This window comes from Amia ocellicauda, chromosome 8 (assembly GCF_036373705.1).
Source record: "Amia ocellicauda isolate fAmiCal2 chromosome 8, fAmiCal2.hap1, whole genome shotgun sequence".
Lineage (NCBI taxonomy): Eukaryota > Metazoa > Chordata > Actinopteri > Amiiformes > Amiidae > Amia > Amia ocellicauda.
The window spans coordinates 28,549,941-28,622,029 of record NC_089857.1 but is presented as its reverse complement, the minus strand read 5'-3'; the positions used below and the strand labels follow the sequence as shown (position 1 = coordinate 28,622,029).

The window sequence follows — 72,089 nt, the reverse complement described above, 5'->3', positions numbered from 1 at the left end:
CTGTAAGTCATTTCAAAAGTTTAAAATAAACATGTATAAATATATATCATATGTATCATACATGCAACACATGGTTTCTGCATGTGATATTATGCATACAAAAGTACATGCCATGTACTGGATTGCATACATCGACTCTGTTGATGTGTGCTGAGCTGTCTGTTACCTTGAAGACTCCTGAGAAACACAGTCTGGATTGGTAAACAAGTCTAGCTGTGTGGTGCTGCTGATGACATCATCATTAGGCTGCAGGCTTGCTCGGGGGAAGATCCAGGCACCAATACTGTACCTTTGAAAAGCAACCCATTAGACAATATTCCTCTAAAAGGAAAAATGATTGCAGGTGATATGTGCTGCAGTGCAGAGGGAGGCCTGTCTTTTGCCATGCCAAACACTGCATGATGAATCTTGTCCTTATCTGAAAGTAACAGTTGTGCCACTACTATTATCTGCAATTAAGTGGTGGAGGGGGAATTTGGGGGGCAGCTTATAGGCAGACTTGTTTATTGTCTGGGCCCCAGTGGGGAAGGAGAGAGGCTTCCACAGTGAGCTAGGAGACATTAACTCCAGGATCGTGTTACGCCTTTGTGTCATTCAAAAAACAAAAAAAAAGAAAGAGAGAGAGAGAGAGAGAGAGAGAGAGAAAAAAAAACATTAAGTACTTTTAAGGCCCTGTCATTGCACACAGCCTTCAATTGAATCCCCTCTAAATTAAAGAACAATTCAGTCTGACATGCTGTCTTGTAAATACAGAAATGTGACTTTAATCGAGTCTCTGGTGGTGCTTCTTCTCTACCTGTGCTATTGCACTGTTTCACAGGATGGTTAGTGTTGCAGGGGGTGCGGGGCAATGTGGGTGTGTGTAATATGAGGTGTGTGTGTTTTTCTTTTATGTTGATTATTTAATTTATTGGTTTGGTTTATTATTATCTTGCTTTTTTCACTTATTTGTTGTGGTGTTTTCACTATGATTGTAACTTTATATTTGTTGTATGTTACTTTCTTCTACTTTTATTGAGCACGCTTGTATTCACTGTGCACATTCCAACACACCTCACCTCTCACCTGTCCTCCTGAGTAATCAGCCAGCCACATTTCAACCAATCGCCTCCCTGCACTGGACCATGAACTTGGCTTTAAAAGCAACCAGTCTGCATTTTCAGGGCAGAGCCAGGAATAGAGCAAGCAGGAGGATGGGACCTGGCAGCAAAGACTGAGCATGTAGGAGCTTGGCTGAAGCGATCTGCAGGATTGGACTGATATGGATGGAGTGCATGTAAGGTTGGTGGAGACGGGAGGGTTCTGCGGAGCAGCGCTGGTGGCGAGACTGGGTCCAGGACATTGTGCCTACGGGAGGGAGACAGACTGGGAGAAAGGAGAGCCAAGGGATGTACATTATAAGTTCAACTGGTGGTGCACAGTTCTACTTACCCAGCCCGATCTATGTAGAGGTCCCTCTGAGCAACCGTTTCTCTCGTTTCTCCTTTTTCTTGAGGTTCATGGTGCCACCACTTTGGACACACATCACAGCAGGGACCCACTCCACCAGCCTGGAAGGGACTCTGGACTCTTGGACACAGACAGCGGAACCCGAGGACTTTTTGTCGGCCCGAGTGCAGGAGACTGGAAAGCATACGTTCTGTTCTCTTCCTGGACTTAGTGTATATTAGACCCCTGTTTTTAGATAAGAAACCAACTGTGGGGATAGGATCAGTTTAGGTTTTATTTAATTCGGTTTTAATTAGGTTTTATTAGTTTTAGATTAGAGGTCGGGTGGACCTACAGTTTTCCCATTTTTTTTATTTGTGTACAGATGGCCCAGGTATTAAAAGCAGTTTTAAAGTGGGTTTAAACCTGTAACTACGTGGAGGGCGTGGACTTCGTGCCCCATCCCTCCTGAATTGTTGGCCATGTATAATAAACTGTTTTACAAGTGTTACTGGTGTTTGTGCTCTGTGTATCTGGGATTGTCTGCCAAACCTGCATGGGAGAGAGGGGTTTAGTGAGTCAGTCCCTCCTCACTTTAAAGTAAATTGGGAGTGGCATAGTCAAGGTTACTGGTGGTTATCTCTCACTGCCAGTGCCACACTTAGTCTTTTTTTATGGTACGCTGTAACACTGAAACTCAGATTAAATTGTGCAGATTATGCAAATGCTGACCTAAAAAACACTTCTTTGGGGGGGCCTTGGGACAATATTGACCAATCAAAACATGCTCCTACACTGCTTTTTAGTTCTTTTCCTGTGTGGGACTATTAAAGGTCTGTCCTTTCACTCATGTTGATGTAATCCTTTGAATTTTTACAAATTTTCTTAACTTCCTTAGACCAAGTCCAGTTTATCAAGTTATGTACAAAGGGGTTTTGATTATTTTTATTGTAATGGCCTTGAGATCCAACTACATGCATGATACAGATAAAGACATGCATCAAAAGTATCATTATAAGATCACTGACCAACTCCTTCTTGGATGTTTGGCTTTAATTATGTCAATTGATCAAATCTGGCATCTCTGAAAATATAACTACACCCTGGAACAATCTTTAACGAACATGAATCAAAGGTATTACTGTTGATTTTCTTTGGCCACAATAAAAGAAAGTCTGACACTGTCAATCATACAGGCAGAATCCTGATCAATGATTTTTTAAGAATTCGATTTTTGGAGGAGGTTCGCATGGAATAAAGAGATATTCTGCTCATGAAGCTAACCTTGATTTCTATCATGAAGATTTGTACCTATGTTTGTCAACAGCAGCTCTTAAAAATACAGAGGTAAAGGTTGAATAACTTTGAATTCTAAGCACTGTTTACCTCACACTCAAATGACAAAATGAACACCATATGTTGTGAATTATTTACTAAGGAGCTTTCAGTTCTCTCCTCCTTTTGTGAATACATATCCTTGAGGCTGCGTTTCCGCTGCTTTCTTTGCAGCAGTAATGTAACTCTTAATTTTTTTATGCCAGCCCTTTTTCCTCCACAGCTTTCTGAGGGTGAATAATCCATAAAGTTCTGAGGTGGCATTTTCATTGTAACGTCAGCATAATAGGGTCCATCTGTCTTTTTTTTATGAAAGTGTAATTAATGAATGGAATATTTTAGAAATTCATCTTGACATCAACATGACTTCAATATGCTTTACTACACTGGATTATGGGAATTCCATACATATTCCTAAGGCATGTTTACCACAGTACACCAATGTAGTAAAGCACAGTCAAGGCATGTTGAACTGCTGGAAAGGGTACAAAAATCCAAATTCACTAAGGTGAACTTGTACACTGTTGTGAAGGATCATTAATGTGTACACAACCTGGAGTAAAGACAGCTGAATCTTATGTTCCCTGGTTCAGCTGTCACCATTAGACAAGCAGGAGCTGGCCAGATAGTTGCCGTGTTCAATGATATGCTAATGTGCAAGTGTATGGGTTCAATTTCAAATTGGGTTGCTGTGCAAAGAACCGATACATTTTGCTTTCCTTTTCTTTGAAATTGAAGGTATGGGCATCCCAAAACAAGAGTGTAGGAAAACTGTCTTGTGTCTAAGTCTCAGAGATGCTCAGAAGGCTGGGCCTAACTCAAACTGAACCCAATCAAGTTGCTTGTGAATTAATTCCAGAAACTTGTCATTTATAAAAGCAATCTCTCTGCTGAGAAAAGTAAAATATTTGGACAATATCATTTGGAGATTTCTTCAGATATCATGGCTCTACCACATTACATTACATTACATTACATAGCTTTATATAGCACAACACCAGTGGATTTATTAACAGCATTATATCACCAAGCACCATAACTCTACAATGCTATATAATTAATCTAGAATAAAGGTCCTGGACAACTCCTGTGCAGACTTACATCCAGTTATACAGCAAGTAAGTAATGTGCATATAAGTAGATAGACCTACATATTCTTACATGCCATTTTGCATAGCTTTTTCATGCGCTGTTAAAGACAACTTCATGAAGCTGTCATGTCCACTTACATAGAGAACAATTCAGAATGAAGTTGAGATAAGAGCATTAGTTTCACTCTCTGTCCCTCTCTCTCTCTCCCTCTCCCTCCCCCTCTCTCTCTAATTAATGATGTTTGGCTTGTGTGTTGCAGCAAGAATTTTCCTCTGTAGGTATCCTGTCGAACACGTTCCACCTACAACCTGACAGCCAGTCTGAAAATCACAGTGAGACTAATTACTGGAGGAAAAGTCTTTTCCAAAGGAGCCTCTTCTGTTGATGAGAATGACAGGCTGGTGACCTACTTCCCTGCCCGATCCGCCCGCTCCCCTCAGAACAGTGCTCCATTATATACTGTCGCACACAGGGAAAGAAAAAGGCACTTTTTGGAGTGAGAGTCATGGCAAGAGGCTGACAGACTGGGCTTTAACACGGAGGGCAATAGTGTAGATCTTTTTTGCTTTGGAAGGGGAGAGTGTGATTTTGAAAGTTTTTTTTTTTAATTTTGAAATGGCAAAATGAGTGGGAGGAAGAGATGGTCCACACAGTACACAGCTGCTCTGAATTGGCTTTGCAAATTTCAGGAGAGTTGGGGACAAAGACAGTAATCCAAGTTCCTTTCCACGCCCACATTTTTTTACCCTTTCAATCTGTCAGCACTTCTGAATTGATTGGGAACAAGTTTTTTTAGTTTTTTTTTTATTTCCTCTTTGTGAGAATGTCTTAAACCTCTATGGTATTTTTTTATACAAAGGTAATGGCTAGTGCTTTTGTATTTCATAAATATCCTCCCACTGTCTACCTTTAGTGTCAATATTAATAAAGATTATATAAAGGACCATTTGTGTCCCTGTTCAACCTTTTTCATCGCTTAACTCCTCCATCTAACTGGTTTTCACTGTCACCTTTCTTTGAAGCACAAATGTTCTTTCAGTATCCTGGGCATTAATTCGACACTGAAGACAGACAGAAAAACCCAATTACAACTCCTCCATAAAAGACAAAGAAATTAAAATTTGCTCAAAATTACTACCCTTTAACCTTACTACTGTTTGTATTTGAATGTCCTCGATGAAGTACATCACTATTAAAAACAAATAAGTGCTTTAGATGCTCTTAAATAATAATAGTACTGAATGAAGGGGGTGGGGAGGGACAACTCTCACCAGCCCTCTGGTGTCATATTATGTGTGGGAACAGTAATGAATATCTGGTTTATTGAACAGACCACACCCCCTCATTGTTGGTTTTTGGTGTCTCCAGGTGGTAGCCCATAATAACAGCTTTTGACAGCCAATAAAGCAACTGCCAAGAGGGACTGGTTGTGAAGATTTGCACAGAAGCATGGAGGAAAGCTTGTCACAGTCAGACTCTGTTCCTCCACAGTCTCAAATAACTATGAACAAGGCCCTTCCACATCCATCGCCACTGAAGGAACAATGTAATAACAACCAGACATCACTGCACCACTACATAGCATTGCCATTCTTACACCTTTCTGGTCATATACTCCCATGTAAGGAATGGACAAACCCAAAGTGACTGTGATCAAGCTATGCAGCCTTCAATAATGTCAAACATTAAATTGGCCTTGCAAACTCACCTTTGGTCCGCTGTGGCAAAGGAAATTATTAACTGACAGCCCTCGATAAGGTCCACCTGAGGGAGTTAACTTTGTGAAAGATTGTAGTCATATTGATGGATATTAATACATTGTTGGAGGAGCCAACTATCTGAAATCATACAGCTAGAAGGAGAAGAAGCCACTGAGGGCCAAAACTCAGAAAGCCTTCAATGGAAATAGCAATGATGTGGAGAAGAAACATGGCTTCTTTGCACTTTATCAACAATCCTAATGATGTATACTCACAATTGTCCTATTTGCTTTGTTTTGGATTGTAAAAATATTCAGCTGCAATGTTGCTTGAGTGCGGAATCGTAAAACAATGACTAACAGAAATTTGGCTTCACTCAAGTAACTCTGGCCAAGATCCTAGGGTGACTGTGGCATTAATATGAGTCATCATGTCCATGTGACTCACATCAACAAACTGTTTATACCTAAGACGGTATCCTACATGGGCAACCAATGGAAGATCGTTCTGAAACCAATACATTACTTGTCAGTAGAATTACAGTTCCCACACACTAGTTTCCAAGTAAACCACAGTCATTTAGCCTGACTGATAAACTTTTCAACCTCAGCTACAGAGATGGCAAGATTATAGAGACAAATTGGAGCAGTCTCCCTTCCCAGCAGGCAGCCTACACATGATGTCAGTGGTAGAAGGTCACAGATAGACAAGCTGCACAGATCTGTCATACAGCATACATTCAACAGCCAAGAGACTGCAAAATCCACTCCATTGCAATGACCTAACCCAATTAAGATGTTTTTACGTTTAAATGGGTTCCAGACAGAAGACAACCAGTTTGTGGTCGCCTATGCTGATGGAAATCCATCAAAGCACTTCTGCAGAGCTATTCTGGAACCTCAGAAGAGTTCTGGAAATTTCATTTACATGCAGTGAATGTGCTACACAAATCAAACTTGTAAGTCAGACTTGTATTGTCAGACTTCAACATAGACCATGGAGCAGTGGAGCTTTGTTTTTTCAATGTTAAATCATACTATTACTGCAAACAGACATGTATGGAGGGCACCCAGGCTACTCCGTTATCAAGCTTTGGGTGTTATAGTTGTGACATAATGTTGTGTCAAGGATCCATCATGCATTGCCACATTGATCTCTATGTCTTCTATACAAGCAGTTGCATTGCTGTAACACTTAGGGATGACATTCTTGTAACCATAATTTCAAAGTGTGAAGCCAGTGTTGTCCAAATTTTATTTTGATTGATTGTAAATATGAATCTCCTTGTGACTGGCTGGTAGAAAGTTTCCTCAAACATTTCCTGGAAGCATCATGCAGCTGGTTCCTAGGGAAGAGGAAAACCCTCAAATAACTTCTGAAGTTCTCAATTGGGAACATGTATTGGTGCCAGGGTTTTTATTGAATTGAGAAGTATTTTGGGCACAAAAAGTAGTGGCCATATTTTCTTCATATCAAAGGAGGGTTTGATATGTATGTATGTATGTATGTATGTATGTATGTATGTATGTATGTATGTATGTATGTATGTATATCTTTCTACTGCTTAGTTACAATGTTCTGTGGGCACCCTCTTGATTTTTGAGCATTGTTGAGCAATTTGCATTGTATCTACTAAAATTCAGATGATGATTGAACTTTTTAAATGTTTTAAATGTTTGTGTATAATGAATGTAAAGAGCCCTCCACTAATAACAGGGAGAAGGTTCTTAAATTAATCAGTGCGACATAGATGCTGATTAATTCAAAATTAAAACACATGAAAACAAAGCAAGTAAATAATGAAATCATGCATGTAAATATAATAAACGTAGGAATACAAAACTGTGATGGTGATGTTGATGATAATGATTACTTTGAAGTACTCAAGGCCATCCAATCAGGTCAGGTTGGAATTTGTACATTTAGCCATGTTAGTACTGTGGACTCTTCAGTGTGTGTGAAATTGTTGAGCTATGTTTACATTCTTGTGTGAATGTTGTCTCTATGTATATCAAAGTTGCATTTCTCTTTATGAATCTCTCCGGCCGGCACATCCAATATTCAAAAGCCCTAATGAAACAAGAGAAAAAATGTAATCACCAATAGGATCATCTGTGTAGCTCAGCTTCACTGGCAGTACAAACAGCCACGTAAATCATTCGTGCTACTCCACGGCCCGATCAGAGTGACTTACACAGCCCCTACTATTCTATTTGATCGCACCTCAGCTCAGCTGCAAACCAGCATGAAGCAGGTTACTGACTGGGATTTGAGATTGTGCGAGAGGCAGGCCAGCGAATCGACTACATTAAAAGCCTCCCGTGATAAGTTTATTCTTTCCAGCTCCCAGCTTTGCCAAGAGGAGTGCTGCTGCTGGAGGTCTGACACCTTGTGAAGACATTCCAGAGGACTCCTGCACATTCAGGCAGATGATATGAAAGGGATACAAGGGGATGTGGCCTCTGCCAGGTTTTTTTTATTATTATTGTGTACTCTGGGTAAAAATGGTGTTCCAGAAACAACACCAAAAAAAAAGGAAAAAAGGAAAACATTGTAACAGTCCAAGGAGAGCGCCAAACAGCAGGATACTGCCAAAGATCGCAATTTATTTATGAGAAGAAATAAAAACAAGTTGTAGCTAGATTCTCTTCTACACCGAACAGACTAGAAGATGCTGGAAACATGGCATTGACTGCCATTTCCATGTCTGTCATGTATTTTTAAACATAAATGGCAGGAAATGAGAACCAGGGAAAGACCTTCACTCCCACCAGTGGAGGCAGAAGACTGTCTTTTTTGGATGTTAGATATATGTCTGACTTTTTTTGGTCTGCAGATCACTGTCTGTATAGTGACAGAAAACCTGGAGGTGGATGCATTACAATGAAGAGTTTTGTCATCCAGCAATCTTTCTATTTAAAAGGTGCTAGCCAGGTATTATCATTTATTGGTACATTATGAAGATTGTTTCTGTGATAAGGATAAGGACAGCTGAACTGAAGGTATTCCGAAATTCGTAGAGGAAAGCAAGAAACGGTTGTTTTTAAATTGCCAATTGCTGTTCATTCATCAAGGGAATTGTACTCACACTCTTTTTTGTCATTCACATTTTCTCTGTGTGTACTGTGAACTAATTTGTTGGAGTGTTGAAGCAATGTGGGAAATATATGATTGGGTTCCATATATAGGATAACTGAAATAGGTGTTCTGAAATAGGATAGAAGACATCTGTTGTACACAGTTGTCTACATTGCTCTTGTGGACTAGGGTACAAAAAGGAACTACTGATATGAAGGGTAGCTTGACCCATGTAGTCTAAAAGGTCATTACTACAACAGCTCACAGCCAAGGAGAGATGAAGACAATTAAACCAAACTTCATGTGTTGGCAAGCCACCTATCTCATTTGGTAGTGCATCCCAAGAGCACAAACAGCAACGCTATTAAGTCAGACACAGGAAGAACATGCACAGATAATGCACTCATATCACTCTTAGGACTCCCCAGCCCACTTTTATTCACCAAACCCTGAAAGTTTTTGTCAAACCATTATTTGATGAGTGGCAAAATCAGCAATCTCCAGGATATTTGGCACATCCAAATTTTTTTGTGAAGGCATTTTCACAGAAGATCTAATCCATTCCTTAAACTATATGAGATTTTGTAGGGGGAGGGGCTGAATATGAATGAATTGCATGAATATCATTCGCACAAGCAACAAACTTGATCCTTCTAGAACACAACACTAAACCTAATCACAGTTTCATTTTTTGGCAAACAAGGATAAGTAGTTTAGGCATGCAGAGGAGGTTCACAAAATTGTATTTTATTAACTTCCTACTGTGTACAAGAAAATGACAGGGCTATAATCTCTTTGAAATATTGCACTGGGATTTCACTTTTTTTTTTTTTTCATTTTGAAGGGATGGACAATAATGCTTGTCAACTAAAATACATGGTGGAAAGGTTGAGCATTAACACTCATGAGGTCATTCAGCCAGTAAGTTCCTTTGTATTTGCAACCTTAAGCAACGTCGCAGTTTAAATTTGGCAAATCAGGATAATTATCAACAGCATCCAGAGAAGAGAAAGCAAATTGCATTTTATTAACCTCCTACTGTATACAGATAAATGACATGGCTATAATCTGCCTGAAATATTACATTGGGATTTGATTTTTTTTCTCCACTGCAAGACTAGACCTCTTATTGAGTAAAATACACACTAGAAAGGTTAGGAGACCTTAAGAGCCTTGTATTATTGTTTTTTCTTCAACAACAATGTCGCACATCCACAACTTCCCCCTGTGCTAATAACATAGTATTAGTTACACTTAATCGATTCACTAGAGCAATGAAGTCATTGTACACTTTTTTACCTTCTCGCAGAAATCCGAAAATGCACAAAGTAAAGACTTGACAATCTCTCCTTCTGCTACATTATGAAGTGTTACACAAGTTCAGGGCTGTGATAATGGTTGACTGCTGTTTGTGTTTTGCAGGTTGGATTCTTAATTGTAAATTTATGCAATATGGACTCGCATTCCAGTCTTTACTCGCACAGCACAATGGTTCCATTATAGCAAGCTGTTTTTAGGTGTGTTTATGTTTTTAAAGTATCCAATTTATGGAAACAGTCCAACACAAAGTATTTACAAAGATTTTAAAGGACCAACATTTCAACAACCCTCCTCATCCTAGTTACATGGATTGTGAAAATTAGCTGTTTAGATTTAAAATTAAACATAATTCACACTCTGCAAAAATAGCTTAACGATAACTTGAGGTCTTGAGTTAACTTATGTGTGTTTTTGGTGGGGCTATGATCTGTTCTCCACTGTTTATTCCAAAATATGAACAGAGTTCATCAGTTATTAATTGTTTTACACCTGAGCTCTTAAAAAAACTATAACTACAGAAAGAAAGAAATCCATTTAGTAGAGTATAGCTAGCAGACAAAATGGAGGAGAATAAACAAAAACATTTAATTTGGCATTGCTATACAGTCAGTAAGTGGATCATTAATGTAGTATAATTACACATATGGGCTTGCCTGAAAATGTTTTTCTATATAGTCCCTTATCATTATCGTAGCAAAACTGATGAGGACAAATTAATATATATATATATGGCTTGGTTATAGTGAATAATGATTTGGTGTGCGTACATTCATGAAATATGATTTTTAGCTTTTTGGACCAATAAGTAAGCGGTTCTTGATGAAAGAAAAACTAAGTCCCACATTTTGACATTTAATTGGCTAATATGTTTCATACATATCTTATGTATGTGTTTCGCCACATCACACAATTCAAATTTGGTCATAAGAACTCAATTGTTGATTTTTGAATAGGTGCCAGTCCAGTTTGGTATGTCCTGTGGTAAGGGTTATATTTGTATTTTATCATAATTTTTTCTGTCATCCCAAATACAAATATGACTGGAAATTATAATAAGGGCTGTAAGCATGCAATTACACATTATTACAAAGGTTTATGATGTGGCTTGAAAAGGGATGTTGCAATTCAAATGGATTCCAAAATTTCAAATGACTTTGGCAAAGAAAATTAGGGGACATAAATGAACTAATGCATACATTAAACTGAACACTTAGCAGGAAAAGAACCCAAATCAAAAGTGACTATTTCCAATGAGCCTGAATGCAATTGGTGTTTGGGTTCTGCATAAGTGAAGCCTTGCTTTTAATTGTTGTTGTTGTTGTTGTTGTTGTTGTTGTTGTTGTTGTTGTTGTTGTTGTTAGCTAAGGTAGTGAGGAGTATGAATAATAATGATAGAGAAGTATTTTTCATGTACGTTAGGCAAAAATACATTGTTTACTTTTTGTATCCATTATCCCGAAATTATAGACCCTTTGCGAATCTATATGTGGTCAGAACCATTGAGCCTATAGTATTTTAGGTCTCTAAACAAAAAAAGCTGCTTTACCTCAATCCCCTCACAGCTGCTGTACTTAAGCAGTTTATCTAAAGAAAAAATCCTTGTGCTGTCTCTTCCTCAGAACCAATTTGTACTGGTGAAATAGATCATTTGCCCCTTTTGTAACATAAGCACAGCTGTGAATTAATATCTAAATTACATACATTCGAAAACAGTTTTCTTCTGTATCTTACATTTAATTCACTAGAATTGTTCCTTAATGATTTTGGTGGATGCTCAGAGTTAGTAAATAAATAGATGGCATTTTAAAACCAACCTTTTATAACCCAATACATTGGGGTTCAAATTCTGAAAGATTCACCTCTTGGGTTTTGTTACCATTATAACAAAACATACAGAATCCTCTTGTATTTTCCATGATTAACATCATACAGGTATAGATATGCGGGATTACATATGAAGATTTGTATAAACTAACAGATTTAATTTAAATAGGAATACATATTCAGCCAGAGGGACAGAAGCTGTTTGTTCAAATTGCTGATAAACCAAAAGAGAATGAATTCAGAGTATTGAGCAATGTATACATGGATTCATCAGAAGAAATGTAACAGATAAAAATGAATATAACTAGAAAAAAAAATGTAAACTTGCATGCATCTGTCAACATCAGTTTCTGAATTTTATAAGTAGGGAGAACAATTATGTTTGCACAGACATTATTTTAAAAACAAAATGACCAATTTAGTGGCAAAATTATAAACTGTTTGCTTCCATTTCCTACCTTTAATAGCAGGAAACGAATAGGACGTGGGTTAAAAAATAACATTTGTTTTTATAAGAAGAAGTTAAAATAAAGACAGTGAAAAGCAATCCTTGAATTAAATACAAAAAGATGATGGTGAAAAAATAAAGTGAAAATAATAAACCTATTCCTTGAGAAGCTAACATTGGATTCAAATCAATTAAACATGAAAAACAATATGGAATAAAATATCAGTTATTATCAGAAATATTGTATTAATAACGATTAATATTTTTATAATTTCAAAATAAACATTACTACATCAGTTTATCATGGCAATCACCTCATTTTTCAAAACTATATATGTTAACACTTGCCAGAAGTGTTTATGTCTTTCTTGTACTCACACAGTATAATAATTTTCATGCCTGTAAGGTCTGTGATGTCAGATATTATTACTTGAGAAAAAGTTATTATCAACATGCATTTAAATAAAGAACACGGTCTTGGGTCCTTTTTACCAAAATTCTTCTGTGCATATTACATAACTGTAAATGATGTACATGTTTATCAAATTGTTGTTTAAAAATCAATCAATCAATCTACACATATTATCTGCTTTCATTTTGCTAATAGCATTGTTCATGGTATCTATATATATATTTATGTCAATGTCTATATCTATATTTATTTATATCTATATATCATGGGGTAAACAGAACCATTGAGGTCACAAATACATTTATGCCAGAAAATATTTTTCTGATGAGGTTATTGAAAACTGACCAGATATTGTTTGTGCTAAAATTCCATCAAGACATGTGATATCCTGGTCTTACTCTCTCGGGATGCAGTTTGACCAGATGGATTATTTCACAGTGGCACTGCCAGTGTAAAACAGGTGCCTATGGTAGTATGTTCATTTCCTCAGTCATATCTTTGAGGGGTTTCCAGACCTGCAAACCAACAGGATACAAACTAAAGAATGTATAGAGTGAGTGTAGGAGTACTGTTCCTGAGGGACTCAAAGAAGGTGATGTAAATTAAGCAAATGCACAGCTTTATCAAATTCAAAACCAATTACTTCAAATAAGAATAAGTTACACATAAAAACACACTCATTATATATATAGCTGAAGATGAAAGTATTCACACCCTTTAATTCAGGGATTCATTTAGTTTAATAAATATTGTTCTTTACACTGTATTTACATATCAATTATATATTTTCAGAGTTGGCTGAATACTGATTCCACTAATCCTGAGTTAAGGAAAGGGATATATAAATTGAAACTCCTACTCATGATTTCTACAATAAATTCTGCAGTGTAATGAACAATCATTATTTAACAAAATTAATCACTAAATAACTTTATTTCAAATGATGGGTATGAATAATTTATACTACAACTATATATATTTGACATTGAGAGGAAACTGTCTCAAAATGTCTGGGTTGCTAATACTGGACAGTCTCTGGAGTATTTTGTCTTTCATGCAAGAATGATAAGGGCAAGAATTAAGAATTACAGCTTTACTGAGAGACTTGCTACTAGTGTAAAAAGTATGATCAAAATAAAGAGAAGCAAATAATATTTGCATGTCAAAATTATGGAAAAGGTAAATTATACTGTGGTCTATAGCAGAGCTTTGAAAGCAAAAGGCCTTCATTTCTTTTATGGTTTTACTTTTATTCTTGGGATAAGTAAATACTGAAAACAGCTTTTGTTATTTCAGGAACATTGTTGATGCAGTTAATAATCTTAACACAATTCTATGCAGTCAACGGAATGCTTTACTATGGTCTATTCCCTTTTTAGAGACTGAAACGAGAAGTTGTTGTCTCGTACATTTTGAATAATCAAGGGTGAATAAAGAACACCCCTGGATTGCTGTGTTCATTACAAAATGGAAAACTTTCTAACTAAACGTCTTTTACAGACCTTTTATTCTATAGTAAACAAGTTGAAAATACAAAAACCTGTAAATACACTGGTTTCTTATCGCCTCGCCCCCACCTTTAGAAAATAATGTAACATAATTCATGTCAAAAAAACAAAGACTATGCTAGAATTAAAACATCTTGAAAAACAAGATGACATAATAACAACATAATTTATGTATGTATGTATGTATAATTCAAGCTTTAGTCCCATGGCAAGTGTCAGGGAGAATATTGGGCATAATGGCTTAAGAGTTTGCATTTGATTATTGCAAAAGGCCACTTAAAGCTTCATGAAACACGTAAAAAAGAAAAAAAAAATTACATGACATACCAATACCAGTGTGAAGAGTCAGTGTTAAACCCTCTTATGTGTGTTTCACATTAGCGATAAACACATACAGGTAAGTCGATATAATGAATTATATACATCGAAAAACTTTATATAAAAAAATCTATTAGGACTGTAACCATGCAAACCCAGCATTTCTCAGCAAATCAGTTTCATGTTTTTATTGTAGATTGAACTATGAGATATTAGTGCGTCTGAAGGGCAATAAGTCTTATCACATAACCCATGCTTAGGCCTGGCTTCCTTGCTCAGCGTTCAGTGAGAACAGGTGCAGCCCATAAAAGCCCATTACTATTCAAGGTAACTTCCCACTGGTATAGTCCAACCATTCCTGCAGGATGAAGACAATGTTGTCAAGTCAAGTTGGATGGCCTTGAGTACTTCAAAATAATAATAATAATAATAATAATAATAATAATAATAATAATAATAATAATAATAATGGGAAGTGTAGCTTAATTCTATATTTTGCTAAAGTGAGTTCAGATAATTATTCTGCGTATCTTAGCTAGATAAATAAATAAATCTGCATTAATAATAATAATAATAATAACGGTATTAATTATTATTTAAAAGTAACATTTTCTTCAAACGGGACTTGCAATGGAGTCATGTTCTGCAGAGTTTTGTTTAAATAAACCAAACAGATCTCATTTCCATTTGAGCCCTAGACAGGTGTCAAAGGAGGCAAATTGTGTTTTAAATGTAGATTTACATAAACGTTTATAACCTGAAAGCCTAGTATGAAGGCACACGTTTAAGCATGTTTATATTAAACTCTTTATACTTTGCATTTAACTGTGCATTTCTAATATGATAATCGTTATCCTCATTTTTAAGTTTTGGTTGATACACTTTTCAGCAAGACAAATGTAAATATTGCTGGGGGTTTTCAGTTAGGTATGGCACGAAAGGTAAAGTATCGGTACCGGTATTATTTGTGTAACGTTTTCAGATATGTAGTTCCGGTTTCATTTCTGATTCGAGCTTATAAAACATTGAAAAAATACAGCCTAATCATTAACAGCTGTTTAAGATTCCTTGTCCTTTTATTATATTTGAAATGCATACAAGTACAATAATGACCACTTAAAATATAATATTTAAAAAATAGATTTGTAAAAGTGGTGTAGTTTAACATCAACATTAAAATAGTATATGTATATGTGACGATGTGTGTACTCTTACCAAAAAAAAAAAAAAACTCGTTAGTTAACATAGAAATTGCATTGATATATTGTGCATTTGTGACATCTAGTGGTCTAAAGCTCAAATATACTTGCAAATACAGTACTGTGCAAAAGTTTTAGGCAGGTGTGAACAAATGCTGTAAAGTAAGAATGCTTTCAAAAATAGACATGTTAATTGATAAATATAATATATTAACTAAATGCAATGTGAGTGAACAGATGAAAAATCTACATCAAATCCATATTTGGTGTGACCACCCTTTGCCTTCAAAACAGCATCAATTCTTCTAGGTACACTTGCACAAAGTCAGGGATTTTGTAGGCATATAGTCAGGTGTAACAATTATACCAAACAGGTGCATTAATTCAATATGTAGGTTGAAACACAATCATGAACTGAAACAGAAACAGCTGTGTAGGAGGAATAAAACTGGGTGAGGAACAGCCAAACTCAGCTAACAAGGTGAGGCTGCTGAAGACAGTTTACTGTCAAAAGTCATACACCATGGCAAGACTGAGCACAGCAACAAGACACAAGGTAGTTATACTGCATCAGCAAGGTCTCTCCCAGGCAGAAATTTCAAGGCAGACAGGGGTTTCCAGATGTATCCAAGCTCTTTTGAAGAAGCACAAAGAAATGGGCAACGTTGATGCAGTGGCCGGCCAAGGAAACTTACTGCAGCAGATGAAAGACACATCATGCTTACTTCCCTTCACAATCGGAAGATGTCCAGCAGTGCCATCAGCTCAGAGTTGGCAGAAAACAGTGGGACCCTGGTACACCCGACTACTGTCCAGAGAAGTCTGGTCAGAAGTGGCCTTCATGGAAGACTTGCAGCCAAAAAGCCATACCTCCGACGTGGCAGCAAGACCAAGCGACTCAACTATGCACAAAAACACAGGAACTGGGGTGCAGAAAAATGGCAGCAGGTGCTCTGGACTGAAGAGTCAAAATTTGAAATATTTGGCTGCAGCAGAAGGCAGTTTGTTCGATGAAGGGCTGGAGAGCGGTACACGAATGAGTGTCTGCAGGCAACAGTGAAGCATGGTGGAGCTTCCTTGCAAGTTTGGGGCTGCATTTCTGCAAATGGAGTTGGGGATTTGGTCAGAATGAATGGTCTCCTCAATGCTGAGAAGTACAGGCAGATACTTATCCATAATGCAATACCATCAGGGAGGCATCTGATTGGCCCCAGATTTATTCTGCAGCAAACAACGACCCCAAACATACAGTGACAGTCATTAAGAACATCTTCAGCGTAAAGAATAACAAGGTGTCCTGGAAGTGATGGTATGGCCCCCACAGAGCCCTGATCTCAACATCACAGAGTCTGTCTGGGATTACATGAAGAGAGAGAAGCAACTGAGGCTGCCTAAATCCACAGAAGAACTGTAGTTAGTTCTCTAAGATGTTTGGGCCGACCTACCTGCTGAGTTCCTTCAAAAACTGTGTGCAAGTGTACCTAGAAGAATTGATACTGTTTTGAAGGCAAAGGGTGGTCACACCAAATATGGATTTGATTTAGATTTTTCTTCTGTTCACTCACTTTGCATTTAGTTAATTGATAAATATAATCTATTAACATGTCTATTTTTGAAAGCATTCTTACTTTACAGCATTTTTTCACACCTGCCTAAAACGTTTGCACGGTACTGTATTTCTGTCTTTCTTTATACTGATGTATTGGTCTGTACTGTGTATTTCGAAGTTATTGAAGCACAGGGCTGATTAGTTTAATTATTCTATTATTCTATTTTAATATTCATTCACTTAAAAAAAAAAAGTAATACTCCAAATATCAATTTACTACAAGTGCCAGCCTAAAATGAATGGGGGATGGAACATTACTTTCTATTGTCTTCCAAAAGTTTCAAGATAAATATAAGTATTATGAAGTGCATCTAAAGTATCCTTGTATGCAGATAAAGGTCCATTTCAAAATACTGAATTATGACAATGTAAGAAATAAATGAATTCATAGACTTAGTGTTTTTAAATCACATGAATACCTGTTTAAGTCAGTGTCATTATCTTGTATTTTTTAAGGAACAATCTGATGGTGTAAGACTTACATTTTCACTATCCAGTCATAATTCTAAACCATGAATCTTAAATGAGAGAATTGTATAATAATCATTGTTATTCCAGGTAATTAATGTGAGTAAAGTGTATCTGTGGAAATTCATGAATATGATGATGTAAAAAATGTAAATCTATATTTACAATACAATTAGAGTTCTATATTAATGTGCTCTTTCCAAAACCATTTGTTCCCTACATCACTCTTACCTGCATCCTTTGCTTTTAGAGTAAGGCTCTCTTAGTATTAGTCTTACATGTGAAACGTGAGTGGATCAAGTGTGGTGGTGATTTATGATGAAGATTTTGTCTTTCTGTTGTATGGTTATTTGTTTGAAGTCACCTTTAGCCCTCTTTACAACAAATTTAATTAAAGGATCACCCAGAAGATCTAACACAGCTCTAAACAATTTTTGGTAGATATGAGTTTAACCTGTACAAGAACAATCCAGGGATGCTTTTGTTATTTTAATCATATAATAGATATTTTCCTTTTATTTTCTCCTACTTCTAGTTGCAGTTTTCTACACCATTTAAAATTCTGCACACAAACGGTAGTACAAAAAGTTTGGTGACAGCATGTTTTCCTCCTACTCTGGTACTTTTACTTGCAGAGTTCAAAACAAGGTTATGACCACAGGTACTGATTGCCTGATTAAGATTGTGTAAGTACTGTATCCCTAAAAACACATTCAAAACCTCACCTTTACCTTCATCAGAATCAAAACATAAAAGCATATGGAGATCTAAAACTTGAAGGATTTAAAGCCTCTTGGATTCAGCGAAGCATTTGCACGCGTCTCAAAGAGACGCAAACATTACTATGGTGTATCAAAGGCCAGCTCTGCAGATACGTGGCAGAACGCTGCCCAGAAGCGTTGTGCTTGCGGGGACAGTACGATATATACTGGATTTTCATTGCTAGCCCAGGAGTGACCTCATCTACAGCCCTTCAGTAATGAGACTGATGTGCGTCCAGATAGAACAAGAGTTCATGAAGCCCAGAGGCCCGCCATCTGTACTCCAGTTTCCACTCATCACTTCCCATCACATGAAGCAACGTATTAAAGCACTAATTCCACCACATTAGCTCAAACATGGATGCATGTAATCTGTGAGTCCCTCTTTGGCTCCTTGAACAACCTATATATACAATTCTTCCAAATGGCAGTGTTGGAGTCTTTGATACTTCTCCCAAAGATTAAATCTGTCTTCAATGTGCAAAATCATTTTACATTTCCATCACTCTTTCAGATGTCCATGTAGTTTGGTTCAATAAAAAACATCTTTCATATATTGAAATAGGAATAGATTGTAATGTTAAAACAAAAAAATATGAATAATTTAATTTAAACACTATTTGTATATCTTGTCCAGGTGGTTGGTAACACTCATTTAATAATGTATTCCTTTAAAATAAGTGACAGGATTAAAAGTGTGATAAATGGCAATCTTGTGTTAGTGGTTTCCTTTTCAATCTTCATTTCCATATGTATTCTTGATTCATTACTTTATGTGTATATTTTAAAACAGGTTTATAATTCAGTGTCTTGGATCATTAAAACAGTTCCCCAGAAGAGTCCCATCCCCAAGCTTTTAGATGATCTAAACTTTTCCTCTCTAACACAACTGATTGAATTAAGAGCCACCTGAAATTACACCCATGCATCTCACAAATATGAACATCCATCAACAGGAAATGTTTTATCTTGCAAAAAGGCTGGAATTAATTTGTACAACAGATGCAAGAAGTAAAAAAACATGGAATATATGATTCTAAGCATTTCGATGTGGCTTATGCCAACAGGGACAGGGTTTATCCTGATTTGTATCTTTGTACAAAAAAGGTAACAATCAACTTGCCTTTGAAAAACGTTTGATTTTATTTACAGAATCTTTTGGATTACAATAAAAATGTTCAATTGTATTGCCTCCATAGAAGCAGTGATTTCATTCTTGGAAAATGGAAGTTAATTGAAAACAGAAATGTCTGTTCCTGTTACATCTGAGCTATCCAGGTAACACTGGCAGAGGGAGGTCCTTGGAGTAAATGCAGCATTATTTCCTATTTGTGTTTCTTCCCATTTAGTGACTCTCTCCTTTTTTGCCCACAACCTAGAAATAAGAACAATAAAAAAAATAAAAAAAAACATGTCAAACAGCAATATAATGGGAATATGAATCTCTTCCTGAACATAAAAATATAAACACCTCTATGGAAGCATATTAGAGCTAAATGCTTTTCATTATATAAGTTAATGACAATTTAACTGGTGTTTGCATGCCATTTACTGTTTCCAACATTACCTGTAGCCTGGTGACTTCCAATTGCATAGACACATGGGAAACAAGTTAAAATATGTCTGTACTGCTCTGACTTGGATTTTTGCAGTTGTATTGATGCAAGAAAAAAAAATTCCTTTGGTTATTTTGGATCAAGCAGTCACTACAACTTGCCACTAAAGTAAAAATCCAACTAGTGGGAGGAAATCAAATACTATCAAATCACTAATTTCAAAAATACATAATTTACTATTTTAACACATTTGGTAAGATTAAAAAGATTACTATGAAAATCTATGTTTGTCATATGTGATTAGAAATGAAGTGTGAATATGAATTTCCTCACCCGTTTGAAGTCATTCATGTTTGTGGCTTGTACTGGGGTTCCAATAAAAGTTAAGTAATTGATTTTTGTGGTTTCCTCATCCCCTTGATTGGACTTTATAAATAGCTACAAGGTAAAACAAAATTAGACCATTAGAAAGAATATTGAAAGAAATATCTCTGACATCAAATCAGAATTCCACAAAACCTTATATAGTAGTGATGACAGCAGTAAAGAAGAAATCACAATGAACCCAAGTGAAATACCAGATGAGATTCCAGAAGTAGGCCATGCCATAAAGAATATGAAAAATTGGAAAACATCTGGAGATGATGTAATCATTGTGGAGATCCTAAAAGACTCTAGAGAAGAAACGAAGATGATTTGTTTCACAAAACATCTCAGAATAAAAACAAATACCAGATATATGGAACAATGCAACCATCATTCTCCTTCACCAGAATGAAGACAAAGAAGATCAAGGCTAAATCAGTCTACTTCCCATCTTAAACAATGTATTTACAAAAATTTTAACACATTGCCTTCAAGACACACTGGACTTCACCCAACCAAGAGAACAGGCAGGATTCAGACGTGAATGTAACATGATGGATCATTTAAAAGTTGTCCAAAGTATTGGAAAGATGCAGAGAATGAACTTCCGTTGTGCCTGGGATTTGTTGACTATGAGAAAACAGTTGAATCAACACATACAAACTCAGTCATCAGAGCTCTAAGAAAATCAATACATTTGAGGAAAGCTATACTCTTATGAAATATATCTAGAATAATGTTACATCAATAATCCAACTCCACCAAGATACTGACAAGATCAAGACAATCTCCCCAAAATACTTCATGGCAGCTCTTGAAGAAGTGTTCAAGACTTTGGACCTCAAAGAAAAATAAATCAAGTTATAATGGAGCTCAATTTAACAACTTATAATGTGCAGATGACCGTCAACTCTCGGATGCAAGAAAGCAAAACTGGACTTAAAATTAATCATAAGTCATATTTAACAGCTTTGTCAATTCTAAGAAAATGTAAGTAGATCAACGGATACTCAAAGTCAAAAGATATGTCTACCTTGGAGAACAAATCAGCACAGCTCATTACGGAAGAAATCAAAATAAGACAAAAAGAGAAAATGGGATGGGGGTCATTTGAAAGAGATGAGAAAAGACCTAATACACGACCACATAAAAGATAAGAAGATAAAACGATAAACGTTGCAGGCGTGACATGGAAGAGAGAAGCTGTAGATAGATAAAGTGGAAACATCTTGGGGAGGCCTTCACCCAGCAGTGGATATAGGGTAATGATGATGGGGAAGGGTGATTTTAAATGTTTTTCCTGCAGGTGGATTTCCTTATATTCCACAAAGAAACATTTTTAGAAGATGGAGAAGCCATTTTTTAATTCTTACAGTTCAACAGGGATTTTGAGAATATAACCCAACCATTAGGGCTTTATATGTATACACACAAACATGATATATAGAAACATTAACTATACTTATCTGACTGTCTAGCAAAATTCTTATACAAATATTTTATGTAATCAAGTTAATGCAGAAACATTTCAGGACTTATGACTTATTTCACTTGATTACACCACAGTTATTACACATGCATTATGAACATAAGTTAATATAAATAAACCTAAAATGTTTTCTGCACTTTACTCTGGAAATCCATTTGAATTTCAGATTGTACCCAGTTCAATCTTATTATATCTAGTCATTAGAATCCCCACCAGCATCAAGATTAAATATCTTAAACATCTAGCAAAGAAGGATAACATGTACTGCCAAATTCACTCTCATCAGCTTGTATAATTGGATTTGTAAGGAAAGCAAATAAAATGTTTTACTCACAGTTACACTGTTAACGTTCTGAAATTTAACATAACGCAGTGCTATAATACTGTCTTCCTTCACATCATCTTCTGTGAGTTCCAAAGCTTGGGTTGGCTCGCTCCTCTCTGCGTCATCAAAGTCCATAGAGCGGGGGAGGTTGATGAAGATCTTTACACACTTTGGTGCTTGAGCTGTAAATAAATACAAGGAGCAAATGTTAGCAATGTAACCACAGTAAATCACATATGAATAATACACTGATAGTCACAGGCTGCAACATTGGTTTTGGATATTCTGCATTATTGCTTATGGGAAAGCAGGCATGGACCCTAGGTGGACAGTACATCTCAGTCATGCCTGAAAATGGCCAGTGAAAACACAGTATCTGCATCGAAGTTGAGCTGGGCCTGGCGGAAACCTAAGGAATTTGAAGACAGTGCTGGTGCAACTGGTGGACCAGTAGGTGGCACAATTTCCTTTAGCATACATCTCTGTCAATTTAACCTGGTCAATTGTATAGGTTCAACTGGCAAGACTGCCTGAGGTAAAACCCAAACTCATCATGGGTTTCATTGCAGTGGGTGCTGAAGGAGTTATCTTCAAACATCATCAAAAGGTTTAATTAGATTATCCTTAATGAAAATAGTGTAGATCTGAAACACAATGTCACTAGGAATCATACAAAATCACCAATAAATGTAGGCTACAATCTGACAGAAAATCCACATAACTGAAGTCTCAGATATTAAAGTATGTGCTGCAAATTCCACTTCCCTTGCAGAGAGGGAATGAGAAAGAAAACCCTTACCAGTTTCAGGGGAATTCATCTTCATTGAAAACAGTTTCACAGGCTGATTGAAAGCCATAGTGATCAGTAGCTGGAATACAAAACCAAAAGACATGCATTTGTTGTTAGTCCTGTCACTTTGTATTACAGTATCTAGGATGGTTGGATTAATTTACGCAAGCTTTATTACATTTCCTGAAATGTAAATTCAGCCAAAAAGTATCCATTGCCAACACCATGAACGCAGTGGCAACATAATCCCAAGATCTACCAAATAGCAAAACTGAAACATTAAGTTTAATGGACACTGCAGTTTTTAGACCGTTTACTATTACAGCTACAGGTTAAAACTGATACCGTTTTTACGAATCGATGTGTAATGGCCTGGAGAATTCAAATGTTACAAGTAGGTGACAGTGAAATGAGTACAACTGAGATGGCCAACAGAACTTCAAGGGCACTCAAGACAGAAGCGAGACATACTTAGCTGCTTTATTCTGAAAGTAATAAATAAAAACAACACTTCAGCTAATTGGGGGGTGAATCAAATGAAACATGTTTGTTTCATGAAGGCTTTCATCTTGCCTGTTACACCCTCACAAAGTAATTCAAAGAGAGGAACTCCAATTGTGAAACAAATTGGAGTAGATGGGCTTTCGGGATTTGAGTGCCTAGTGCTAAGTATTTGGATTAATTACTTTAAAAAGAGAACTTTACAGATGTCTCCACCTGGCAGCACATAATTGATTTATAATTTACTCACAGCCGTATATGAAGTCATTGCTTATGAATGCATCATTTGAGTTGAGTGTTAAAATGCTGGTTTTCACTTTTTGGTCCTTACAGGTGAAATCCAAAATAGGACCCATCTTTTCTTATACCAAGTTCCAGATGTTTAAGCAGAGAAAAGTGTAGGACATGTCAACATTTCCAACTCACCTGTTCATCACAGTCTGACTCCAGGTAAGAAAGATCTTTCTGCAAGCAGTTCTCAAAGCCAAACTCATCACTTTCATTTAGGCATTCACACCCACTTTTGTTTACAAAGGGCATGAGGTCCATCTGAAACAATGGAAGACATATTGAAACATCTGCAAGATTAGTTTGTATAACATTAGGCATTACACATACACTGCCTGACTGTTTTGGGTATTTTCTGATATTAGAATAGCTACCCCTCCTTTGCATGGGAGAGGTGATACACAAAAAACATCCTGAAATTCAACTAAACATATCCATAACCATTACTAGCAATATATATGCATATCCTCTCTGGATCTGCAATCATCTTAAACACTTCCATCTACAACCATAAATGCAAATGGATTTCCCCTAAATACATCACACAATACTGACATTTTGCCAAGAAGTGAATCACTAAGGAATAAGTCCCTAGTGTGAGAGCTTAGCACTTGCCTAATAGAAGTGTTTATACTCACATATCCTTTGGGGATGTCAGAATCCTCATTGCTTCCAGGGTCATTTTCTAGATGCTGTTTTATCTTTTCCTCTAGACCCGAGGCGTCCGCACCCTGGTACTGATCTACTCGCACTTTGTTTCGGAAGAACAAAAACGTAGGGGTTGCCGATATGTTATTTGCAGCAGCAGTTGCCTGAGATTATAGAAATAATTCAATAAATACATGGGTTATAAAATATGCATCATGAAAAAAGGTATACAACTTAATCAAGGTTGGGTAAGCAAAAATAGTGCTGCACAAATATTATTAATCTGAGAGGGGTCAGAACAACATGGATTAAGGCAATTGACACTTGTGACTGAAGAACATCTGGCAGAATTGGAATTCAAAATAAGAAGATGTAAGGAAAACTGATTCACCTGGTGTGAGGGCCAGATGTAAGCTAAAGACACTGTTGTGTTTGTGTTCTTGCAAGGCAGATATACACCATGTGTAAAGATCTACACAGTCCCATACAGAGGTTTGAATAGGACTGCTACATGTCATCACTCAGCTCCACTGGCCAGATTCGGCACACCTTTGAAACATGTCTGACTGTGAACCAATTAGAGCAGGGGTGGGCAATTCCAGTCCTCAAAGGTGACAGGGGTTGGTGGTTTTAGTTTGACCTCAGGACTTAATTACTTTAGTGAAGTCATGATTAGGATAGGATGTCAAATCACCTGTTGTTCCAGGTCTTAATTAGTTGAGGATGGTACCCAGTAAGCCTCCAGGGGCCCGACTGCTGAGGTCACATGTAACCTACTAATCATAGTGGAAAGGACACCCTGAGACTAATGCTGCCCTTTTTTAAAGCGAATGTCACACAAATAAATAATACAAAACTTTACTGTGTCAATAAATGATTTTTATCTTAAGGTAAAGTAACAATTAGAGAAAAAAAGTTTTACTCAGATTTCCCTGTAAAAAAAAATAGTACAGTTAAGCACAATAAATGCAAATCTCAAAATGAAATGTTGCAATCCTATCTTTACTACAATGCATATAAATCCTTACAATAACCATTCATGCCCATCTCTTCCAAGCAAAGGGACTGTAAACACCTGAAAAGAACATCCCTAAATGACCATTTACCCTTAGGTCCGAAAAGAAAGTATGTATTATTTGTATGCTATTTGAGAGACTCAAAATTACAATGTTTCACCTCACATTCCCCCCAAATCTCTACATCTTCATAGCTCACTAACTACACAAAGACATTTTACATAATTGAAACCTTACTGGAGTTGAGACAGAATGACAATGCAATTTTCTAGGGGTGCACTGTTGAAAGAGTCTTATAGCAAGCGGTGTGCCAGCCCATATGAGAAGCAAATACCTCACCTGGCATACATGCACATCCACCTCAAGGAAAACTGCTTGTGGGTATTTATTACTCAGCATATTAAAAGCAGGAGCTATTCTTACACAAGGTCGACACCTGAAAGAAAAAAATTAACATGTCAGCACTGAAGACATCCGTAGATCTCTCAAAACAACACGCAGACATACCTTATCTTGGTAAAACAATTCCATCTAAAATTAAAGTACAGCAACAATTATTGAAGACTCGGACTCAAATCATAAGTCATCAGTCAACATCATCATTAGTACGATGTTTTCCACAAGAAAACAAAACACACTTTCATAGTAGGATAATAATAGTATGTAAATTAGACTTTAATCTAATGCAGGATCTAATTATTGCTTCACTTAAACTGTTCCTGCATGACAAACTCTTGAAGTCACAATTTTTTGGAGCCACCCATACATGTTTCTCTTCAACTGATAGAGCAGCGTGACTCACACCAAAAAAAACTTTTCCTAAGTTGCAATTGTCATCGGTCACTATTGTAGCATAAATGTGTTGTCTAGTTCTGTGTACAATGACAAGATATAGGCTACTGCAACACTCACTAGTTTAATACAACTGTTCTAATTAAAATTATATTTTCAGTAGGAAACGTAATACTTTATATGAATTGTTTTAGCGTTAACCTTATTATCATTACTTCAGTACTTTAGTTTGACTTTAGTGACAATTGTGGAACACAAGCCTTTCCCATCCGTGATATTAAATGACACATGATTAACATCGAATCGTTTCAACATTCTTAAATCTCAAACATTCCTTACGATAATCAAGATAATGTATTATTATTTTATGTTACATATCTCCGCGCTGCTGAAAAGAAGCCTGGGGCTGGATTTTCACTCTTACCCGGCCATGGTGAACTTGACTACGGCGAGTCTAGAGCCGGCGCCTGTTAGTTCAGGCTGGAATTCAGAATCATTCCCGATTACCTTCACCCCGACCATTTTATGAAATATAGATACAAATAATTCCTAAAATAAACTTTTCACAATAATCTGGTTCAATAAAAAGCCTTGAACAGAATTACGCCAGAAATCCCAACCAAAGAGAAAATAAAACTGTATTTCATAAGTCACTCGCATCTAACACTTCCCCCCAAGATAAATCGCTTGACGGCAGCAATTCATATTACCAATCAAATCGCCGCAATTTGAAAGAGGGCGGGGCAACATCCTTAGCAACAGCGCAACGTCCTAGTAACATTCGAAATCCGTCTCGTAAACTGAAGCAAATAGTCGGAAAGATGTTGGAAAATCCCACAGGGTGCATATGTCTTCCGACTGCAATGTCCAACCAGAAGCACTGATTCATTTTCTGCAGAGTCACGCAGTCTTGTTTGTTTGAGGGGTTTGACTGCAAGTCTGATATTTGAGAATATTGGTTTAATTATGTCACGTACATGCAATAATTGTTCATTTCTATATAATTGATAGCAGCAACATTGCACAGTGCTACAATTGCTTTCAATCGACACATCGTATGAAACGACCAGAGAGGTTGTGTTGGTGGATGTCTTTGTTTTTGAAAAGACGGGTCGTTGCCCTTTAATGGCAATTGTTTGCATACAATTCACCTGTTCCACAGCTAAGTATATAGACTTTAATGTTGTTGTGTAACTTTAAAGAAGTCTTAAGCATTCCCATCTCGGAAATAGTGACGTGTATGAGTATAACCCGAGCGCCTGGAACTGGCTTTCCGGGAGAACATAATTGAAATATACGCACTGTTACATAATTCTTGATATTTTGATGATTTAAATATAAAATCGGAATATTTAGCATGGTTAATATAATTTTAAGCATTGAAACGTCACTTGTCGTTGTCCTGTATAGACGGCCCTCACAGCTGCTGGCGCGGCCTTCTGACATGTGACCTTCTGTTTACATTTGATCTTAAGCGATCACATCGATTCAACACGCTTTCAAAATGAGTGATTCAATATCAGATGTTCGTATTTTACATGTATTTCCTCATTCATCCAGCAAAGTTAATTGATTTACAAAAATGGGTATAATAATAAAATGGCATTAATTGTTTTAATGTGTTCTTTATTTGATTCTTAGTTCTGTTACCAGGATTATTTCTGGTTTATGTCAACATTTCGATAGTAAAATTGTGCATTTAAAGGCTTTATACATTACACTTTTTTTATCTTTTCTTTTCACTGTTAGGAGCACCTGGCTGAGGACCAGCGATTGGTTCAGGGACATGGACAGCATATTCAAGTGGCTCTGTTTTGTGTTGTCTTTTTCAATGGATTGCAGGATGCAATCAATTGGAAAGAGGTAAGTGTTTCTTTTACTTTATTCAACCCTGGAATAAAAACTATATACATTTTTTTGCACGCAATATTATGCATTATATATCATATACATCAGCATTATTGGGGCACATTTATGCTGAAATACAGGGAAGAAAGGACTTCTTTGTACAAACATTTAAAAACATGTAACAAGATATGTTTTATAGCATTTTACTACAAGATGTTAGAATGTCCCTCCATTGATTTTATGGAGTAGCAATCCAAACTTTACACACCCCTCCCATCATAAGTCCATTCAACTGGAATCTTAATATTTTTCTCCAGCCTCAATCAGTGTTCAGAAAACCCTGACAAGATAACAGTGATAAATAAGAATAGTCTAATGAGCAATATGTATTGAACTGAATCAATCACAGAGTATCATTTTTTTTTCAACTGAAGTCTGTAAATACTTTTTTACTGCAACAGAATGTGCAGATGAATATGTCCATACATAAAACATACATACAAGTAGTTTCAATAGTTAATTCCGTTCAATTAATTCAAAACGGCATTTAGAGATATTTAGCCACAATCTCTATGCTGTGAAGCATGAAAGTGCATGTTGTGTTTCTCCCTTCTGTAGTGATATCCTTACACCAAAACACATTGCTTATAGAATTGCTAAGTCTGGTAGTGTTAGCTTTACATGTATATTGTTATTTATATATGCATTTATTTGTTTATTTTACGCAGTTATGTGATACAATTATACAAAAAGTTGTCCACCAAGATGCTGACTATGAGCTCTGGAACTGACACAGGTACAATGATGGGTGTCAAACCTGAAGAATTTTAAATTATGTGATCCAGCATCCTTTCTAAATAACAATGTGTTTGTAGCATATATAGTTAATAATGTATATTCCCAAATGCAGTCTGTTATGTGGGTGTCATATAATTCAAATACATTTTGTGGCTATTTAATAATGAGCAATGAGTGCAACGGCGATTTTGACATCATCACCAGCTGTGCTTCAGCAATTTAACTGCTCTTCTCTCCCTCTTGCAGTAGCAGTTCTAACGCCAAGGGCACTGCAATCCCGACCCTGACCCTGCCCTTACCCGTTTTTCCCATTTATTATTTTATACAAATAAAAAATGATTTTTTGGTTTGATTGATTGATTGCTTAGTTGTTTTCCTTTGTTGTTTCCTGATCCCATATCACTGTAGTGGCATGACTAAAGAAACTCTCCTGGGAGAGTAACTTTTATGTTTCTTTTGTTGCTTACTTTGAGCCTGGACTTATTAAAATAAAGGCAGTGTATACTGCAAAACCAAGTGACTTTTGTTTAACGCAGATGTCATGCACAACTAAACAAGTTAATTAGCAGTGTTGTATTATGTCTTTACTTATGCTGTATGTACTGTTTGTTTACTGAATGTGGAGGAAAAATATTTTCCATGACCATTACAAAAATACTATGAGAGCCTCCATAACAGGTGGATAGTTTAAGCTTTTGCCAACTATTAGCTTAGTATCTACCATATAAGATATGATTCTATTTTAATAGAAGTACAGTAGATACTCGGAGGGGGGGTGTGGTTACACATGGTCTGTGGCTGTGAGGCCAGTTGGATGTACTACTAAATTGTTGTAGGTGGCCTATGGTAGAGAAATTAATATTAAATTCTCTGGCAACAGCTCTGGTGGACTTTCCTACAGTCAGCAGGCCATTTGCATGTCCCCTCAAATTCACTTGAAATCTGTGGAATTGTATGCGACAAAACTGCACATTTTAGAGTGGCCTTTTATTGTCCCCAGCACAAGGTGCACCTGTTTAATGATGTTTAATCAGCTTCTTGAAATGCCACAACTCTCAGATGGGTGGGTTGTCTTGGCATAGGAGAAATGCACACTAACAGGAACGTAAATGTGTGCAAAGAATTTGAGAGAAATAAGATCTAGGTCCAATGCACTATGAGTGTTAAAACTAAGTGTCCTGATGTCACCTAGAAGAGGGACTCAAAGCTCAGATTCTCAAGGGGATCATAGCTTTAGAAATAGAAATAGAAATAATATTTTCAAATGTACTAGTTTTATAATGATAAAAGTAAAATCTGAAATCAAGAAAAGAATATTGTGAACGAATATGAATACATCTTTATGGTTTCATAATCCATTATAATTTAAAAAGGTTTCAAGTGGTAGTGCCCCAGTAATAAATTATATATATATATATATATATAGTAAGTTTACGAAATGACTAATTTATTAGAAATCACGTGCTCTGCAGCGGTATGATGCAATACAGAATGAATTAAAATCATCCCGCATCTCAACCTACCATGCGGACAAAAAGGTGGGGCGACTGTGAGTGACAGGTTAGTAAGCCAATTAAAACGATCTTTCTGCATTCTAGTAGCGTCAGGAGGAGAGCCTGGTGCAATCAGAAGCGGTGGAACTGAATGCGGAAGGGTATTAGTTTGCACCGAAACGTTTTGCAGAGGCACCCACCGGACATTACTTCTGGTCCAACACTATAGGAGATTCATTCGCACACACGGTTTTAACATAATTCATTATACTTTTACGTTTTATTTAAAAAACAAGACAGCACAGACAACGCATATGGCTGACCAAGATATGGCGCAGCTGACAATAGGTAAGTCAACATTGTCCGATAATCATGTGTTACTATATATTACATGAACTACAGGCATCTTGCATCAGATCTGCAATGCTCGAAGCTTTGAAGACTAATGTATAGTATTGGCTTATTTTATGTACTGCTTACTTTCCAGTTTACCCCAATAACCTGCTGTATTGACTACCTCACAGCCTCTGAAGAAGGCCTGACCATGCCGATGTAAATTGAATGCCACATTGGCAGAGACCGATCTTGTAAGATGAATCGTGATTCAATTATATTGTTGTATCAGTCTAAAAGACGAGGCCATTTTTATGTCCTTGCAAAATTAGTATTATTTTATTAATTGTTGTAAGAGATTACTGCGCAGTAAGAACTAACGTGTGCCTTATGTCAGTAAAATTGATTTCATTTCTGACTTTCACCAGACAAAACACTGTAAACCACTGCACTTCAATTTTGACGCCAGTATGTGAAGTCTTGGGTGAACCCCTTGGTGCTTCCATGAGTGCCCATATGAAATCTGAATTTTGATTTTGTTTTTTACACCAATCTTGTGATGAAAATGTCCTGTAATGTGATTAAGTGATATTTAAGTGTCACACCATAGTACCTTTTAAGACATAGAATATCCAAAAAAAGTGTATGTCCTTGTATGATCTTTCAAGGGAGTATACATTATCAGCCTAGAGCTGATGTACAAGTTTTAAGACTGGACAGAAGGATTTTGATAGCTTTTAGATCATTGAAATTGTATGATGACATGTCACAACAACAGTTCAACTGGCTCCACTGACAGAAAAAAAAGGACAGTTTAAATTTACATCAGGGGTAGATTTACAAATTAAAATCTGATTTTAATAACTTGATTTGTTACATATTGTAAGGTTTATGGCTCTATAACCTTAAAAAATCCATGCTTGTTATGTTCTTTCCAAAAACCTTTGCATTTGTGGAGGTGAATGTTGGCCAACAGAAAAGAGATTTATGAACATTTCATTGTCACCTGCTCATGCTTCTCTCCCAATCACAGCCCCACAGTGACACCCTGACCTGCTGAGAGAACATCCATGTGGGATAATTTACGCTCCCATCACAAACTTGGAATAATTTTACATTCTTCAGTACACTGTTCGGCTAGTTGCACAATTCGCAGTATCCTTGAACTATTTAATGTATCATTGGGTAATCTGGGTCTTTGAAAATAACAGGATTAATCCCATTGAAACTGAAATAAACAAATGGGTGATTTGAGTGTGAACATGCTTGAAGGTTTAATGCCTAATCGACTCATTAATTGATTTCACTTTTAGGACAGCTTTAAAATCCTGATTTCTCTCAAAGTGTTCCAGCATTATGGGGCTGGTTGCCAAGCCTAACCTTGCCACTACAATAGAATGTACCAAATTGAATAACACATTTTATATATTTTTCCTTTGCAATCTAAGCACCTTATCTTTAGTCATCCACCAGTTTTCACTAAACAAACAAAATGCATGTTATTTAATTGATTTTCCTTGCACACAGAAAATGGAAGCCTTGTTTACTTAACCTATTTTTAGAAGTGCACATCAAGGCTGTGTTGAAATTAATAAAATGCTTTCTAAGGAATGACTTTATACTTTGTAAGATGAAGGGCAGAAGTCAGCCACAGCCAATTCCCGGGGTTTTCCAGTCCATAATCCACAAGAATGGATTGGATGGATGTAGAAGAATGGCCCACAGAATGAACTGCAGAATTATTCTGTTTGTGTACATCCCATAAAATCTCGCCTTTTGAATCCAGAGTTTAAAAAAACACAAAAGGACAATTAACTTTGGAATGATGTCTTCAACACAAGTGTCAAGCATGCCGTTAAACAACAATGGTCTGGCACTATGTACAATGAAAAGTTGCCTTATACGACTTTACACATACACCTTTAACTGGCAGTGGTATCTAAGAAACTGCAAAAATCTCCATATTTCAACAATAACACACACTTCCTGTTTTTCCAGGGGAGTTGTATGTTTCCGAAAAGGAGGGAAATGATTCCGATGCTGATGGGACTAAAGACAAGCCTTTCAAAACTGTGCTGAAGGTAACTGTCTTCCCTGTTTTCTTTATTTCGATTAGAATAACACAAAATGTGCATATAAATGTGTGCAATATGGGGCCATCTGATCAACAACAATCTATAACCCTGGTTCTGGAGAGCCAACGGCATCAAATAAATTAAGACTTAAACCCATCTGCAACAAGACATTTTGAAATGCCCATCTTGATGGCTGTTGTGTATTTGCAGAATGTTTTAAGTCTTCCTGAAGGAATGCTGCAGTTTTTTTTTTTTTTTTTTTTTGCTCTAGATTTTTCAAATAACTAATCCGCAGAAGTTTTGATAGAATAATGTTTTATATTTTCCAGCTGAGCTCTGGATGATCCTTTATTTGCATAATGTGTGGCAATTACCATATTTACTGGGCTTGTACTCATTGTGACCTTAAAACTCCTTCTAAAACCTGCAAGACTTGCTCTCCTGGACCATATTTGCAGACACACACTTTATATGTTCATTGATTTTCTCTCTCCTGTTATTTTCTAGGCTTTGTGCTTTCATGGAAAGGAACCATTTCCAATCATCTATGTGGATTCTCAAAAAGAGGATGAGGTAATGTACAGTGACAATATGTAATAGTATTTTTCAAATTAGAGTCAAGTGCCCTACCAGCACAGCATGTATTGGAATTGTAACTTTATACATGTGACTTTTATCATTTTATCATTGACTTGATTGAATGTAATGGTGCCATACATTTTAGAAACAATTTCTGTATTTAATTTTGTTTTAGTGTTTGCTTCACCAGCACTGGGTTGTCATTTTCCTAATTGTAATGCTGATATAATATAATGTCATAATATTGTTCTAGTATGTGTGTTTTTGTTTTTGTTTTGTTTGTTTTTTAAACTTGTTTTTTGTTTGTTTCACTTCATCTTTTTAATTTATGTCTCACCAGCGCTGGGCTGTCATTTCCAAGACCCAGATGAAAAATGTTCGGAAAGTCTGGCAAAAGGAACAATCGAAAAATGATGCTAAAGATAAGAAAGAGGTATGATCAGATGGAAAGAAGCTACCGAGAAGTACCTTCTTTTTGTGAGAGACAGTACTGATGCTACCAATAATGCCGTTTATACAGGCAGAAGATGCTTTGCGTCGTGAGAAGAACCTGGAGGAAGCCAAGAAGATCACGATTGTGAATGATGCTAGTCTTCCAGAACCAGCAACTGTGAGTCAGTCCTGCAATGTAACCACACAGCAGCTTTTCAGCCACACATTTGAACTCCAGTGCCAGTTATCCATCATTTTGTAATAACCACTCATGGTGACCCTAACCTGGCAGTCACAGGGCATAAGGCAGGACACGCACATGCTAATAAGTAGTTACCTTAAACCTTTGTGCAGTCACTATGTTAAAGTATGCTTTTTGGGACATGTTTACAACAATGTGAAATGCTGCAACTAGTACCACTACTACTGCTAATTATAATACTGATAATAATAAACACATTGTTTCAGCTAAATACCCAGAAAGCTTTCATTCTGAGCTAAACAAAAATATTTGTGTTTCAGGTAAAGATTTTACATTTGGAGAAATACAGGGACCAGCGTGTCAAAGTTTTCGGCTGGGTGCACAGACTGAGAAGGCAAGGTAAAGGGCCAGATTACGTTTTACTTGCAGAATCTGTTTTTTTTGTTTTGTTTGTCAGATCCTATATGTAGGATTCCTCAGAACCAGGGTTATATATTTATATTGTTTAATACTCTTGAGAATTCAATAGACCAATTTGTGTGTTAGTCTCTTAAATTATTGTATATTTACTTTTAGCTATTTGGGTTGAAATCAGACAGTATATGTGAGTAGAAACTTTTATATTAATGTATAATTATTTCAAGGATCCCATTTTTGCCATTATGCCCCTCTGTGATGGAAATGCATTTTTGTTCTTGCTATGTGTTAATCTATTTTGGAATAAATAGAAAATCATTAAATAGTTGCTGAAACCATTATGGAAAATGTCAGACTTATGCTCAAACAATGGAACTTGGTGGGCCGTCCTCTATTTTCTAGCACTATTTTATTTCAAAGGAAATATTTGTCTATCTTAAGTTCCATTAAACACATTCCTGATGTTCCAAATACAATAATGTAAAATTGTCATGACCATGATTAGAAGCACACAGCCAAGTTTGCCTCGGTGCTGACGTTCCTCATTATTACCAGGAGGAAGACCCCTCCCAGAGATTTTTTTTTTTGATATGGACTGTTTCCTGTAAACAATGAGAGGAATTTGACAGGACAGAGGCAAGAAATCATGTATCATGGGGAAATCATGGGGAGTTTGATCAGTAACCTTTACTGGAGAGTTCTCTGCCTATTTCGTCCATCTATCTCATTCTCATCCCTACACAGCATGAAGTGTGTAGGCCTACACTATACCACGGTCCATGATTTTCACAATCTGTGTTTACAAAGAAGAGTAGCACAAATTGCTGTGTTATTATTTCAGAAATAAAACAAATATTTTAAAAAATTGTATGGTGGCAATACATACTTTCACTAGCATTCCCTAAATCCAGTTTTCTCAGTATATTTGACTATTTATTAAGTCCATAAATCTTAAGAAATGAATGTTATTATAGGTAGGCTACACAAAACAAATTTTGTTTCGTTTTTTTTTCTTAAGGGAAGAACCTGATATTCATCATTCTGAGGGACGGCACCGGCTTTCTTCAGTGTGTGCTCTCTGACCGCCTGGTATTGTACTTCATTCTCTTCTTTCATGACAGTGATGGCAAACGTGCCATGTTGTATTGAGTCACATGGCTTTGTGTCTGTCTGCCATAAAGTGTTAGGAGCATTAGTAGGTTTCAGTTTAGTGCAAGTAGTGCAGTTTAATTTCAGCCAGTGTTATAAAGGAACATTTGATAGTGAAGTAGGGCAGCCAGCAGAGAGAGTCCATACAGGGAAGGATCAGTTAGAGAAGGAAGGAAGGAGCAAAACATGCCTTTTTCATCCCCTTTTATCATCCCTGCTTTCAAAAAGTAGCAAACATGAGTAAGGGGGGGAGGTGGTGCTTGTGTTTTAATATGTGCTTTTTCGACATTCACGCATTTGTTTGGCCAGGCGGCACTGATTTTGGGCCAGGCGAGCTGCCTGTCCTGCATATAATTGTAAGTCACCCTGGATAAGGGTGTCGGCTAAGAAATCGAGTAATAATATAAGAAACCCTGAAGAGAGAACAAGGCAGAACATGTGGCTGAGTTTGGATTTTAAAACTGTGTGTGTCCCATCTATTTTTTATAGTGAGAAGTTATCAATGCTCTTCAGGTACATTTAAGATTGCATTCACCCCTGTTAAATAAGGTTATAGTTTCTAATTCCAGAGGATCACAAAGGGTTTGAGTGAACTGAGCTGGTAGAGCTAAGATAATGAGGTCCCTTGATGAGTAGAAATGAATGCAATCTAAAATGTTTCTGCAACTACATTTGAGCACAAGTCTGGAGAAGGAAAGGCTCAAATGTCACTTTGGATCAACCTTAATTAATTAGGCCTTAACATGTAATCTGATATGGAAATGCAGTTCAACAATGAGCTAGTGGTCTTGCTTTATTAAGAGCACTTTGCCTTTATGTGTGAAAAAATGTGAACAGAATTGATTTGATATGGTTTGGTTTTGTTTTTTCAGTGTCAAACATATAATGCATTAGTCCTGTCTACTGAAAGCACTGTTGCCCTGTATGGAACTTTGAAGGCTGTTCCAGAAGGAAAACAGGTAACTGATCATAAATTCATTTCCTGATAGTATTCAGTCTAATACTCCTGTAATGTTAGAAAAGAATATCTCAAGATTAATGTTAAGGATTGAGATGGATAGATATACACACTGTAACGGTGAACTGTTGCGAATGCATGCTGATGCCATTTAGAAAAATGAAAGTAATGGCATCCCAGCTTTTCTCTGTCTTTGAGGAGGGGGAAGGCCTGGCCATTTGTACTCATGAGGTGGTTCTGTTTATCAGGCTCCAGGAGGCCATGAGCTGCACTGTGATTTCTGGGAGCTGATCGGATTGGCACCACCAGGGGGTGCTGACAACTTGCTGAACGAGGAGTCTGATGTAGATGTCCAGCTGAACAACAGGCATATGATGATCCGTGGAGAGAACGTGTCTAAGATCCTGAGAGTGCGCTCCACAGTCACTCAGTGCTTCAGAGACCACTTCTTCGACAGGGGATATTACGAGGTGAAGAGCAATCACCTGGCTTTGTTGAAGTTTGAAAGTAGAACACATTCAATTCCATGTGCTACAGCCATGAAGGATTGATTACAAAGTCTGTTTAACGGGATAAAACATACACATACAATCTGACGAATCTGAAGGAATCACCCAAATAATTGTGTATAGTTCAAGTGATTTTAGTATTAATTGGTGCAAATTGATTCAAAACACAAGCTTATGAATACCCTATTGTGTCCATAATGGATAATTCATTCATGAAACAAAAAAGGATGAGAATATTAAAAAAAAAAAAAGGATCTTATTGAAAAAGTGAGAATCAAATATATTTTCAGTCCGCTCGCTTGTAACAAGTACATCCACACACCTCAAAATGTCATCTGATTTAAAATGTAAGTACATGTTCTTCTCTGTTCTACAGTTGATTTATGTGAAGAATGATTTTATACCAGTGGCACTGATCTGATTACATGTGAATCACAATTCATTAAGTACTGGATATTTTTTGTCAACACTATATTTGTGGGCCTCCTGACATGCATGGGATTTAAGCAAAAAAAAAAAAACACGAAAACAACGTGCAATGGCATTGTCTACCGTTTGTTCAGATCACTCCCCCGACCCTGGTGCAGACGCAGGTGGAAGGAGGATCCACCTTATTCAATCTGAACTACTTTGGAGAGCAGGCGTACCTGACCCAGTCCTCCCAGCTGTACTTGGAGACCTGTATCCCTGCTCTGGGAGACACCTTTTGTATTGCCCAGTCCTACCGCGCTGAGCAGTCCCGAACCCGCAGGCACCTGTCGGAGTAAGCACCTCTTCATTTTGTACACTACACACACAAAATGCATGTATCGGCAACTGGTGCTGCACAAAGTTTCTCAGAAGGGTCTAGAACAGCAGTGACTGCAGGTAGAGAGAGTTACAGCTGAAGAGCACCTGCAAGTATTTGTGTTGATTTATCAGTTAGGTGGGGACAAATTGTGAAATGGGGAAATGGAGAGTCGGATAAACCTTGAAAACATGGTCGAGTGATGTCTGAAGAATTACTTTCCTCTTCTTTCAGGCCTGGACCAAAGAAGAGAAGAAACAATTGAAAAGGTCATGTTAATCTAGAAATCAAGCAATCAAAATGATAAAAAACTGCATCCTAAAATAATTTTGGTTGCTTGATTTCCAGATTAACATGACCTTTTCATTGTTTCTTCTCTCTTCCTCTGGAGTTAAACATTAAATGGAATATATTTTCTCAGAAGTCCCTTAAGATAATTTCTGCACTCACGTACGCCTCAGGGAAACTCTGACATTCAATTGTATTGTATAATAATTGTCTACATAAGATGCATGAAAACTTGGAGCAAAATCATAGAACAAGTTTTTTTATATGTAACTATACTCCAATTTGGATCTCCGTCTCTCAAAAATTGGTATAAATGGCTTTTACCAGATGGGTGGCTCCATTTATCTTTGAGAGATTTTTCTTAAGTGACATTAGAGAGACATAATTTGCTGCATGTCCTGTTTCTTTGCAGAGTAGTTAACCCCAGTTCTGTGTTTTTGGGGAGATTTACCTGTGTATTGTTAATACAGTTAATAAGAGCTACTCTTTGGTTTTGTTATTTAATCTAACCTCCAGTAGAAGAATAAATTAATTGTCCGTTAAGATTTTCCCTGTACTGTGTTGTTCACTTGCTGATCAGTGTTATGTTAACCTTACAAAGCAGCTCCATGCCCTTTTTTATAATAATTGGTATTAATACTTTTCATATCATTGCCTGGTAGAAAACAAATGACATGAGAAGCAATATGCATCCTGACTTAATGAAAAACTTTGATATTAACTAATTATGGCAAAAGAAAATACACTACCGGTCAAATGTTTTAGAACACCTTGATTTTTCCAGTTTTTATTGAAATGTACACCGTTTAATGTCTCAGTGCATTCTATCTACAATGGAAATCAAATATTATTTGACAAGTTCTTCCCAGCATTGTTGTAGAAGTTCCCACAAATGTGTTGCACTTGTAGGTTGCTTTTTCTTCCACCCTTCTGTCCAGTTCATTCCATGTTTTGGGTCATTATCATGCAGTAGGATGAACCCCTGATCAACTAGGTGTATACCAGAGGGTAGCCGTTTTGGTTCAGGGTGGCACTCACTCTGTGCAAGGCGCCGACTCTGGATCCAGCAAAAGAGCCCCAGACCATTACCTCCTCCATATTTAACAGTTGGTGTCACACACTGAGGAACCATCCCTTTGTCTACTGGACGGCGTACAAAAACCCTGCGTGATGAACCAAAGATTTCAAGTTTTGATTAATCGCTCCATAAGACCTCCTTCCAGACTTCAGTAGTCCACTGGTGGTGCTTCATGGCCCAGGCAAGCCTCTTTTTCTTTTTTTTTCCATCTTAGCAATGGCTTTCCCTACTGCCACTCAACCCGTCAAACCTGCAGCTCAAAGTCTTCTCTTCACAGTTGAAACTGAGACTTGCTCACTTCGACCAGTGTTAAGCTGTCCTTGAAGCTGTTGAGCTGCCTATCACGCAAGCTGTTGACTCTCAGAAACTTGTCTTCTGATTATTTTGTGGCTTTAGGTCTGCCAGACCTCTTCCTGTCAGTTTCCTCCAGTTTCCAAGTGCCTTTTGATTGGTGTAGGAAACTGTGCTTAAATTTAAATGAAAACTGGAAAAATGGGGGTGTCCAGTAGTGTACACGTTCAGTTTATCTACTGAATAAGAGTTCACTTCAGACAAAACAACTTTTTGGTGGAGCTGGAGTTCTGTAATTGGTAGCATAAATTGTAGTTTATTTTGTAGATTAGCAATTGAACCTGATGTTATTGTACATGTAAAAAGTAGACTATACCATTACCCCTTTTTCCTCCCTCCTCAGGTACACTCACATTGAAGCCGAGTGCCCTTTCATTTCATATGAGGATCTGCTGACCCGGCTGGAGGACCTGGTGTGTGATGTGGTCGATCGGGTCCTGAAGTCCCCTGCTGCCAGTCTCCTCTATGACATCAACCCAGTATGTTCTGTCTGATTGATGCAACTCCAAGCTCTTTCTTGCTCCCTGAGGGGTTTTGTTTGGTTTGTCTGTCTGACTCTAAAAATATTCCAGTTCCTAGTAATAGTGTGCGTGAACGCATGACCCAACAAAATGTGATGACCGACTTGTGAGTTAGCTCAAAGACACGAAGGGCAAATTCTTCATCTAAAACTCTGAGCTGAGGAATAGGTTAAAATAGTTTGTGGCCTGCTTTCCAATTAATTTTAAAACATTTAGTTCTCAGTCTTTTATTTGTATTTGTTATAATAGAATAAAAATATGAACATGTATATTTTTCCATAATCTTAACCACTTTAGAAGTTATAACTGTTCTTATATTCTGTGTCTTGTGTCTGTATTTTACTTTTTTTAATAGTAGTAAATGTTTTAAAAATCCATTGGCTTCAGGTTCACTTTTAAACTTTGGTTTAGTCCGAAAACAAATGTGACTGGTTAACATTGAAAAGTTCAGTGGGTTCTGTCATTAGATGCCATAATGTGACACAATTATGCATTTTGCTGTGTTAGTTCTTTTCCCAGGTAATGCAATGATTGAGAAGTTTAAGTCTTAGTTGTAAAAATTGTAAAATAAGTAACTGCTGGTCTGCCCTCTGTTTTGCTCAGGATTTCAAGCCCCCCAAGAGACCTTTCAAGAGAATGAACTACCCTGATGCCATCACATGGCTCAAAGAGCATGATATAAAAAAAGATGATGGGACTTACTATGAATTTGGAGAGGTGAGATGCATTTCCTTTTAAATGTAATTTACCTATTTTGTTATGTATTTTATTAAATGACCATCTAAAAAATATAATTTAGCAAAACAATGTCCATGTAAATCATTCAATAATCCAACATAAAACGTATTTTATTGATGTCTTTATTCTGCCATATACGAGCCACTCATCTCTAGGAATCTGTGGACGCAATCGTGTTTGGAATGAGAATATAAATGCTGCCTCCTTTTTTCCTAGGACATCCCTGAAGCCCCAGAGAGACTGATGACTGACACTATCAATGAGACCATTCTGCTGTGCCGCTTCCCCGCCGAGATCAAGTCCTTCTACATGCAGCGCTGTCCCGAGGACCGCCGCCTCACCGAATCGGTCAGTCCCTTCTAAAGAAAGAAACGCACCGCTTTGTTAAATACCTGCTGACAGTGCTTTGACCTAAAACAGTGTTATCCAATGGCTGAGCCCTACATTTCAAAGATCAGAATTGAATCTTGGTTACTGTATAATATAGATGTACTCTGATCCCTTTATATAATCTGAGTTCCTTCCTCACGGAGACATTTGCACAAACGACTTAAAGTGGAGCCTGTTGACTGGGTAACACGTCTTTTACCATTCCATAAGACTGAGTGGTAGGCCCAAGTCAGGAGAGAACCCAAGTGCAGTACTTTGATACTGTGTACTACCAAATCTGGTTCTTTTGAAGATCTGTCGACTGCATGCTTGAAGTAATGTGGTGGTGGTGTCCTTCTGTAGGTGGATGTTCTGATGCCCAATGTTGGGGAGATCGTTGGAGGATCGATGCGTATCTGGGACGCAGAAGAGCTGCTGGAGGGATACAAGAGAGAAGGCATTGATGCCACCCCCTACTACTGGTACACAGATCAGGTATGGGCCAAAACCAGTTGAGAGCTAAGGATTTTAAAAGTGGAATGAGGGACATTGCTTCTTTCACAGAAACAAATTGTCAAAATTCATTATTTAAGGTTAAATTACATTAATCTTTTTCAGTTGGACACTGAAATTGTTTAAGGTGTATGCAATAGTATTTGAACGATACAGTTTAAGGACTTGGGAAATATAACCATTATGATTTTTTTTAAGTGTCATTGTTGATGTGAAATTTAAGCAAATAGTAGTGACCCACATATCTGGATATCTGAGTTCCGAGCAGCCCCAGTGAATCCTTATCAGCTGTCTTGAGCCTGTCTAAAAGTTTGCTCTTTTTGCTGTCTGCTCTCAGAGGAAGTATGGGACGTGCCCTCATGGAGGTTATGGTCTAGGCCTGGAGAGGTTCCTTACCTGGCTGCTGAACAGACACCACATCCGAGACGTTTGTCTGTACCCTCGCTTCATCCAGCGCTGCAGGCCCTGAATCGCCTCAGTCCAGCGACATGATATGAAACAGCATCTCCTGCATTTACTTACTGAAAGTACAATTGACCAATTCATTAACCCTGATAATAATACAGATTGAGCACTTACCGTCCAAAGAAACTGCATATATTTTTCATTCTGCTTCTTGTTTCAAAGCAAAGCATTCATCAGTCTGCCAATAAATAGATGACATCTCGTCACTGTTGCAAAATCCTTGATCTCTCTGTGTTTTATTTATTAAGATCAACGTCATGCACATCTTTGTTGGTTATTTATTTATTTGCAGACACTCTTTTCTACAGTGATTTACAGGTTCCATGAGCGATACAAAAGTGCAATAGAGTACAAATTTCAATCAAGCATGCAATTAGTTTAAAAAGTACAGAAGTGCATAAGTTAAAATATACAGTTAATATAAAATGCAAATCATACATCCTAGTTCTAATATGTAACAAGTGTGGACATGATGTGGTGAAGTCCTAGGTATGAGCTAAAGGGAAGAGGGCATACAGTCTGCACAGATATGTCTTGAGTAATTGCTGGAAGGTGGTCAGGGACTCTGCTGTCTTGACCTGTGTGGGAAGGTCATTCCACTACTGAGGGGCTAGGGTTGAAAAGGAGTGGGGTCTGGAGGAAGGAGAGTGGAGAGGAGCCAAAGTTAGTCTTCTGGTGCAGGAGGACCAGAGAGGTCTGGAGGGATTAGGGTCTGAAGGTAGCGCGGAGCAGTCTGGTCGAGACAACGGTAGGTGAGGGTCAATGTCTTGAACTGGATGCATGCCGAGATTGGGAGCCAGTGGTGGGAGTGGAGCAGTGGTGAAGCATGTGCAATTTGGGGCAGAGAACACCAGATGAGCCGCAGAGTTTATATGCTGCTCAGGAAGAAACTGCAGCTGTGTGTCAGTGTAGGGATGTGCTAAGAGAGCAGGATCAAGGGGGACTCCTAGATCCTTAGCAGAAGAAGAGTAAGGGAATTTAAATGGATCAGTAGAAGGTGAGAAGAAGGAGGGAAAGGAGATCAGATTTAGAGAGGTTGAGCTTGAGGTGGTGTGAGTGCATCAGGGAGGAAATGGACAGATGGGAAGAGATGTGAGGGGATAATGGGGTCAGAAGTGGGAAAAGACAGGATGATCTGGGCATCATCTGCATGAGAAACCATGGGATGTGATGAGGGGGACCCAGAGAGGGGGTGTAGAGAGAGAATAGGAGGGGAGCCAGTACAGAGTCTTGGGGCACACCTGTGAGTAGAGGTTGCGGTGTGGACAAAGATCCCCGCCATGTCACTTGGTAGGTCCGATCATTGAGTTTGGAGGATGACCAAAGCAATCGAGCAATATGGTGTTTGTGAATGATTGTGTAATGTACAAAACAAGTGGAATCGTCATGAGTCACACCATATTTTGCTATTAAAGGGCACTTTAGTCAAAAAGGCATATTTAGACAAGCTGTTTTCACAGTACACAACCTAATCCCAGGTTGAGTGGATCTGGGATGACTCGCCTTTGAATTCAGCCCTGCTTGTGATCACATATGCCTGGTGCTACAATACATGGGTTTCAATTCACATGAACATTTTTCAACCCAAGTTGAGCGCTTCATCCCGGGTTGGAAATCAGCCCTGGTCTCTAGCAAGGGTGAGTTCACCTGGCTTCAGATTTTCGTCTTGGGTTGTGAAATCGCTTGATTTTTGACCTGGGTGTGCCCTATTATTATTTCACAAAATGCAGGTAATTGTTAGTAAAACTCTAAATTGAATGTTAAGTTTCACAATCTACCAGTGCAGTATTTTGTTTGTCATAATTAAACATTAATGATCAGCACAGATGGAAAAATCATTGATTTAAGGCTTTTTGAAATTCAAGGGTGAACAAAAGCCAGAAGGCACTGCAGCCCTCCAGCAATTAAGTTTGAGACTTTCCATAAGCCATAGGGCTGCTGTTGTGCAGAGTGCCAATGGTTTGTTAGTTGACGTTAAGCCCATCGTAGCTTTGCAGAGCTTAGCCAACTGCGCGCACACCTGTGGCCAATCGCAATTGCTTATGAGCCTAACGCCCAGACTCTGGGCCCTAGTGGGCTTCTACTTTTTGTTCCAGCCCAGCATAATTGGTCTAATTAAGTTATTAATTGGATTAATTTATTCTTGTCTCCAGACTCTGAAATGTACTGTAACTCACAAGATTTTTAGTAATCTTTTACGTTAACTGCTGTAAAACTAAAATGTGGAAGTCTTAAACAAGCCTACCTGAGAAAATAAGTACATTTATTTTATTGAGCACTCCTGTTAGAACACAAATCACAGCCCTCCAGGACTTGAGACTGACACTCCTGGTCTGGACTATAGGGTCCTACCTGTGCTCCTCCTAACAGAACATTTGACTGCTTGAGTGATTTGGTATCCCAGAATTTGAAGAGTTTTTTTCAAGTTTAGTGTTCAGTAGAATGGTAGTTGCATCTAACATTCTAACACCCTGTATTCAAGTTTGTACTGCTATAGATTACAAGATTGGTCAGATTTGCACTTCCTAAGTAATGCTATAGAAAGCAGTGCTTCACTGAGGATTTACATTTTTGTGCATTGACTTTTCAGGATTAATAGGAACTGGTGTTGTTTTCCAATAAAAACACAACATGTAACACATTTATTTAAAGGGCAATTATAAAAATTAATAATTATAATATATTTACTGTTCTAAATTTAACTCTATCTTCTACTACCAACTGTAATCAATAACAGCCCAAAGTTGAAACCCACACGACTACTGAAACTGAATTCTGAGCTTTTCAATTCTACTGAAAACAGCTCTACCTGAGCAGAGTCCTAACAATTTCAATGTGTGCGTGTGATGAACAAAAATAACTCCATCACTACTTCAGTGAACATATTCTCTTTAAAACAGATAACCAGTATACATTTTGAATCAAAGAGCAATGAAAAGTACTAAGATATAGGTTCTTGCTGTACATTATAGTAGTATTAAGTGACCAGCAGAGGGAGATGTTTTTGTTTGTTTGTTGTTTTTTCTGTGAAATTGTAAAAGTGTCTGCCTTGGAAATGTTTTGTCTGAAATATCCAAAATTATTTTCCTTACAGTTACTATATTTTGTTTCTACCTCTCAGTATTTGTGAAGGGATTTTATTAGTTAACACTAATATTTAATTAACTAAGACTGGCTTGACAAAAAACTGTAAACTGTTGCTAAATCCTGTTTAATTTTTTTTTTTAAGTTTTCTGAATCAAAATGTTGTCCATGTGTTGTAAACCATCCAGCAATACTACCATATAGGTTTATAGATATATTTAGTACTGCTAAAGTGGAAATTAATACATGGTGTGCTTTTTATTATATTTAAGACTTACTTTATTTTAATGATACACTCACCATATTTTAGGCAGTATTATATACTCAGTTTATTTATTTATTTCATCTTTCAGAATACATTATTTCTTCACCAGATTTTTTCATCAAAAGTGCTGCCCTTTCATGGTACCTACCATTACATGTACTGTAATAGCTTTCTTTTCAAAATATGTTATATTTTGTGAGTAAATATGGGAAAGAAAATATGATCTATTTTTTCTTAGAATCAACTGTGAAGACTATTGACATGAATAGTTAATTGAATGATTCCTAATGCATCCTTCATTTGAGGGGAATGTGATGCATACAAGTTGCCACAGTCACATGTCCTCAGCACGTAATAAAGAACTACAGTAAGTGTATTTGGGACGAGGTCCTTTAGTCCAAACTAAAATATCATACATTCTGCTCTGGCATATTCATTTGGTTGCTTTTGAAATATGATTATGTTTAATATATCTTAAGCATTGTAAGCATCTCCTAAGAACATTGTGGATCTGTCATCGAGGAGTTGGTAGGAGTTTGCCATTGATGCTTATTTGGGTATTGATAAGTGGATGCTGTTGTAGGGAGTATTACAGATTATTTTATGACTACTGAGTTATAAAGCTTGAAACTGACTGCCTTCAAGAAACATGCAGCTGAAATTTCTAGGACTGGTAATTTACCCCCTCCCCCAAAATATTTGTATTGAGCAATATGGTGGTGGACATTTGTCTAGTTCACTGCTAAACTGTTTTGTCATAAGTGGTTTATCTGTATATTGTTATTTACATTCATGTAACAAGTTCTGAGTATTTGTCTAGGAATCTGTGTTTGTCACCGCTGTTGGCTGATTATTATTATTATTATTATTATTATTATTAGTAGTAGTAGTAGTAGTAGTAGTAGTAGTAGTATCAAAGAGAAGAACAGAAACTAGTAGTAGTCATCATCATCACAATTACAACAAACACACACAAACACTGGCATGTAATGTAATGTACTGCAAACATTAGAAAGGGAAACAAAAGTGTAAATAATGATGTGGGCTGATAAATATCTGAGTTAATGTGATGCAGTGTGCCTGTCTATGACAAGTCAGAGGTGTTGCTGCCTGCAACCTAATGTCACCTTCAGATCTCATACAAACGTGCGGGGGGTGGGGCGTTTCATTCAATTGATCCTGCCCACCCATAATGTGTACTTCTGTCAGTGTTACTAGAGAGCTGGTGTGACACTGTCTGAGAAGCATAATTAATACTGAATTTAGGACCTCAGCAGACATTTACAGAACAGATATACAACGACAACCAGCTAAAGAGGAACTAAATTCCTGCAGTGGGTTGAACAAGGAGGGACGCATTTAATAAAACACAACATGGCAGTCTTGGGAAGTGCAAGTCGACTATTATTCCAATGTAAGTTTTATAATGGAAATAACGTGATCAGAATACTTTTAAAATATACGTGTTTCTGCTACTAACATGTTTTTTCGGACAACATAAGATCGTAGCTAAATATTGTTGTGTTGTGATGTTCACTGAAAATAATTATAGCCACTGAAATGCTGTGTCTTGAGTTGCATAATGATGTTTACTGCTTTTGTTTTAACAGCAGCGTGTTCATATTTATAAAGTGCATTGCATGTATGTTTGATTCACGTAATGATACATTTCAGTGATATAACAGATGTATTGTCCCCCATATCACGCAATACAGCATCGCACGCTTCGTAGCAAGAAATAAGTTATCTTAGCACCTAGCTGTCTGATCAAAAAACAAATAAATTCCGTTTTCGGTATAATGGTTTAATTTTGCGTTTCGTAAGTCAAACAGCAAGTCTGGGTAAACACGATACGTTTCAAAGTTTGCTGTCATGTTTAAAAAATAACTACACATGGCCGTTTTTCGTAACAGATGGGCGTGTTTTAATTAAAACTGCATGTATGTGTGTGTGTGTGTGTGTGTGTGTGTGTGTGTGTGTGTTTGTTCAATGTAGATGCTGTGATATAAGCGATCTGCACAAGATAACATACCTGAGGATCGTTTTAATAATGTACTGTGAATGAAATATGATGTTGCTATTCAAATGTAATAATATACATGTATTGCATCAAAACCGCCAAGCTGAATAATTTGTAATTTGCGTTATGTTGAAGAATATACCAACACAAAAACAAAGGTATCGAAGCTGTGATGGCCTTTCATCGTACTGCATATCCTTGTATAAACTTGCCATTGAAGTTATACAACGTATTGTGCTGCTTGCATAACTAGCCAGTTCTGCGTCTGCGCCTGCGGCACACGAGGAGAAAACCAGGAAGCGCGTCGCGTTCGTGTAGCGCAGATCTGCGTGGGTCTGCGCTGCTCCACCAATGGGATCGGTGGAATTCTGCAGATCTGTGCACATCTGCGGACATCTGCGCTACACGCGACCGCTATACCGTATCGAGGAGAAACACACAGTTTGGTTGGCGAAATATGTGCTTTATATCGGACGTCTAAAGCAACCATAATGTATTTTTCAGCACAATATGTAAGATATATATGAGTACTCGCATACAATTCAATGCATGCCGAATTTCCCAGTAATATATACATCGTTATTTTTCCAAATTACAGTGGGTTCACTTTAAAGACACTTTAAATGGCAGTGCTTACTGTGACACATACCGTATTTTCATTGCAAAGCTGTGGGACTCCCTTGTTAAGACCAGAATGAACATATTGCTAGAGCCAAACTTTCTGCTTTGTTAGATGTGTTTGGGGCATTACAACATACATGTCCTCATTATGCCCAAGACCTTGTGTTTGATAGACATCCTTGAGAGGTTTAAAAGGTAATTGACATATGTAGCAGCTTAAAAATATGGAGACACAATAGTTTTACAGATCAGATTTGCAACATGGAGAAAGACATTTTTGGAAAGAGAGTTCAATGTACCCTCTTTCTTTCCAGATGTCAGATGCAACAGTGGCAGGAGTTTGTGTGCCAGTAAGCAGTACAGATGGCAGTCGACTGCCTCTGCCGCCGCAGCAATGAAACTATCTCCGCAGGCTCAGGAAAACAGGTGTGTTTGAAATGGGGACTCTGAATTGTATAACTTGAATGCCTAATGATACACATTTTGTGTGGGGACTTACTTGTCCACGGGTGCCTATACCTCCACAGTATATCATATCAAATGCTGCAGTCTTAAAAGCAGGCTATATAAGGATTCAAGGTTTGTGCACATTGAAACTGTAATGGAGGTGTTTCAATGCTGACGTGAGACTATGGGTCCAATGTATTTTCAAAGCCCTTCAGATGTTTTTAAGTGCTTTCCAACATTTCTTCACATCGAGAATTTCTTATCATTCCTCTACGAAACACCCTCCCTTACTCTCAATTCAGATGAACCTGCTCATGATCGTCTCAGCTACTTCAGAACTGTCACATCCGCAGGTGGAGAAGTTCAGGAATAGGTTCATTTTATTTGGATTGGATTGGCAGGGTTGTGGTTAGAAGCGGTCACTTTAATGAATAGGTGTGAAAACAGTCTTAAAAGTGTTTGAAGAACATTGCAAAGGCATTGGATACCAAGTCTGGCCAAAGCTGATTTATTGCTGAAGTAGTTTGTTGGAGTAATCGAGCTGTTGGTTTTACTTTGATTTCCTGACAGATGTAATGAAGACAAAGTGCAGATCATGGTTGAAAACAAAGATAAACATTAAAAACTGGAATGGCAATCTTTATTATCTGTTTTAGAATTAGAGGGATTGTAAATTAAAACGATTCAAAGTTGGTTCCTTTGCGAGTTGTGCACAAATTGCTACTTTTGGCTTTGTAGGATTTTACTGTAGAGGTACTGTCATGACTTATTTAAGGTGGCTTTAAAGAGTGCTGGTTTATTTACAAAACAAACAAATATCAACACAACAAAACATTAAAATCATTACCAGGAAAGGCTAAATTAATACAGTATTAATCAAAGCACTCCAACTATCCAATAAGTAATTACACTACCTCTGCTTTGTACCAGTATGTAAATGCAGCCATTGCTAGCAAATACAGAAGACTAAGGAAACCAGTTGTATTGCTTGACACCAGCTTCCTGCAAACATTGGTGCCTGTACCTGAATAAAATATATTTGTCCTTGATCCACACTGGGTGATCTCATGGAGGATGGTTTAATAATTAACTGTATTTATAGTCTTTTTATAGAAATATACTGTCAAAGATTGTGTCCTGTGTTATTCCATTGAATTCAAGCCTACCAACTTGATGCAGCTGTATGTAAATATGGCTTGGCATAAACTCAGGGTTTAATGACATTGCTCTTTTGGTGTGAATGGACATTTTCTGCCTGCCTATCATTTGAATTTGCATCCAAATTGTGCCCAAAATGAAGCTGAATTTGTATTTTCATTGCAAGCTATTGCTATTGCCACCAAAGCCCTTTTTATGTGTTGGGAATAGGGATTTATTCTTATCAGGCTGGTGATCATCCATTACACTTGCTTCTTTATTACGCATCACAAGAAAAGGCTAGGGAATAACTGAAAGGTGTCCTACATTTTATATTGAGACCACTGTGCCACTGCTTTAAGTGTATCATCGCTCCCAGAAGAGAAGTGCTCCAATTGTGTTCCTCTGGACTAGTACATTACTGTGTAGGGAGGGTTGTTTAAAGTCTCTCTAGCTCAGCTGGTTTTGAAGAGCCAGTGAAGAACCACCAGCTTCTGCTGTGTTCATCTTCACTCCCATGATCCTCTTAAGCACCAATCTATTTATACACCTCCTGTTCATGGTTTGAAGGCAAGAGTTGGGCTGACATTTAATTTGCACGTCCCCTTGGCGCTACATGTCTACATGTCTGAAAAGAAAAAGACTTGTTCAGTTTATGGTCCCTCTGTCTATGTTCCTTATTACGCATGATATATAAATTGTATTCTAGCCGTGGGATTTGAGACATTTTGATAGTACCAGTGAAAGGGGATATTTGGAAATTGAAGAATTCAGAGAGGTGTTTTCCAGGAACTGTGGTATTTTTTGCACACCTCCACCAGTGAAGGGCAGGCTTTCACAGATTTTATCTAGTTAAGTTCTTTCTTTAATACATCTTATTCTTCTTATTCAGTCTTCTCTTTATAGTAAATCTTACTATTAAGTCTCTATAGTGAATACAATTCAATCACTTGTGTTTGCCTTCCTCCCAGTGCCTCTTTCAGCGTTGTATGATGCCATGGTTTAATTTTGTCATGTGATTTCAACTTCAACAGGAATCCCAAAACTGGAATTCTGATGCTCAACATGGGGGGGCCCGAGAAACTAGATGATGTCCATGATTTTCTGTTTCGGCTTTTCATGGATAGGGATTTGATGACGCTTCCAGTACAAAAGTAAGGCGACTGCAGAAGTTATCAGTCTGTTTTGTTTGCTGATGTTAATGCATATTAGGGGAAAGCTTTGTAAAATACTACACACCCTGCAATACGTTGAGCAAAGCATTTCTCACTTCCAAAAAATGTGTGTAACATGTTCTGTCAGAGATGGGTGTTATAAACGACTTCCCCTCATAGAATTATATCACACATCACATCGATTGTATTACTTCTTCCAAGATTAAACCAGGCCTTTTTCTTATTTTTGTTTCTTGCAACTAACAGTAAACTTGCCCCGTTCATTGCCAAGAGACGCACACCAAAGATTCAGGAGCAGTACAGCAGAATTGGTGGTGGTTCTCCTATAAGGATGTGGACCACTCTGCAGGGGGAAGGCATGGTCAAACTGCTGGATGAGATTTCTCCAGAGACAGGTGAGATGACTCTTAAATCGGTACTGGACAGAGTGACCCCAAAAACAAAACTAAAATGGTAGCACTGCCCTTCCTAGCTGCTGAAGTATATGCCCAAGCACGCACGTAAAGGTTTTTGCTCATCCGGTTCCTTGCGTATGAAACGAAGCATGACAGTGGTAGTTATATATTCCTTTCCTAACTGCCTGACACCTCAATACTTTCCAATGGGATGCAACATGGTGTAATGTATAAATAATCTAGTGTGATTTAATTACAAACAGTACAACTGTGCACATTGGTGTGCCTGGGACAACAACTGTCTCTCTTTTATTTTAGTTTCTTCAGTTGAAATGAATGCTACATAATTGTACAGCTTTAAAACATCTGCCCTTGCAACACCATTTAAGAACTGATATTATAGCAAAAGGCCCTTGCAAAATAATCTGAATGGTAATAGGAAGGTTACTGTCTTTGGTAGTTTCCCATTCTCTGTCTGCAGATAAAACCATGAAGATTGTGAATCAATTAGAGAATAGTGTATACATCCTGTTTTTCCAAGGCTTCTTTTTGAGTTAAGTGTGGTTGTTTGTACATTCATTTTTACTGAATGTGGTGTTTTGATTTATTTAACTGCTTTTAAAAACGTTGCTGTGGTAATAGTGATAGTGATGGTGACTTTTCACACCTCGATCTCCTAGAGAGGTTAGGGTTATTGCGAATTTCACAGAGCCTTTTGCAGGCGGCTGAACTTTTCAGTCAACAGACTTAACACATTTTCTTACAGCTCTAAACAGCAGTTTTATTCAGAAATGACTGCTGTTAACCTGACTGCTTGATGTGGGCAAAATAAAAGAAAAATAAGCACTTGGGGATTTTCACACTCCCACTGCGAAAGAATAGATAAAGTGGAAAGACAGACCCTGGGTCAAACTCATTCTGTGAAACTACAGCATCAGCTGTACTTGCCCATCTCTCTCTCAACACTTATCTAAAGCCAAGCCTCGCAGCATTACTGCTCCCAATTGTTTGAAGCTAAATGAATGCAGTAATCATCCACTGTTTTTAGGGATCTGTAGGTATACATTAGAAATGAAAAAACACACAACAGATATTCAGTTTTCTTCTTCCTCTTCTGCTTTTATTTGTAGTGCTGAGGATCAGTCATATAGAAAGTGAATTTTCTCTTGGCTTCATGCTGATAACATTGTGACCTTGGCAGGGGATCAACTCTGAGTCTTGGGTTGGCTGTGAAAGGCTGATAGAATGGGTCTGGCTTTTCTCGCAGTGCCACAAATGCTCTGTGTGAAAAGTCACCCTGTGAAGTCACCAACAGCCCAGGCAAAGTGGCCACAATCATCGGCTGACATCTGTTTAAGGCAGAGCCTATCTTTGGAACTCATCTCTGTCCCTAGAACGTATTGATTGTTTTTGCTGAAGTGGGGATATCATCAGGGAGGGGATATTTGACATAGTTTATGGATCTATCAGTGGAAAAAAAGAAATATCATGATGCTCTTTAAGAGTGCACTGTTTTGGCAGTACAATTATGTGATGCTCTCCTTTTGCAAACAGGAAGAGAATATACACACTAAGAAAGAACCACCAAAGACCAATGGTTAAATAAAATGACTACAAAATGTATCTTATACTACTATATTTGAGTGAAAACTGATGTCAAATATATCAGTAATAATAATAATAATAATAATAATGTATGGTATGCAAAAGGAGTTTAATAATATGAATAGCCCCACATTTTAAGCTCTTACCTATTTATTTCCAGTAATGCTAGACATCACTATTACCATTACAAATATAAAGAAAATAGATTCCTGGCCATTTTAATCTTATTATTTCTGTTTTTGTCAATTAGTTGAAATTCTAAGAGTAAAACATTTGAATTGTAGTCATGCCATATTAATCTTTTCATTTGTTCTTCTTAAACGACTAATGCAAAGCTAATAGAGTTATGAGGATGTTAGTCTGCCTTTGTTCACGAGGTGTCGGTTAGACCTCGGCTTCTGCCCTGCTCTGATAGTCCAAGGCTGGGTGTCGAGGGTCAGGTGTCTGTTGCTGATTAGATACCACGAGCAGCCTGGTGTTCTTTGGCTCCAGTGCGGGCTGGGTCATGCTTCTCCCTTGATAAACCCAGACAAGGCCTCTTTATCATCACTCTGCATAAGAAGATGCTGAAACAGCTGCTGCATTGCTGACCTTCTCATACAGAGTTTTTTGTTGCTGTTGTTTTAAAGCTCTAGCCCTCCCAGTAACAGATCTCTGTGAAGGAAGATTGTTAGCACGATTCACCCTGGTTGTTGCTGAATGTGTTTTTCTTCTCTAATCAATCGATCAATCAGTCAATCAATTAGGGATATGCCTTAATCCAAGATCATTTACGTAAAATCCTCACTTTACAATACTGTATCACAACATTACACAAGTGCATTTAAATGGTAAGACTGGATGGCTGTGAATTAAATTAATCCCCATCCTTTGGTATGATTCTCTTCTAATCTCCACTTTAAGACAGTGCCTTATATCTTTGTGCTCCTATTTCTGTGTCTGTAATTCATTTTTTTCCATTTTGTTTCTTTTTCCTATGAAGCCCCTCATAAGTTTTACATTGGGTTCCGGTACGTCCATCCACTGACCGAAGAAGCCATTGAAGAGATGGAGAAGGATGGAGTAGAGAGAGCAATAGCTTTCACTCAGTACCCTCAGTATAGCTGCTCTACCACAGGTAAACCTCAGACTGGCACAGTTACATCCAAAGAATAGTATCATATTCATTTAATTTAATTTAATTTTCTGTAAAGCTGATTACTAAAAGGACAGTATTGTGTAAGCAGATTTAAATTGCCTCAGTTTAACTAGATTCTCCCCTGTGAGACAGAATAACTTCTCAAGATAATCAAAGCCTTATGTAACTCATGGTTTGACTCATGGTTTGGGCAGTAGGTTCAGTCTACTAAGGTCACCCATGTGGAAGAATTGTATTATTACACAAAATAAGGAATAAGGCTTTTCTAGTCCTTACAAATACATATATTGTATACAGAAAAATGCAATTTATATTTATATATGTATCATCGAAATACTTCACATTATGCAGAAAACCGAACAGAAGCAAATCAGCAACTGTATTATAAAATTATTTGAAACGTCAGAAAAAACTATTTGCATCTCAGCAAATGACTATTTAAAATACTTTTTCAATACAGATCTTTAACCTGGAAATGATGTTTTCAGGGCTTTGGTAATGTAGATGAAAATGCAAAACAGTAATTTTAATTCATAAGGAGCTTCTCGTTTCAGCCAGGTGTTTAAAATGACAGTTGTGGCTAGAGTGTTGGTTTTATAATTTTCATTATCCAAGATAATTTAATAATACATTTTTATGATTAATAATAATGAAGAAGAAGAGCATGATTTGCGGTGAAGATAATAATGTTCTTATAGAAATAGGAGTGATAAAAGCCTTGGTGCCTGGCACAAAATGTTTTACTTTCTTCTAAAGACAAAAGTTATTTTTAAAGAAACTATGATGAACTTTTTGCAGCAAGTATATTTTTAAGTCTGATGCTTTTATTCTATTACATCCAATATTACACAGGGAAACGTCAAGCTTAAACATTATTAATGTGTGTTAACGTATATAAAGTTGCAGCCAAAGTTGTTAAATTAAATTTAAATAAGTATACTTTCCTAAGGATTTTGGCTAGTGCAGTTTTTCTTTCTCCCATTGTAATTATTAGGTGTGTCATTGAAAAAATAAAAATAAGACTTGGTTTTCCTGGGTTGTGTCTGATGATACAGAGGGGGTTCTGGGATTTGTTAGATTTGGCTATGTCAAAGCGAGGGAAAGTTACTTAAAGAACTGCTCCCCATCACCCTCCCAGTCATCAGTATGCAAGTGCCAATGAGCGGAGCGGGAAAGAGACTAATGTGACCGGATCCGTATTGTGTTCGGTAGCTAGGCAACGACTGGAGTGCGTACCTTGTTGTGCCAAACGTGAAAACAAATAATTCATACTCCTATTTTCAACATTGTTTTTAAGTGCATTCAATATAGCAGACTAGTAAATATATTCATAAATAAAACTGTTCAGTCTCTAAATGTGCAGAAATGTAAAATAGGCTACAGATGAACAATACAGATAAGCAGATTTCTGTCAGCTACAAGAAGTTTGGACTTCAGGGGGTGGTGGTTGAAGAACTGATGAAAGTGCATTGAAAAGCAAAATGTAACACTGCACAGTGTGCCTTGCCAATTCAAAGTGTGAACTCCTGAAACCTGACAGGTTTTTAGTGAACAAAATCCCATGTAGCTTTGCTGATGTGTCACACAAGCCTGTAATTGCATTAAACTTATACAAATCCAACCCATTTCTAAAAAGGATTGACCAAACTGAAATTTGAACAAGCTATATATCTTGACTATATCTATCTGTACAGTGTATAGCTGTGCCTCCTAGTACACTTCCAGGTGTTTAAGGAGGTGTCCAGTGATAGAAAGATATTTTGCTCCCAACCCATACTGTCCTTTCACCCCATATACTTGCTAACTCTGATGGGAGGGGGAGGGCTCTTAATGTTGCCTGTCTGTTTCTATAGTCTTGTAACAGACAGGGGGTGTTTTTTAACCCTTGACACACCTATATCTTCCCTTGGCAATCTGTACCCTCATGTCAATGCACTGAAAGAGTGCTGTCATGCTCACGTGATGAGCTGCTGTCTGCAGAAAGGTACATTTTGCTGGTTTATCTCCAAATACATTTGCTTCTGCTCTTCAAATTCTTTAAAGATTGCATTCTCTCCTGTATATCATGATGAGACTTGTAATCTCACCCTGCCAATTGCCTTGCGTCTCCCTCAGTCAAGCTGCTAGTTAGTGATCTTTTCATCCACTTGTTACACTTGCCACCTTCAAAGGGAGAGAAGATCACAAACGCTCGAGTTTGGTGTAAATTGGATGCTCTGATAAGAAGGTTTCACCTTGTGGAAAGTATTTACAATTTCATTTGAACCTAAATCTGCCAAGAAATTGCCGGTTCCATTGCTGAATAATCACGTTTGTGTATTGAAATAATGACGACCTCTTTTTAGTGTTGCATAATCTATACTGGTAGTTACGGTATTCTTGATGTTTTCTTTATTATGGTACTACGTCATGTTTTCTGTGTTTCTTTGCTGAACAGGCAGCAGTCTGAACGCAATCTACCGGTACTATAGCAGCAGAGGAGGAAAGTCAAAGATGAGCTGGAGTGTCATTGACAGGTGGCCCACTCACCCTCTCCTCATAGAGGTAAGCATGTGGGGGGGGACAGGTCAATCCCACTTTGGTAGCAACAGATGCGTCCCACTTAACCTGTTCTGAAGCTTAAGTACATCCAAAAATGATCTCTCGTTTGTAGCTCATGAGGTTAAATTAGTTTCCAATTAAGACAATTTAATCTCGAAGAACATAATTTTACATAATGATGCCGGCCCCAGCCCCCGCAGAGGTGTCCTGCAGCTGTTGAGGTGATGAGAAGAAGGTGCCTTTTTCTGTGGGGAACTTTTATTGTCTTACAATGAAATGGTCTCTTGTCATTCGCTTGTAATAAAGTAGATATTGGCCGAAAAATTTAATTCCAAGGCTTTTGCTAAGAGGACAAACGGTAGTCATGGAAGCTTAAATATATCTAACACGTGGCACTTAAACACCTGTTGCATTCACCAGGGAGTAGTTTTTCTGGGTAAGAGTGAAACTTTAATGTCATAGGAGAGTGAAGAAGGCTGTGGACTAACAGACTGAGATTATGTTTCTCTTCAGAGTCAGCTATGTTTTCTTGAGCTTGCAGTACAAAGGGAAAATAAGATGCAATACAAAATGACCTGTTGCAGTGTAGTGTAGTAAGTGGAAAGCCCACTTCAAATTCACTGAATTGAATGATATAACCAATATTAATGTTCAGCAAATACAAGCTTATTCATTTGGTGGACCTATAGTACATTCGCTTTCATTCCAAAATCTGTTTTTATTGAAGAACAAAAGTGTATATAGAAATGGCTACTGCAATACTGAAATTATTTCACAAGTGGAATATACTTTTTTCCATTTGAAAATGAGCCTTGGCATTCTGAGTTAAAACTCTGTGCTAAAATTAGCCTTAATCACAAGGTTATGAAGCACCACGGTTATGTATTATTCAGCTATTACCAGCATCACCCCATAATTGAGTTGCCCTTGGAGATGGTGATGCTTATGTGAGGGAAGGTGGGACTCTGGAGCCTGGATACACAGCAGTGCTTCTTTTGCTGATGAAGAGAAAGAAGTCTGATACAATCATTAATCTATCTAGAGCCTTGAAAGTTGTCATTAAAATACAAAAAAGTCTGTTTCTCTGCTGTTTTTCAGCTCTAAGGAAATAAAATTGGCCTTACACTTACCCTGACAGCTGACATTCACATTGTCGGGAGCTCAGCCCTTGTCGAGGCATTTTTTGGAGGACATTTTTGTTAAGCGTGTCTGTGTTTCATACCTTTCAGTGAACTTGGGGATTGATCTTACAAGACATGGCCTCGATTTGTACATGCTTTTTCTGAGTGCATGTCCTGGTGTTATTGAACCCTCACTAGTTTTGTAAAATCGGGTGTATTGAATAGGCTTACCTGTCTATTGCAGGTGTGGGAGGGCTGGTATTTCTTCATTAGGGGGTTCACAGTATGATATAATCAAGTGGCATGACATAGGCTGTTGTCTTTCGCAAGGAAGAAACACTATCAAATAACATTTAATTCAGTGATGCTCTCCATCTTTAATAATTGAATATGCATTTAAAAAAAAAAACTCCTACTTTTTATATTATTGCATAGAACACACATTTTATCAATTGCTCTCCAGAACAATGATGTTCTGCAGTTTCTCTTACTTTGTTTTTCCAAGTAGCAGAACAAAGTTAATTCTCTAAAGATGATCTGGCTATTTTTCCTGTCCCAGGGGCGCAGGGTAATTTTAGAAAGTGTTGGGTCGAAGGAGACAATTATGCAAGGACCTGTAACTATAGTCACAGCAAATGAAGAACTAAGATGACGTATTTTCAATGACATGTAGGAGACGGTTATTTATACCCAGCCGAGTACATGAATAATCTGGACTGGCTGAAATCAAACAGCATTTGTTTTCTGCTGACTAACAGCAGGTCCTAGAGAGTTCACCCTTTTATACTGTTATTTAAAATAGATTAAAGGAAACATAGTCATCATATCAGATGTATCATATATGTATACACACCTATATATGTATGTATATCTATATATATAGATATACATATTTGTTTTATGTGACAACAGATCAAATAAAGATATTCACAATGTATTTAATAAAATGTAGCCATACACTTGGCTTTAATGAATACTGGAGCCCTTGAAGGCAGATTTTTCCTCATGTTTTGATGTATACTGTGCCATGTCTATAAAATAACTATTTCAGAAGTGAGATTATTCTGTGGTAGCACGGTGGCACGGTGGTTAGCGCTGCTGCCTCACAGCTCCAGGGTCCCGGGTTCCAGTTCCGGCTCGGTGGGCCTGTCTGTGTGGAGTTTGCATGTTCTTCCAGTGTCCGTGTGGGTTTCCTCCAGGCACTCCGGTTTCCTCCCACCATCCACAGACATGCGAGCTAGGTTGATTGGTCTCTCTAAATTGCCCTGTGTGTGTGTGTGTGTGTTGCCCAGCGATGTCCTGGCATCCCGTCCTGTGTGTATTCCTGGCTTGTGGTTTCATAAAATTGGATGGATGGATGGATTATTCTGAGGTCTCATACTGTTTCTCTTCAAATTACAATATAGCAGCTCTGTGGGAGACTGAGGTCAGGATTCTCAATAGGCCTTGTCTTTGTTTGCCTTCTGAATTTGATGCAGGGTGAACTATTTTGTTGGTAGATATATGGGCCCTTGCAACTCATCCATCTTGTAACTCATTGTGGTGAAACATTCTGGTGAAAGATATTTTTTGCAGTAATTTAAGACAGCAGCCACAGTACCAATTTGCCAGGAGGACAAACACATCAATGTGAAGGTGCAAAAGTTTTCAGCCATGAATTTATACTATGCCACTGACAACTGAAATCATTATGTCCATTTGGCAAATTTGGCTTTTTTGTTTCCACTGCTGATAAAGTTTGTGGCTGTAACATGCATTTTTTCTTCTCAGTGTTTTGCAGAACATATCCTAAAGGAACTGGAAAAATTCCCTGTGGAGAAGAGGGACGATGTAGTCATTCTCTTCTCTGCACATTCACTGCCAATGTCTGTGAGTACGATGAACCCCAAGAAGCATAGTTTACAAATTCAGAGTGCTTTCAGTGATATAGTGGGTGTCTAAGGCCCTATGCCTATGGAAGCTTTTCATTAGGAACATTTAGACCCATTTTCCCAAGTGTTCTGTTCACTTAACTTTCATATTATTGTCTACCACTTTTCCCTTGAAGAAATACTTGTTTTCTCAATACCCCATTGGTGTATGATTTGTACATGCCTAATTATTATGTATACATATTGTTTCACTTTTGTTTTGCATTATAATCATAAATTATGAAAGGTTTCTGTTTCAGAATGAGAACTCCTTTTAGTCACCAGACAAGTCCAAACATTTCTTGGACTGTATTTCTCACTTCTAAGTGTCTGTTCTTTTTCTTGTTAAACTTTGCTGTTTTTAACAGGTTGCAGTTGTTTTGTGTTTTTTTGAAGCCACAGGCTACAGGAGTGTTCTGTGTTGGCAGACAATGTCTGACATTATCAGGGTCTGTCTCTGCAGGTGGTAAATCGGGGGGACCCCTACCCGCAGGAAGTGGGCGCAACGGTACAGAGGGTCATGGAGAGGCTGAAGCACTGTAATCCCTACCGCTTGGTGTGGCAGTCTAAGGTAACACCACCAGGCAGAGCATTAGGGATCGGTTTCCCAGTTGGAAAGTGTGGAGTGCCGTGATATTAACTAGTAACACTAACTTTGCTACTGCAAACTACTATTTCCTTCTCATCCTGTGCTGGAGCATGACTAAATGATCATCAGTAATACAGTGTCGGGGGTCTGGATTGATGATGTTGATCAGCTGTTCACTCATTCTGGATGGTGGAAGGAATAGTCAACAGCTGATCAATCTGACCTCTGTGATCTACTCTGTAATTAAGCACCTGTGTTCCTCTCTGCAAAGGTGCAGGCCTTCATTAGCATATACTTTTATTTTAGTGTAAGAGAAATGTTACAATAATTACACAAAATAACACTGCCGCTTTCTCACTGCATGGCTCTTAACAGAGCAATAAACCAAAGGTCTTTAATCCAATCCTCTGATGTACTTTGTCATACCAAGCATCCTAATTGTTCGCTTGGACCAAATAACAATGCCATCCATACAGAGCAGACTGTTAGAAAATTCTGCAATGGGTCCGACTCTACACAAGAGTCCTGCATCAACTGGTTAAAACACTAGGGTGACCATAAGCCTTTATAGTGACCGGGACAGTTTGGAACAGGACGGAAATGTTAAAGTTGCCCTAAAATAGAGCAATGTGTAAATGTAGCATTGCATATGTGCCTAGATTATTAGTGCTGTTTAATTCCAGTAAGAAATAGTCTTGATACCAAAAGGCTCTGTAGAACAAAATGAATAAATGCTCACTGTTGCGAATGATGAAAATTAAAGATTAACTAATACATTATTGCACGGTTGTATTGTTTGCTCAAAGCTGAAAATGTAAATGTATCATAAATACCTCGAGTGTAACAGTTTTAAGGTTAAAAAAACAAAAGTTGATCTGAGCTTGATACCTTGTTTGCAAGAAATATAACAATCATTTGCCTTGTATATATGCTTATGTGTATATATAATTGCCTCCAAATGTAATCAGGAACATATTGCATTTAACTCCGTTTCTGCTATGATTTAATAATGACAGACAACAAATACCAAATGCACACCAGCATTTTCTTAGCTAAATAATGCTGTGTATGTGTAGTCTCTCTCTGTGTTAATATGACACAATATATCCTTTTCATATAGACAGATCACATGTGGCTTTGACATGAATAGGCAACAGTTGAATGGATATCTGTGTTCTGATCGGAGATAAAACAGTACACCAGCAGAAAGGAGTTAATTGGTGCCACCTAGTGGTCATCTCCCTGCAGTTCACAATCATTATTTCAGTGGATTTATGGAGGGGTCTTCTGCCAGCATTGTATCAAGTGCCAATCATTTCCTGTTAATTCTCATTTTCTTCTTAATAAAGTCAAGAGAAAAAAACAAATTGCTTCTTTTAAAGCTTGATGCAGGACACAAGTGAAGCGTTCTTACAGGTCTATTCCCCATTTTCCTCCATATACAAGGTGGGCCCCATGCCTTGGCTAGGTCCTCAAACAGACGAGACCATTAAAGGACTGTGTCACAGGGGGAAAAAGAACATCTTGTTGGTCCCCATTGCCTTCACCAGCGACCACATTGAGACCCTGCATGAGCTGGATATCGAATACTCCCAGGTGCTAGGAGAGGAGGTGAGGAGTGCCTTTTTGTCTTTTTTTTTATTCTCCCTCTTGTCCCATTTTCAAATGTCACCTCCACACATTCCAGGAAGTGATCTGGAGACACGGGAGTGCCCTCCACTGAGCTCAGTGACCAAATCCTGCTTTCGCTCGATATTCCCGATCACTGGGGGTGGTCTGGCTGTTGGCCTGGGGAGAAGGGAATTCAATAGGAGTCGCACAGTGTGCTAGCTCTGACCTGGGATTGCTGCAGCCTTATGAAATCAAGTCAATAGTGGCAACTGTGGGGGGCAGACATGCCCCTGACGGTAGAATAACCAGAAAACACCATGCTGTATGTGCTTGAATCAGGTGGGAAATGATTTATGAACAGTATGGCGTATGAGCAGCCTTGCATTTTTGAAAGTGAAAACGAATGTATGAATAATCAAACTGAAAACGATGAAGCAACTTTTAAGTCTGCAGAGTAGAAACGGCAATCTACCATAGCAAATACCCACAGAACAAAAACAAAAGACCTACACAAAGAATCGTGAGTTTTTTTTTTTTTTTTTTAATTCTTGTTTTGTAATATTTAAACCGTGTCTGCCTACAGGACATTTCTGTGGAGAACCTTGGGTATCGATGGAAATACAGGAAATAATGAGTTGAACACAAACAAAAATATTCCTTTTGGACATTTTGCTGAGGTGTGGAAAAAAAAATGAAAGGTCTTCTTATAAAATAGTGAATCTGAACTTCCATATTAGGCATCCTATGTGATGTGCAGTCATCACCAGTGAGCCATAAAAAAGTAATCTATTTAAAATGATTCGTTCAGTTTAGCTTCCCATTAAAGAAAATCACATGGCATTCATTTAATACTCAATCTCCGAAGTACCTTTAAAACGATTAGGATACATTGTTTCGTTAGACTTGTATTTAATTGCTGCAAGTATGTGATGTGTTCCAATATAATGGCAGATGCAGATTACCTTTATTTCAATCTTGAGGCTGGTGTCCACAGCACTGCCACCTCTGCCGGCTCCAAAGGTCATCAGAATAGTATAGAACTGAGCATAGTAAGCATAATCTTGTGCCATGCTCTTTGATATTAAAGACCTGCTTGCCACGTTTAAATGCGGATTCAATTTTGAATGAAAGGCTGCATTTTCTAATCTGAAGGGTGATTTTAGTTTCATTCAGGTAAAATGGCTCAATTACGCGTTTCGGGGTCTGATCGCTCAGAACAAAAGTTTCCGAGAAGCCCTTGAAGAGGCAAAACAAAGAAAACACACACACACACACACAAACCTTCTATGTATTTCTTGTACACTAAATATTGGCAATCTGTGTGTGCAGGCAGTGGATACAGTATGTCTCCAAAGAGATTAATTTTTCACAGGTCAGCAGGATGCTATCTTGTCTCCCTGAGTGGTGCCAGTGCTGAGGGGGAGAGCGCTTTTCTCAGATTGGTGTCTAGACTGAGTCTGCTTTGCCCAGAGGCCGACCCCCTGACCTGCCGGCCCAAGGGCAGCACACTAACCACAAATCCATTTCAGTGGTGCCAAACAGCACCACGGCCACCATCCTCACATCGATTTCCTCTTGCGGGACGAAAGAAAAAACGCGGCACAGTTCTGTACTGCAGCTGTGGGGATTGGTCTTTCTGGAGGTGTGCTACAAATGTGATATCCCTGATGTTGGGAATTGCCAGCGGCTCTTCTGGCTCCTGTGCTAGGAAAGCTCTAAATATATGTATAAAGAAGAAAAAAAAGCTTTCTTGGATATAGCAGCAGCTGGTATTGTCTGCGTTTTCCCGTCATTTCGTGCGGGCTGTGGATTGTATCAGATGTGCAGCATCATTATCTGTTCATGTTTCTGGCTTCGATCCTGTGTTGTCCTGCTGATTTGCTATTCTAGTAAAAGCTTTCTTCTGGAAATGCTGCTCAGAGGAGACCGTAAGGAAGAACGGACATTTCTCTGAAGTTTTTGACACTGGTGCAGTGAAGTGCTGCAGGCAAAGCCATCCCCAGTCCTTTTCCTCTGGTTTTGATTGGGTGGAACAGTTAGTGACCCAGCTAATTAAATCCACAACACACTACGACCAAGCAGGATATACAAATAAATAAAGTGAAACAGTTGATTTATACCTCCCTTGCTAAATAAAAAAAACAAAAACTGAACTGTACATTTTTAATTGTCCAATCAGAGATGCATAGTTTGTGGATTGGTGGTGTGTTTTCTTTTCATTGAAACGGGCTTTGTTCTTTCTGTGTGGGTGTAAAAGCAATATTATGGCTACTCATAACCCCAGTCTTCAGAGCTCTGGTGTTCTGTGGATTGAGAGAAAAGACGTGAGCACCCAACAAAAAGTGTGAATTGTAGCTGCAACTCTCTTCTTTACAACTTGTTTTGCGACTCTTCCGTTTTGTCTTTCTTTTTTAACAAAATAAAACCAGATCAAATAACATGTCTCTCTCTGTTGCAGTGCGGTGTGGAAAACATCAAGAGAGCAGAGTCCCTGAATGGAAACCCTCTCTTCTTTAAGGTACGCATTATACAGCCAGCAGCAGATCTTAAATGTTTGATTTCCGAAGTCAGCGTGCCAGTGCCTCCAGAAGTTTTTAATTTCTTTGTCCTGGGGGACTGGAGTGAGAATTTGTTTGCCTTGTCATTTGTGCTGACATTTGGTATAAATATATTATGCACGCTCCCCCTCAAAAAGAAAAAGCTCCAAGCTCCCGTGTTAGAAAAGGGCTCCCTACAGCTGTATTCAGGCGATGAACGGCGAGATGATTGTTATTTTCCTCTGCACAGCTGCCTGTGCGCTGCAGACACAGCCACTCTGCAGTTCTTGCAGGCTGCTGATGGGTAACCTTTAATGTTCCTGGTTTTCATTGCCTTTTATATGGCTTCATGTAATGTAGTAAGATGTTATCCTACTGGGGAGCATTGTTATATTGTACAAGCCAAGTCTCAAAGTGCTTTCATGTGATGATCAGTGAGGTCACTTACAAACTAGGTAAATGCAGGAACTTGCAAATACAAAAATAAAAAGCTTTAAGATCGTAGTATGTTAAAGCAGCAACTGTACAGCTTCTGCATGATCTTTTTTTATTTTTGGTGCATGTGTTGGTAAGTATGAAATATTCTGCTCTTGATTCTGCGGAGATTGTTACCAAAGTCAACATGCAGTACAACAAATACACAAAGACTAAATTTCCTAGCGAAAGAAGACTGCTTATATAGTCTATTCCTTTTAGTATTATTACTTTTATCAAATAGCTAAGTTCCTATCCGCTAATCGAACATGTTTTGTGTGAAACTTCTTAAGTTTGCATAAAAAGTAAATGTGCATTTTCCAAGCCAAGGTGCGTTTCCATCCAACTGACTTGGATGGACAAAATATGTAATACTGGCATGTGACACATAACTGACTACATCGACGTATGAAAAATTCACCTCTGTCGAACTTTAAAACTTTTGGCCCACTTTTGGCAATTCATTCGGCATTTGCTGTTTCCATCAAGCCTGTTGTAAAGTTTTCTTATTTGACTTATCGGGAAAAGAAAGCTTGATGGAAACTTGACTAATGATGTACAGATTGAAAACGATTTTTGACTGTACTGCCAGTAAGTCAAGGATACAATATTGGATAATACATATTTTTTTAATGACTAGCTAATATCATTACTGTTTTGTATAGTTTTACTGCTTTGAGGAATGTATTCAAACCAGTTTGGCTGAAATGTTGGCTTTGGTGTAGATTAACATCTGCTAGTATTAATTTAGTGGGGGAGGAATGAACTACAGGTATACATTTCTTGATACAGAACCCATATGGCATATCTTGTGTTAAAAAACAAGTTGATGTCTGCTGTTTGAAGAAGATTTTGTTTAATTTATTGTATTTGTTGGATAATACTTTATGGGGTTATGATCTTCCTACATAATTTAACAGCATCACACTCCAAGTTTGTAAAGTTTGGTTCCTGAACAAAATCTTAAATGTTAAACGTGCTGTGAGTGGATACATCTAAAGCCCTCAAATCCCTTTACATCAAAGTTCTCTTCTCGGATGTAACTGCCCTTCTGTGTGTGTCCTGTGGCTAAGAAAAGGCTGCTTTCCTCTGTCCAGTACAAGAGTTTCCTGGAAAATGTCATCAATAAACCAATTCTCTCCTGTGAGCTTAAAAGGTGTGCGAGTTATAAAAAGTAACAGCCAACTTGCAAGGTTTATTATGAAGCCACTAAATCAATCTCTGGGTTTCAGCTGACTCCGAACCTGAGCCAAGCCCCTCGAGGCCAGTGACGTCAGACAAAACCCCTTCATTGAATTAGAGGCCGAAAAACACAAACATGACCAGGTCTCTTAAGGAGGAAATCATGTTACTGAGAAGCTTCATCAGCACTAATCCCATTGTTTGAAGTATCGCTTATGGAAATTGGAAGAGCTTTGAAATGAGTTTGGGGAAAGTTGCGCCATTAGCGTTGTCTGGCCCCATGCAGGATCAACGTGGTTGTCTAAGCAGATGAGTTGGCAGACTTGTCGGAGTGATTTAAAAATAACTCTCAGGGAAGAAACTTGTTTATTTCTACCGTCACTAATTGATACAGTGTTTGAACCCAAATTTTGTTCAGCTTTGAAATGCCCAGTCTTTAACTTAATTTGGCTATTGTTTTGCTTTCACTGAATTGATAATGCTTAGGAGCAAGGGGCTGGGCTTTTGCCCAGAAACATCCATATTATTCATGCATTTAAAAGTGTTTGCAGCGTTTTGTGAGATCTGGAGCCGATCCATCACTGAGAGATTGAGTGATAGACGCACTGCAGAGTTTTCAACACTTTTTTTTGTGTTGCTTTTCTCTGTGTTTTAGGCACTGGCGGACTTGGTTCACTCTCACTTGCAGTCCAAAGAGGCCTGCTCCAGACAGCTGACCTTGCGTTGCCCTTTGTGTGTCAACCCAGTGTGTGGACAGACGAAAGAGTTTTTTGCCAGCCAGAAACAATAACTTTATTCTTTGATCTGTGAAGGTAGAAAGAAGAATGAAAAAAGAAAACAACTATAAATGTGTACACCGCTATTTAAAAAAAGAAGGAAAAAAAAAAGCATTAAACATGCAACACACCAGTTTGCCTTTCCTCAGCCATCAGATTTCCCCAAGTCTTATTATACCATCTTCTTGCAGTTCAACAGCAACAATAATCAAAACCCAACTATATTTAAGCATAGAAACGAAGCAGAAAATCCCATAGGACAAAAATAACCAAGGAAACAAGGGGGGAAAAAGCACCTCAAGTCATGGGCTTCCTAATTAAGCAGAAAAGCTGCAAGTGAAATAGCAAAACTCGTGCAAGATTTCTACTAATTTACAATTCTCTGATAAAGGGACCCTCAGCATCAACACTCTCATTCAGAAGTCCCCAAGTACAGTCCTAATCAGATTAATCTTGGATAGAGCCATTATCAAAACAATGGTTGTGTGAAGATAGTCTTTTTCTGGTAGATTCCCCCACAACAAACACATCTCACAGAGGACTACCGAAACAAGAGGAGTGCAGCGTGCAGGACATTATCATCCTAATTATTATTTCATTTGTCCCCTGATACGCACACAAGTGTACGACAAAGTTTTTCATGGAATTAAAACTCCAGTTTACAGAACAAAACCAGATTTTCTTTAATCAGAAAATAGGTTTACTTTACACAGAATGTTTCCAGGTGCTTACATTTGTAATCATTTTTTAATTTAATTTTGTGAATCAACATGTCTGTTGAGCCAGGACTTGTCTCACTTCAGGGGGACACTGTGAGTCAAACCTCTGGCAACTCTTCCTGCATTGACTTCAAAATCAACTCCAATGTCCACCCAAAGCTGGTTGAAGTCTTACGCTGTCATGTACAGTAACATTGCACTAAAATAATTTAAATAAAAAGTGTTACATATTTTATTTTATTTACTATTTTAACCTCTTTACAGCTGTGCCTTTCTTTGTAGTTAGTGATTTTCCCCTTATACAGAACTCCATTACCTAAAATTACCCTTTCAGAACAGGGTATCGAGACCCATTATGCAGTCCAGCAGTATGAGTATTCTCCACAGACATTTTGCTCATCTTTATGGAAATAACTATTGTGACTTCTAGAATTAACACTCAGATGTTATTTTTTATTTTTTTATTTTGTACTTCTGCTAATTTTGTAATGTCATTTCTCATGCATAATGTGCTCAAGCCAAACTGAGAACGTCACTGAAGCACTCCCATGTAAAATGAAAGGTGCATCAAGATCGGTTTTGTGCAAAAATGAATATTTTCACAGTTGTGCAGAGCTTTCCTGGGCTATTTGTTAAATTAACCATTTTAATTTCTTCATACTCTTGTGCAGCCTTGACTAAACTGTGCTTAGACAACAAAAATATTGTACAGGCGGACAGGGAGACCTTGTTGATCAGCTTCTGTTTTGCATCAAAACTCGTGACAGGAGAAAAAGGAAAGTGCAGTGTCTACCTTGTCTGTATACTGATGAATTAATCTCTCACTGATGAAGCTTAGAAAAGGCCTGCTGTGTTTACTTCAAGTCAATTAGGAGTTGCCATTAAATCTTTCAATCCCCACATTGAAATTCATAGGATGGAAAGAGAGCAGTGTGTTGGAGAAGGAGTTGAGATATGGTTTGAGAGCAGGGTTAACTATGTTCCTTGGAGAACCAGAATCTTGCATATAATTCATCAATTTCTAAACATCTGGAACAAATAGTTATATCTATTTCAGCCTAGCAACTGACTAATTAATTTATAAAGGCCTCAGCTGAACCAAAAAAACTAATGAAAACAGCTCTGCGTACTTAGCTGTGGTTGAAACTACAGATGTTTTAATGAAAATGTGTTTGTCATTTGTAATACAGTACAAGTAAAAACTGAAAAGAATAAGGTAAGTGGTAAAAGTACAAACCCTCATCAGATTCATCGTGTGTCGTTAGTGATCAGAAATGTAAACCTGTCTGTTATGAGCTGACACACTGATAATCTTATTTAGAAACACCAGCTGTCAATTTTGTATTTGGTCTTTTTTTTCCCTATGATAGAACAAAAATGCCCAATTGGCAAACATGAGGATTTTTCATGTCTTCCTTAAGAACAAACAAATGAAATATTTTGGTTGTTCATTGTATCGAGTAAATGTATCACTTTTTCAGATGCTTTCTTCTTTTTCTTCTTCTGTTTTTTCTTTCCCAACACAAAAGCATCCACTGCGGTAGCTGTTGGTGATTAAGTTGGGTGAAATTGGTTGTCTCAGAACCAATAAGTCCTGCCTGTGAAGCGTGCTATAGCCAAGAGGTGGTCAGTCTGTAACAGGGAGACTGGGAAGTGAAAGATGCTGACCTGTGAGCCACTGTACCTCCTGGTAATTGAAAAAGCCAGGGAGGCTGTTTTCTGGCACCGTGTGACCCCTAATTGAAAGCACTTCAATTGATTTCTCTACCTTGTGTGCTTGTGGAGAGAATGAGGGAGAAAAAGAGAGAAGGGACGAATGACTAAGAACGAATGACCGAATCGAGAGAACGAAAGACCAAAACACACACACAGCGAGAGAATGAGAAACCAGGCAATGAAGGAATGACAGGATGAAATTGTAAGTGAGCAGGAGGCAGGAGAGGGGGGGGTGGAAGGATTGAAAATGTGAAAACGAGAATAAAAGTTCAGCAGAAGGAAGAGACAAAGAAATGGAAGAAAGGGTCATCATTGCAAATATAATTGTTTATATCACACTTGCTGTGTAAGAAAGGTGTAATCCCATCCCACTGTTTAAAAAAAATCAGATGTAATATAGTGCTAATGAATGGGTTCAAAACACTTCTTATCTGTATTGTTAAAACTGAAAAAAGAGACTTAATTAAATGAGGACTTCCATTTTTGTCAGCTACTTTAATGTGTCCTGTAACAGCTGTCTGCACTCCTATGTATGTTTCGTGACTTTAGACTTGAACTTTTACAAACAAGCTCAAAAGAAAAAGAAAACTATGAGAATGTACCCTTTCTGTTAAGCTAGAAGCTGAAAACAGTAGCAAATCAACTTGGAACAGGTACTCCAGTAAAACTGAGTGATGGTGCACCTTTTCCAGCCACTACCTTGCTTTGAATGTGTGCATTAACAAGACTTTCTCTGCTTACAAAGTCTCTGGTGTGAAGCTTTCATATCAGTCACCACTGGGAAGCGATTGCCATGCAAGATAAAACATTTTAAATCAAACTGTACTAGATATATATAAAGTAGTGTACACTGTATGTGGATGCATCATGATGTTAATTATTAATGTAATAAATATTTGACTGCAGTTTGCAATGCTTGTCTTCTTTAAGAGTGTTTTTTTTGGGGGATGGGGGTGCCATAGTGTTTTCTCAAACATCTTATTTCATTATTTTATGTCAGTTTGGTATGTCTATATGTTTGCTAGATGGAACTATGCAAAATGTGAAATTGTGCCTCAAAGATGCAATGTGATTCAAATTAAATATACATAAATGGCCTTTCTGATAATAATAATCTTATTAAGTAGAGTTAATATAATCTTCACAGTCCTGTTTGTTATTTTAGTATTTTTCTATAGGTTAATTGACTAATTTTGCCCAACATCCATGCTATAGTGGAATCATTACATGGGTACAGCCTTCAGACAAATTGGAAGCTTTGTCTTGGTTGGGATAAATTGTGTATCAGAGTTGGGGTTTTTAGCTTCTGTTCTCCGTATTCTCTGCTTCACTGTTAAAGGGATGTTTTTTATGTATCATTTTAGAAATGACTTGTGGAACATGAGGAAATGTGGCTGTGTTAGAGGGATTTTTTTATATAAACATCCTACAGAAAATGGGATGATAGCTTGACAACCAGACGTGCGTTTCCCTTCTCCGTCTCATTCTGGTGCTGGAAGTCTTACGAACACAGCCGTATCAAATGGAAGTGCTTGTGCTTTCATGTGAAGTGTTGTGGAAACACAAAACATCCTGAACGGGGCTTTGGTTGTTTTGTGTGGTGGCACTGAGGGATGAACACCTTCCCATCAGTTTCTCTTATTTATTTGTTTATCTATTTGATATTTTTTTAAACAGCAGGCCATCTGTAAGTGCTGCCATCTTTAACAGTGATCTAAAGTGTGTGAACACCACCCTCCTTTGATGCATCATTACAACTCCCAGGAGATCATATCACATTTGGGAAGAAGCCCTAAATGGGCACTTAAGCTATAATGCTTCTGAGTACACCACAGTGGATTTGAAGGGCAGGGCTGTATCTGTAGGGCCTTGCTGAGGTAGGGGAAGCATTACTCCCTCAAGCACTTCTATAGCAGGGTTATTAGCCCATTATAGCCCCTGATTGTCGTTCACTTCCTCTGATTTCCTGCCTTGTCAAAAGTGGACAAGTAGTGTGTAATTTCAATTGAAACACTTTTTGTTTTTGTTTTGTTGCCGGCTTGTAATATATTGGTTTTGTGTTGTGGTCTCATATTAGTCTAATGGGAAAGAGTTGGAAGAGAGAGTTTTAGCGGAGGTGTGAGGAGCAGTTTCATACACGCCAAGCCATCACCACCGACACAGAAATATGAACAAGGTGGAAGTGGTTTATTTTTCCAAACATTAGATATATGCACAGATGTATTGCTGGTTCAAATTTTTTTATAAGAACAATATTAAGATGCTTAACTTGTGTACATCTACTATTCAGCAGTACCTGGAATATAACTTTAGCTTTTAGTTTTTAGACTCAGTACAGAAGCAGCTGAGATTAAAATGAAGTACCAGATGACTGGATTTAAAAGTTGTTGATAATGAGTCAGTGAGATTGGATATAGTTCCTATCTTTAGAGTAAAATAATATTGTAGTAGTTAAAATCTTCCAAAGGCAGTGTCTGTACAGTGAGGGCAATTCAGTTTTATACATTTGATTTAAGATCTCTAGAATTGATCATTTCCTTTACTGTTTTATCAACTACAATACATTTAATTCAACTTCAAGTGCTTTCCATGCTACATTAGGACACAATTGGTCAATACAGCTTACAGCTTTATAGTTTTCATGTGTAACTGGCAGTTAACTGCACAAAGTCAGAGAACTTAAATAAATATATTTTATTTGTATTTGTTAAATGCCACTTTCTTATCTTTCCCTGGTCTCTGATCTGCTTAGTTGTAAGGGAAATCTAAATGTCAGTGGATTAAATACTGTGAAGTGGTGGTTGCCTTAGAGACCAAATCCAGAACTGAGTGCAGACCCAGATAAAATGTTT

The 72,089-nt window shown here is 37.7% G+C and overlaps 3 protein-coding genes and 1 long non-coding RNA gene across 5 annotated transcripts; 3 read left to right on the top strand and 1 right to left on the bottom strand.

Annotated features, from left to right (window-relative positions):
* Positions 1-19,619: 19,619 nt before the first annotated feature.
* On the bottom strand, positions 19,620-26,968 carry txnl1 (thioredoxin-like 1). The gene is made up of 8 exons (XM_066710933.1): positions 26,696-26,968; positions 25,819-25,915; positions 24,454-24,627; positions 23,954-24,076; positions 23,036-23,105; positions 22,246-22,418; positions 20,390-20,494; positions 19,620-19,875 (listed from the first exon to the last, which is right to left on the bottom strand). The coding sequence occupies exons 1-8, from the start codon at positions 26,791-26,793 to the stop codon at positions 19,846-19,848; spliced, it is 870 nt and encodes a 289-aa protein (XP_066567030.1). The 5' UTR covers positions 26,794-26,968; the 3' UTR covers positions 19,620-19,845.
* Positions 26,969-27,127: 159 nt separating this feature from the next.
* On the top strand, positions 27,128-29,274 carry LOC136754805 (uncharacterized). 2 transcript variants are annotated; one of them, XR_010817596.1, is made up of 4 exons: positions 27,128-27,796; positions 28,021-28,134; positions 28,848-28,915; positions 29,164-29,274. It is a non-coding gene; the product is annotated as an uncharacterized LOC136754805 (long non-coding RNA). The 2 variants fall into 2 exon arrangements; XR_010817595.1 differs by having other exon boundaries at positions 27,128-28,134.
* A 1,300-nt stretch (positions 29,275-30,574) lies between these two features.
* On the top strand, positions 30,575-42,393 carry nars1 (asparaginyl-tRNA synthetase 1). The gene is made up of 15 exons (XM_066710932.1): positions 30,575-30,758; positions 32,742-32,824; positions 33,326-33,391; positions 33,738-33,830; positions 33,918-34,007; positions 34,352-34,430; positions 35,467-35,537; positions 36,470-36,556; positions 36,804-37,025; positions 37,628-37,827; positions 39,912-40,047; positions 40,693-40,806; positions 41,044-41,175; positions 41,560-41,691; positions 42,047-42,393. Exons 1-15 carry the CDS (start codon positions 30,725-30,727, stop codon positions 42,176-42,178), a joined length of 1,671 nt encoding a protein of 556 aa, XP_066567029.1. The 5' UTR covers positions 30,575-30,724; the 3' UTR covers positions 42,179-42,393.
* A 4,300-nt stretch (positions 42,394-46,693) lies between these two features.
* Positions 46,694-70,150, top strand: fech (ferrochelatase). The gene is made up of 11 exons (XM_066710930.1): positions 46,694-46,937; positions 48,479-48,590; positions 50,783-50,902; positions 51,170-51,318; positions 53,906-54,040; positions 56,499-56,605; positions 59,494-59,592; positions 60,097-60,204; positions 61,669-61,833; positions 64,292-64,351; positions 66,682-70,150. Exons 1-11 carry the CDS (start codon positions 46,898-46,900, stop codon positions 66,814-66,816), a joined length of 1,230 nt encoding a protein of 409 aa, XP_066567027.1. The 5' UTR covers positions 46,694-46,897; the 3' UTR covers positions 66,817-70,150.
* Positions 70,151-72,089: the final 1,939 nt, after the last annotated feature.

Coding starts and splice junctions, on each gene's coding strand:
- txnl1 (XM_066710933.1), bottom strand. CDS start 26,793: ATGGTCGGGGTGAAGGTAATCGGGAATGATTCTGAATTCCAGCCTGAA. Junction 23,106..23,953: donor AGTCAGACTGTGATGAACAG/GTGAGTTGGAAA, acceptor TTTGTATTCCAG/CTACTGATCACTATGGCTTT. Junction 19,876..20,389: donor ACATGAATGACTTCAAACGG/GTGAGGAAATTC, acceptor TCTTATTTCTAG/GTTGTGGGCAAAAAAGGAGA.
- nars1 (XM_066710932.1), top strand. CDS start 30,725: ATGGCTGACCAAGATATGGCGCAGCTGACAATAG. Junction 32,825..33,325: donor CTTTCAAAACTGTGCTGAAG/GTAACTGTCTTC, acceptor GTTATTTTCTAG/GCTTTGTGCTTTCATGGAAA. Junction 41,176..41,559: donor ACCGCCGCCTCACCGAATCG/GTCAGTCCCTTC, acceptor GTCCTTCTGTAG/GTGGATGTTCTGATGCCCAA.
- fech (XM_066710930.1), top strand. CDS start 46,898: ATGGCAGTCTTGGGAAGTGCAAGTCGACTATTATTCCAAT. Junction 51,319..53,905: donor TGAGATTTCTCCAGAGACAG/GTGAGATGACTC, acceptor TTTCCTATGAAG/CCCCTCATAAGTTTTACATT. Junction 64,352..66,681: donor GAAACCCTCTCTTCTTTAAG/GTACGCATTATA, acceptor TCTGTGTTTTAG/GCACTGGCGGACTTGGTTCA.